General features: G+C 43.6%; 1 protein-coding gene across 1 annotated transcript; it reads left to right on the plus strand.

Moving 5' to 3' along the window:
• The first annotated feature begins 17,571 nt into the window (after positions 1–17,571).
• LOC130870222 (component of Sp100-rs-like) lies at positions 17,572–52,707 on the plus strand. The gene is made up of 8 exons (XM_057762839.1): positions 17,572–17,642; positions 41,518–41,674; positions 42,553–42,721; positions 45,896–45,973; positions 47,504–47,569; positions 48,077–48,220; positions 51,810–51,914; positions 52,499–52,707. The coding sequence occupies exons 1-4, from the start codon at positions 17,587–17,589 to the stop codon at positions 45,964–45,966; spliced, it is 453 nt and encodes a 150-aa protein (XP_057618822.1). The 5' UTR covers positions 17,572–17,586; the 3' UTR covers positions 45,967–45,973; positions 47,504–47,569; positions 48,077–48,220; positions 51,810–51,914; positions 52,499–52,707.
• The last annotated feature ends 342 nt before the right edge of the window (positions 52,708–53,049 follow it).

The following is a 53,049-nucleotide window of genomic DNA, read 5'->3' on the forward strand; positions in this document are numbered from 1 at the left end:
AATTTTTTTTGTTTTATCTTACAATATTTTAATATTATCTCTTAGAAGACTGTTCTTTTCTAATGAGAGACATAAAGGGAGTGGATCTGTCTGGAGGATTGGGGGGGAGGAACTGGGAGAAGTAGAGGGAGGGGATATCATAATCATGATCTATTACGGAAGAAAAGAATCTGTTTTTGATAAAAGGAAAATAAAGAAAAGAAAAATTCAATTAAAAAAAGAGTTCTATACACAGAGAAACCCTGTCTCGAAAAACAAAAAACAAGAACGAGAAAAGAGCTCTAGGTGTGGGTTCTTTAGGGGATACAAGGCATGAGCATCAAGACCACTTGAGTTAGCACTTACAAGGCTGCTGGGGGCGAGAGGACAGGGTTCCCTCTGCAGGCTGGGGGTCTGAGACAGGACTCACTAAGAGACTGGCAGTCCGGTGAGCTGCCTTCCCGATAGAGTTCTAGAGTGATTTAAAGCCTGGGCTCCTTCACCCTTACAGTATTTGCTAACTTTAGCCTTGCCCTCCGCTAGTATTTCAGGGCACTGCGTATTAAAGTGGTCATTCATTCATTCCGTCCAGCCTCACTAGATGCTTATTTTGGTCCTAGCACTGTGCCAGGGCTGGGGACACAGGGCTTCACTGTGAGGTGGCAGCTAGGACGGAGAGGAAGGTGACGGGGAGACTGAATTAGAGAGGAGCACTTTGAGGGCTTGAGGCGGGGGGCACCGTGAACGAAGGTACTCACTGATCCACAAGCACACATTTTCTGGGATAGAGGAGCTTAATGGGCTTTGTCTGGGCTGGGGAAAATTTATAATTAGCCCAACCAGCTGGCCCAGCCTGGGTGGGACTCCCCCCTCACTCCTTTTGCTTTCTCTGGTTTCAGAAATAGCAAGTTCATACAGGCATGGTATGTTTTGCCCAGGCAAAGCAGACTACCCAAGACTGGCTGGCAGGGCATCCAGCTTCCGGCAGGGATGTGGGCTTCCATCTGGGGAGTGTGTGGGGGGGGAGATCCTCAGTCCTGCAGTGTCTGGCAAGAAGGAAGAAGAGTCTCTGCCCTTCCCCTCTCCTTCCTGATGCTAGGCTTCCACTTCCTCTTTCCCCTTTCAGATTTGTGGTACCTGATGATCAGATGCCATGGTGGGCAAGCTCAGCTGCCTAGGTCTACGGGCAACTTTCAGGGACAGTGGGAAGGGAGGGCCACAAAGCCTGTCTTTACCCACTTTACCCTGGGCCAGACCCTTCCCAACTCTGCCTGATACCCCCTCTGCTTGACCCCAGCACCAAAACTGCCATGTGGCGCCACCACCGAGCCTGACAGGTTACTTAGCTCTCGGAGGCCTTAGAGGACATAGAAGTTGGTCTGAGTGGGTGAGGAGCAAAGGGGTGCCACTGTCTGGTGGTGCTGGCAGTTATGAGGATGGGTAATGGGGCATGGAGCCTCTGTCCCCATGTCAGACAGTCATGGCCTGGCTCTGTGAGTTGGATACCTGGAAAAACTTACGTTCAGACCTGGTCCCAAAAGCGGGACCTTTAAGAGATTATTGGGTCATCAAGGGGGATTAGGGCCTTGGAAGGAGTTCTCTCAAGTAGTTTAGTTACCACGAGAGTGACTTGGCATAAAGCGATAGTGTCCTTGGTGTGTGGCCTCGTCCATGTGCCCACTTGCCCTTTTACATTCTACCACGAGCTGAAGAAACACCAAGCCTTTGCCAGAAGCCAGGAAGGTGCTGCCAGGGACACTCTCTTGAGATGCCCAGCCCTGTGATCATGAGTCCAAGTTGACCCAGGCTCAAGTGTTCTGTGACAGTGGCAGAAACTGATCAAGATAAATGCTCTTCTGAGGCCCCCTCCCCCACCTCAATGCTCTTCTGAGGCCCCTCCCCCACCTCAATGCTCTTCTGAGGCCCCTCCCCCACCTCAATGCTCTTCTGAGGCCCCTCCCCCACCTCAATGTCTTCTCGTCCTCGCCGGAGTTTCGGGTGGTTTTTTGGTTTTGTTTTGTTTTTCTGGATCACGACCACCAATATAACTTACAAATAACGTGTCATTGTTCACCCTCATTGTCAGCTTGACTGGGACCACCGAGAGGCACGGCTGTGAGGGCATTCCTAGAGAGGTCCGACGAAGAGGGACGACCCGGCCTTGACCGCGGAGGCTGCGGTCCTTGCACTGGAAAACACGTGGGGAAAGGGGAAAGCCATTTGAGCACCAGTATCCACGGCTCTGATTCCTGACCACAAATGCAACGTGACCAGGTGCCTCCTGCTCCCACCGCCATGCCTTCCCCGCTCTTTTTATATTGTGGGCTGAAAGAGACCTTTTCTTCTTTTTATATTTTTTTTTTTTACAAATTTATTTATATTTGTGGTATGTGTATGAGCATCTGTCTGCATGCATGTACATGCACCACATGTGCACATATACATGCCATCAGAGGCCAGATGAGGGATTAGCTCCTATGTGAGTCCTGGGAATCAAACCTGGGTCTCCTGCAAGGGCAGCAAGTGTTCTTAAATGGTGAGCCGACTCTCCAGCCCCCAAGCTTCCTTTAAGTTGCTTTTGTCGTGCATTTTGTGGCAGCAATAGGGACAGTAAGTGATACCAATAAATGGCACCACTGGTCACTAGACTCCTCATCTGCAGCAGCGCTGGAAGTTTCTGGAAGCACAGCTGAGCCTGGGCAGCGGGACCCAGGAAGTCCTCCCAGGAAGGTGTGAGGGAAGCAGGGCCTTGTGAGAAACCAGTCTGCCTCTCTCTGCACTCCTATCCCTTCCCCGCCCTGGTGCCCAGGCGCCTGTATACTTAGCAGCAGTTCCTAGAAATGCTGGCTCGGGCTTCCTTTCCCACCAGTCTCCACCCCGCTTTCACCACAATCCTATATGTTGTCCAACCTGGTTTTGGAAATAGGGTCAAGCCCAAAATGGATTCTTTGGGGATAATCTTCGAGGCTAACAAGTTGGCCACTATAGTAGGCACATTTCAGTGGGCGGATGGGTGGGGACAACGGAAAGATTTTTTTTTTTTTAACTTGTTGAGTCAGTTCCACAGAAAGTCAGAACTTCTGACTTCTCTTGAAACATCAGAAAGTAAGGAAGTCCTGAAGAGCCACAGTGACATTTGGGGGCTGTCCCTATAGCCAGTCTCTCTCTTTCTTACCAGATTGCACTAGTTCTATGAAGGCTGAGTTCTTCCTTCTCCAAATTCTCATGCTAAAGGCCTAATTTCTGGGCCTGAGCATGTGACCCGTGTCACTTTCTACAGAGGGTTCAGTGAGTAGGTTGGTCCCACTGCCCATGCCAGCAGCTCACTGGGTTCCTGTGGCTCCTTTGTTCTTTCATTCAATCACTTATGTGTCACATGCAGATGGAATGAATGTTGAGTGTACAGCAGAGTACAGAACAGATCTGGTCCTTCTCACGCATCCTGAATACTTCTGGAGCCTAATGTTACGGAAAAAGCAAAGTAGGCAGGGGAGTGGTCAGGGGAGAGGCAGGACTGGGAGCCATTTTTATCAGCACAAGGAGGCCAAGAAAGCCTCTGATCAATGCCAGGCAAGGTCTGGAGGGTGAGAGTCATCCCACTTCTCTGTCTTGGGCAGAAGATGGTTGGGTAAGCGCAAAGGTCCTGCGGCAGGAAAATATTCAATATGCTCCCACATGACTAGAGATGTTCCATGGTTGGACATTCATGGTGTGTTACTCCCTGAGCTACCACGAAGACACGGAAATACCAGAGGAAACATCTTCAACTAGGCAGGCGCTGGCTCTCTGCTGTTGTTCTGAGGCAACTGAGCTGAGAGCAAAGGAGGAGAGCACGCAGGGTGCCCTTGGGGATGATTCAGGAGAATCATCCATGCCTCGGCCAGGGTGTGCTTGAGGAGGCAGGGGAGGTTGGACAAGCAAACATGGAAGCAGAAAGAGGTCTCCTCGGGAAGGAGTGGTTCAAAGGGGGTGGGAGTTGATAGGAGAGATGGGAGGGTGGAGATGATCAAAATACGTTATAGACGTGTATGAGAGTGTCAAAGAATAAATAGGAATTTATAAATTTCTATAAATGTAAATATTATAAATTTATAATAATTAAAAAAAATCCTAGTCAAGGTCTGGAGAGAGAACTTAGTAGGTAACTTAGCACTCAGAGATAACAAAGCACTTGCTAACCTGGGAGGGTCCAGGTTCGGTTCCCAGCACCCACATCAGGCAGTTTACAACTGACTGTAACTCTGGTCGTAGGGGATCTGTTGTTCTCTGTCCTTCTTGGGCATCAACATGCATGTGGTGCGTACACACACACACACACACACACACAGAGTGAAAATAAAAAATAAATCTTAAGACTAAAAGCCCTCATGTTGAATCCCCTGCTGCCAGTGTCTACAGTATGGCTGTCTGTGGTCTATCTTGAAGGGGGTTCAGGCAGACCTAATCTGCGTAAGAAGAGAGATCTAGGGCAGAGAGACAGATGGAGGGAGACCACGTGAAGATGCCAGGAGAAGGCAGTCCTCGAGAGAGAAACGCCTTACCACATTTGAATACTTGATCTCAGATGTGCAGTCTCTACCACCGGGGGGAAAAAGCATTTCTGTAGACAAGGCCGGCCTGTTGTCCTAGGTTACCGCTGCTCTGGTAGTCACGTCTGTCTGTGTCTAGTTTGAAAGGGCTTTGCCTAGCTTGTCGCATCTGGTCTTAACCACAACCCTCAGAGCTATGTGCTCATGTCTCAGATGCAGAAGTGGAGCTCTGGAAAGTGGTGCTGAGAGGCCAGGGGGGAAGGCAAGTGCTTAGAGAGCAAGGCCCCATGGGGCTGGGGAAGGGCGCTGCAGCACGGTCCCTTCTTTATCTGCAGCCTTGGAAGGTCAGGCAGGTCCCATACCTGTCTCTATCCACCCGGCCCCAATAGGCCAAGGCTAGACCCCTCTGCACCCGCAAGGGCCACAGTGTGCCTGTGTCTATGTGGGGTCTGTGGTCTGATGTTAGACCTGGTGTTAACCTAGAGCACCAGTCTCTAATTTTAGACACTGAGGTAGGAAGGGTGTGTGAGAACCTCGGAGCTGTCGTTCTCAGGCACAGACTTGCAGACCTGTGGGGAGGCAGAAGGCCTAGAAGCCTGTGTGAGGATTCCTGTGTTCTTCAGCTACTGTGCCCAGTCAAGTCATGCCCTTGAGTTCTTCCTGAGGCCCTGGTTCGTGCCTTAGTATGTTCTGTAATTCCTTGTGTGAACCTTCAGCTATGGGGGTTGGTCAGTTATGTCATCAGGCTTTGACAGCCCACATGAGGTTGTGAATTTAGATGGCGGCTCTGTCTATGCTGCCTGTTTTTTTTTTTTGGCTCTTTTTAACCATGAACCAACACTGCTTACACCCTGCCTGGTGCTGTCAGAGGTTACAGTTGGCTACACAATCCCCACAGCCCTGTGCCAGGCAGAGAACGAAGAAGGAAGCTTGGGCGTAAGAGGACGGAAACTGCTCGCCAATATGACAAAGATCTAAACCGCCCACGTGGTCTGTAATCCTTCTGCCTGCTCCTCCTCCCCCACCCATGACCTCAGCCTGAGAATTCAAGTTTGGATTTGGGCTCTTCCAGGTCTGCGATGCCCTGCCATTTTCACGGAGACGTAGAGAGAGGAGATGGCCAGGGGCTCCAGCCCTCTGCCTCCGTCAACAGCAGGTTGCGAATCGCCCTGGTCAGTGTACACCAGAATAAGCAAAGAGAATTTCTTTGGGGCAGGAATTGCAGGGACAATGACAGTCTTGAAGCAAGTGACTGTTCATCTCCCGCTCTCAATCCCTTTTTCCTTACTCCTCCTCCCCCCCGCCCAGAGTTTCAGGGGCCATACAAGCTCTGGAATCTACCTGTAGAACTATTTCTCCTTTATTGAAGTCACACATGTGTGGCAGTGGTGGTGCAGGTGAGGGAGTGAGGGTGGGGTTGGGGGTGTGGCTGCAGGAGGGGGTGAAGATGGGGGTGGGGGCAACGGCTGGTCTTTCTCTCTCTTCCCAGGCCAGAGGAACACTGGGTATCTAGAGGTGAACTTGCTGGCTGAGGTGGGGCTGGAATGGAAACAGAGCGGAGGGCGGGTACCAGAAGCATGGATTGCGTCTGTTGGGGGACTCCCTTCTGCTTCTGGTCACAGGGTAACAGACTGACAGATAGTAAGACTGACATGGCGTTAGAATAGTTATCTCTGGCATCTTGCTTGCACAGAATGGAAAAGGTTACAGAGCCCCAGATCTAGGTACCCACAAATAGCTCAGCAAAGGCTGCTGACTACACATTTGGCGCCTCTGGAGCTATGGCCACAGGAATGGACTTGGCACTGTCTGAAGGAGGACAGCCACAGTGGCGGGGCTGTCTCTCTCTGTCCTGCTGGGATTCTTACCTCCTGACAAGTTTTACTTTGGGCCTGGATCTTGGATCTTTTAAAAGAGGCATTAGTAAAGCCGTCTTCCCTATTGGATGCCCTGTTTCCCTAGCCTCCTGCAGCGTACATACTGCCTAAGTATCCAGTTTCACTCAGCAGACCACTCCATGTCCTGCTTCTCATTTTCTGGGTGATTCTACAGTTCCATAAAGCAGAAGCTGTTGTGCGCATTCTGAGAAAGCATTATGGTCTCCACCCTGAGAAGGAGGCAGTGTGGACTTTGAGACTCAGGAGCATCCCGGATCGCTCAGAGCTGGAGTGGCAGGAAGCCAGAGTCTGACCTGACCTCCCCAGGCCTGGAACAGAAGAGGGTGTTGCAGAAAACAGGACAGCAGGAAATGTTGGGGAGGGGGGCAGCAGGGTCTGGGCAGGAGCCCTACGCCCTCCTGACTGGGATGTGGGGCAGTGGCAGAGATGGAAGACACAGGGCAGATGGGTGGTCTAGGAAGAGGAGGACATTGCAGATGTAGGGTCCAGAGGCCTGTGATGGACATGGGACACCAGGAGGAAGTGGTGGCCTGAGGAGGGAGGCGCTCCTGGAAAGGCACTTTTGTGGGTCAGGTGACCATCTGATAACTCCACTACGAGGACCCTACTGAGGACAAGGGCAGAAAGGCCCACACACTTCAGAGCTCAGAATGGGGGTGTCTGGATATGGGGCCATGGGTTAGTCCTGAAACTTAGGCCTTGAGTGCTCAGAGGGCTATAGCCCGGGGCTGAAGAGGTCATAGGGCGGACATGTGGTAATTGATAGAGCCACAGTACAAAAAGGCAGCAGCTAACAGTGATTAGGGGGATGCGCTTGGCTTCTGTTGTGAGCATCAAATGAGATGCTCAAACATGCTGGCAGCAGGCCTGGCCAGGGCAAGCCATAGTCAACAACAGCTGTGTTATTACTGCAGAAGCCAGCTTCATCTGGAGCCACGCTAGGTGCCGTTCCTGCTCTTCTTTGACCATTTACAGGGCTGGACCATGGTGGGCTCCATCTTCCTTGCCTCTCTCCAGCACCGGGACCCCCTGAGGCAGCTCCTATTCCTTGTGTGGCTGACTTGAGTTTCTTCCCCTCTCTAGAGGGCTAAGTTATGGGCCTGCTCTTTCATCTGGCCATTTCTATAGGAAGAACTATAGACTCCAGGGCCAACCTGAAGATCTAGTAGAGTAGCAGGGATGGCAGGAATCCTTGGGATACAGGGAGAAACTCTGGAAGGGACCTCAGCATTTTGCTGTCCAGGATGGAGGTCTAGGTGCCCTTTCAGCTACTTTTGGGCAGCCCTGGGGCACTAGGGAGACTGGTCCAAACACTAATGCGGAAACTCAGTGCCAGCAACGACCCAGGGAAGGCAAGGGTGGGGTTCAAACGGCCGTCTGAGTGTCAGAGCCTGCTACTCATCTCTAGGTAGGGTGATCACCTGCCGAGTTACTAATCATCATCTCACCCCTTCGTGACTTCCTGCCCACACAGAATCCACCTGGCTGCTGGTCCCTTTGGACTTCTCAGGTCTTCCCTTCCTCTCCGGGCTCTCATCTTTTTTTAGCCCCTCCCACTGATTACTGCCTTGCCGGTTAAAACAGCTGGCTCCCTTCCAAGCCTTTCTCCACAGCAATGCCAGACTCTTAGAAATGCAGGATCTCGTCGTTGCTTGCTTCCATGACAGCGGGTTTTAGTTTACTTCCAGACGAGGCTAGCTCTGCAGGGAGGCTACATTTCCTGCTATCTTTCCCTTAGAACTGAGGCCAGGCCCATGGAAGCATCCCTGAAAGCTCAGACCTTTCCGTGTAGGCCAGCTGGCCTCAGACTCACTAGATAGCTCAGGATGACTCTGAAGCTCCAGTCTTCCTGTCTCCATTTCTCAAGAGTCAGGATGACACGTGTGTGTGTGTGTGTGTGTGTGTGTGTGTGATCACATCCAGTTCAGGTGGTGCTTATCAACCGAACCACATTCCCAGCTCCTGAATTTTATTTGCAATGCCTATGCCACTATCTTCCTCCTAGTTTCTCACATTTTAAATGAATATATCCATTGTAGGCAGAAGTGATGGTGTACACCTTGAATCTCAGCCCTTGGCAGACAAAAGCAGGCAGATCTCTGTGAGTCTGAGGGCAACCTAGCCTATATAATGAGTTCTAGGTCATTCAGGGCTTCATTATTTATTATTATTATTATTATTATTATTATTATTAGTGTGTGTGTGTGTGCATGTTTATATGTGTGTGCCCAGACAACTTCTGGGCCTGGTGGCTTCATTCCCATCAAAGAGTTCTTACCGTTCCAAATTCCTAGACCTGGCTTTGAGGAAACAGAGCCCTAGAGGAGGAGGTGGTAGACAGACACTAAGGCCACAAAACTCCTACTTCCTTCCTTAGGGTGGGCTCAGCCTGGATGGTCATTGAGAAGTCTTTGAATATGCAGACGAGGAATGGGATGGGTTCAGGGCTCGCCTGCTATTAAAATGGGGAGGAGTGGCTCTTAGAGTTGGGGCTGGAGCTTGGGAGTCGGTCTAGGGGGAGGGCAGAACTGTCTGTCACGTGGGGGGGGCGGGCCTAGGACATTTATCTTGCCGTTGTGGTGGAAAGGGGCCTGTCTTGGCGAACTCTTTTCACCCTTGCGAATTATTATTATTAATGGAAACAGTGTAGGGACTGTTGATATATTTCAACACTCATTTTCAGCGTGCGTTTTCACATGTGAGTAAACAGCAGATTCTTTACCTCAGCCCTAATGTTTGTGTTGAGAACATTCAAAATTCTTGCTCTTTGGAAATAGCCACTAAAGGTCAGCTGCACACGAACTGGAGGCCAAGGTTCCTTCTTTCCTCATTTGTACCTCTTCCAAGTTCCTTGTCCTTCGGGACCCTGGGTGGGGGAATCTTGGTTTCCCAGGGGATTTTGATCTTGGTGTGACCATAGCAAAGCAATCTGTGGAGTCACCTGGACAAAGGCGGAGAATGGAGGGGCCAACCCTCTGCCCTCGGTGACACCCTGGTTTCTTTAAGCAAGTGCTGTAGGTAACTTTGATATATGTCAATCATCTCTAAAAGAAAACTTGTGCCCAAACCGGTTTGAGACAAAACATTTTGTGTTTAACACAATTATTAAACTCCTCCAGGGGTGGGGATGCAGAGCAACATTCCTGGCAAAAGCGTAAGTAATTTTTCTGATGGAATTTAATGAGATTAAAGGTTATTCTTAGAATCTAGAGCAGGGCCCACCCAGCTGGTTGGAAGGAGGAAGCTGGTGGGCAAGCCTGTGTGATGAGTGTACAGACAGGAAAACATCTTGTCTCCTGCCACGCCATAGGCTCTAACGCAAAAGCAAGCCCTGATACAACACAGGATAAAATAGAAGGCCTACCCGAGACAATACTAAGAAATGGATGATGTAGCTCCCTTACATACTCCAGTGTGCGTGCATGTGTGTGTGTGTGTGAGAGAGAGAGAGAGAGACAGAGACAGAGAAAGAGAGAGACAGAGAGATCTTAAGGGGTAGAAGATAGAAGACCTGTTCCCAGTGAGAGATTACCTCAGTGGCCTGTCAATACATGAGGCAATTGCCCTGCTGCCCTGCAGGCTGTGAGTCAACGATTAGACAGGAACCTACTTGGACAAGTAGACAACAGCTTGCAAGTCTGGGATCGCTGTGACACATTGTGTTTTAGAGGCGAGCTGGCCTATTCCAGGAAAGCTCAGAGTGACTTCAGGGTATGTGCTCTCAAAATCGTCTGTAGAGGTTCGAAGAGTTGTTTATATTCCTATGCTCCCAGCAATGCTCTTTATTAGACATAAAACCTGGATGCAATCTGTGTCCATCAACAAGTGAATGGCTAGATAAAATGTAGGGTATCAATGGGATACTGTTCAGTCATAGAAAGGAAGGGGATTCTACCATGTTCAGGGGGGGCTTTTAAGCTTTCTGACTCTTTGTACATCTGATAGTTTAGGTCTCTGGAACAAAGCAACTGTAGCCAAACCGAACAAGAGAAAGAAGATTTTAATTTTATGCATATGCACTCTAGTCATATAAAATAGAAGACTAAAGGGACAGAGGGTTGACGTGTGTATAGTATTCTGCTTTCCAGAAAGAAATGGGGATTTAAGGCTTTGGAGGAGGTGGTGATAGGTTACAGGAGAATCAGAGGAAGAACTGCATACCGGACAAAGGTTGTCTTGCTAAGCAGATAAAGTTTCAGGTGGTGGCCCAGAAGAATGGTGATGGGTTGTGCCAACGTCTGTTCTGTCCTAGGTGACACATTGACCTTCAGTCTCTTTTATGAGGAAGGAAGTTACACTGCAGCAGGTATGTTCGCACACGCCTTCCATTTGACATAATGCGAGTGCCAGAGTGCCATATCTAGAGGCACTCACCAGCTGAGGCTTTCACAGCCAGCCACCAAAGGACATACACCCTAAGAAGTCCTATGACTTCCACCCACAGGGTGTGACCTGTTACAGGTTCACGTCTGTTGCTGTGACAAAATATTTCAACCTGGAACAACTTAATAGACAAAACAACAGCAACAACAAAAAGAAAATAAACTAGTCTGGACAGGGTGCCGCAAGACTTTAATCCTGGCACCCAGGAGGCAGAGGCAGGAGGATTTCTGGGAGTCTGAGGCTAGCCTGGTTTACAGAGAGAGTTCCAGGCCAGCTAGGGTTATGTAGTGAAACCCTGTCTCAAGTAAACAAGCCAACAAACATATAAGCAATTTAGGGAAGAAAAGATTTATTTGATTTACAATTCCAGGTTACTGTCCATTATTGTAGAGACATCAAGGCAGGATGGTTAAACATGATATTCATAGTCAAGAGCAGAGGGAAAACAGTTGCATGCCTCCTTGCTTGCCTCCTTGCTGCTGATCTAGCTGTCTTCTGTAGTATGTAGTTAGGACCTCCTGCTTAGGGAATAGTACCGCCCACAAGGAGTTGGGGCTTTCTGCATCTATTTACAATCAAGGCAATGCCCAGTAGACACGCCTGAAGGCCAATTCGATCTTGGCAATTCCTTACTTAGGCTCTTTTCTTAGATGACTCTAAGTTTAAAAACATCACAGGGCTCAAGTGATGACTGAAAAGTTAAAAGTACATTCGATAGTGGAGCAAGATGGCACACGCCTTTCATCCCAGCACTCAGGAGGCGAGGCAGGTGGATCTCTGTGAGTTCAAAGCCAGCCTGGTCTACATAGTGAGTTCCAGGACAGCCAGAGCTACCTAGTGAGCCCTGTTTCCAACAACAACAGTGAAAAACATCAACAAAAAGCCAAAGAACTGAACAAACAAGACCCACACTGCTCTTACAGAGGACCTGAGTTCGATTTTCACCACTAACATCAGGTCCAGCAGTTAAGGTAACATACTGTTCTAGCAAAGGCCCTTCCTTCTCTTCCTTTCATTTTTGAGGCACAGAATCTTGCTATATAGACCAGGCTAGCCTAAAATTGTTTCTTCTATTCCCTGAGTGCTGAGACACCCAACATACATCACCACACCTGTCTGGAAGGTAGGTTTTATGCTGATCTCTAAGGCAAAGTTCCTGGTCACTCTCTAAGATTCCCCTCTCCTTCTGCATTCCCCTGTTAACTATGTCCCAGGTTTGAGGTCTTCTGACTCACACAGGCTTCCTTCTAGCAAGTTCTTCCCAGTTGTCCTCTGTCTCAGTCACTGTTGCAATGACCCGACAAGCCAAGACCACAGGCATAGGCACAACCTAGAAAGGAAGAGGGTCTTTTCCTGGCCCCTGATTGGCTCCCCTTGAGTTCCCTACCCCCAGCACAGGCAGGAAGGCAAGGCTTTGCTGATTATGAGACAGCTCATGGCTGTCAGTTCTGCTTGAATAAACTCCTTTGTCCTCGAGAATTTTCCCATGTCAAACATCCAGTCTGCTGAGCTCTGGGTCAGTGAACAAGGAGATGAGTCTGAATTCTTAAACACCTTATAAATGCAAGACATCTGTCTGCAAGGCACACATCTGTTGCACTGTCCCCAGCTTTCAAGACCCTTCCCTAAAAAGACCATTATGCTATATTTTAGATGCTAAAAATTATAATAAAAATTATAGAAGTAAATTCTTGGGAGGTGGAAGTGCACCATAAACCACCCCCCTCAGAGCACTTGACTGTTATTAATAGTTTGGTGTGTATTTCTCCAATTTTTACCTCTGAACACAAATATTTTCATCATCACTATCTCCACTACTGTAATTGACCTGGCAGAAATGAGGATGTTCTAAAAGACAGGCTAGTTTTTCTCCGTCTATCAGATTGTTGAAAAAAATTGACCTCAGGAAATGGTGATTTTTTTTCCCCCATGAATTTCATGCTGGGGAAGGCAAAACAGCAGTCAGAACAGGGAACTTGACTCCCAGAAAAGACTTACAGCTTGTCTGAACACCTTTCAGGATGAGAGTGAAGTCCAGACAATGACGGTTCAGTCGTGGACAGGACATCCTGATGGGGATTGCTTAGCTGCCCGTATATCCCCAGCTCTCTAAGTTCTAATCTAACTTCAGGACCCTGAAGATGGACTTGAGGGAGCATCATGGGAGCTCTCTGCCTCTCCTCCCAACGTCGCCACCTGGAATCACGGGAGCTCTCTGCCTCTCCTCCCAACGTCGCCACCTGGAATAAACCCTCCTCTTCTGCTCTTCAGTATTAACTTGGCTGTTTCTTTGAATCCTCAAGGATGGGTGGTTGTACTTGGAGTACAGGCTATGGCTTCAAGTTTGGTAACATTATGTTACCATAGATACCATTTGGCAATTGCCCTTTGACATATATTAAATTTCTTTTACTATCAGAGCCTCATTGTTTTCTCAGTTGTAAGTTACATTTTGTCTTTGAACAACCACTTAGTTAATGAGCTCCCGGGTGATATTTGGAATCAGATTCCCTCCTATCCAGTTTTTTCATCATTCAGACATGACTTCAGTAGATACCCTTGAACATAGAGTTGTTATATGAACACCGGAGGCATTTCTAGAAGTAGTTAGGCAGCCCCTTGGTACTAGACCTAAATACTAAGGTCAAAACAGTGGCATTGTAAGGAAGAAAAGATTTACTTAAAAGTTATTATTATTAACTATTGTTGAGTCTGTGCACTGTGCGTGGGAAGGGATACTCTTGCCATGGCGTGTGTGTGGCAGTCAGAGGACAACTTTGTGGAGCTGGTTCGCTCCTCCACCTTTACCTGACTCTCGGGGGTCAGGTGAGGCTTGTGTAGCTTCACCCCCTGGACCATCTTGCCTTGCTTCAGAAGATTTCTTCGTCCATGGCAAGGTTCACTACCAATCCTTCCACAGATAAGGCCAGCTTACTAAAGGAAAAGCATACACTACTTATTAACTAACATTTCAGGTGAAGCAGGAGCCTTCAGAAATGAAGATGCACAGATGCAGGGAAAACTGGACCTTTATCCTTAGACATGATGGACACACAGCTGCGTGCAAGCATGATGGACAGAGAGGAGGTGTAACCAATGATGAGACACCGGAGGTGGGTGGGTTTAGCAGGGCCTGCTTGTGCAGATTCCTTTTGACTTCCAGGTATGAGACAGGTCACCTGTCACACGAGGGTATCATGACTTACATTTTCAGGGACATACAGAGAAAGCTTTATCTACAGCCATGTTTCAGAAGAGGAAGGTTGGAGTAGATAAGAGATTATGCTTCTAGGGTTTTCTCAGTTTCCTTCAGCTGAAAGTTCTCAACATGCTAAGGGGTCATGTTTTGAGTAACTTTATCTATATTTGATAAGAATCAAATCTTGGGGCTGGAGAGATGGCTTAGCAGTTAAGAGAACTGGCTATTCTTCCAGAAGACTCAGGCTCAATTCCCAACACCCACATGACAGCTCACAACTGTCTATAATTCCAGTTCCAGGGTACCCAACACCCTCATATAGACATACATGCAGGCAAAACACCAATGTACATTAAAAAAAAGAATCAAATCTTACTGGGTAGTGGTAGGGCACATTTTTAATCCTAGCACTTGGGAGGCAGAGGCAGGCTAGATCTCCAAGTCCAAGAGCAGTCTGGTCTACAGAGCTAGTTCTAGGATAGCAGGGCTATACAGAGAGACCCTGTCTCAAAAACAACAAAACAAAACAAAACAAAACAGTATCTGTCCATTCATCCACCTTTCTTTCTTTCTTTCTTTCTTTCTTTCTTTCTTTCTTTCTTTCTTTCTTTCTTTCTTCCTTCCTTCCTTCCTTCCTTCCTTCCTTCTTTCTTTCTTTCTTTCTTTCTTTCTTTCTTTCTTTCTTTCTTTCTTTCATCTGTCTGTCTTGATTGTAGTGGTAGTTGTTTGATTGTATGCCGTATGATTTTTAAATTAAAGTTAATCAATTATACTACACAATGAAAATATTAAAACCTCCAAAAAGGTGACTTGTCTTTAAGACACCCACACCTATGCTCTTGGGTGTGTTTCTTTCTTCCGAGTACTTCTCTTTCCTACTTAAAGCTATGTTACAAGGTCTTCATTAAATCCCACTTTCATATCATTATAAAATAGTACTAGAACTATAAAGGCAAATGACTGAAATCTAACTTCAGGCTATACTTCATTTTAAAATATTTATCATTTATTACTATGTATGTGTGTTTTTGATGTGGGGATACCTCTATGGCCACTGGAGGACAGCCTTGTGGAGATAGTTCTCTTCTTCCACCTTTATGTAAGTTCTGGGAATTGAACCCAGTTCTCTATGCTTGTGTAGCAAGCACCTTTACCCACTGAGCCATCTCACCAGGCTGGGGAGCTACACTTTAATTAAAACAAATAAGATGGCTGGGCTGTTGGAAATTAGGCTAGTCACCAGCCCCAACTTCATGACCCTTGCACTGTATGAGCTCCACCCTCATATACAACTCAGGTTCCTGGGGCACCGTGGGAGGAAATGGAGCATTTCGGAGGCAGGAAGCCAGAAGAGATATGTGATGAAAATCTTTCTTCTGTTTCAAGATGTGGTGAAACCCCCACTGCCTCCCGCCCCCAGATGTCAGGCAGGAAACTCACTTATGAATAAAACCAGAATCCAGCGATTGATTTGGTAGTGCCTGGACAAGCAAGCAAGACCTCCCCGCTTAGCCCAACACTGCCTCTGACTTAAAGCTTCGCAGCCATCCTGCCTTTTCTGGGTTCCTTGGATTTTTTTCTTTAAAGATTTATTCCTTTTTCTTTGGAATGTATTAGTGTTTGCCTCTATGTATGTGTCTAATACCCTTGTGTGCATGTTGGTGTGCTTCATGTTTCTGGAGGCTGAAAGGGGGTTGTGGTCTCTGCATTTGGAGTTACTGAGCCACCGTGTGGGTGCTGGGAACTGAACCCAGGCCCTTTGCCAGAGTCACAAGTGCTCCTTCCTGCTAAGCCACCACTCCACTCCCTGGTCTCTTGGTTTTGAGCTCCTCAAGAAACAGACATCAGTATGTGAATCTGACTGTAAAAGTTTGGGAAGCAGCCAGGGACACGGCTCAGTAGATAGAAGCATTTGACTGGTAGCCTGAGTTTGGCTCCCAGAGCACACACACAAAGCTGGTGCAGAGACCTGCATCTGTAATCCCAGCATTCCTATGCAAGATGGGAAACAGAGACGGGGCAATCAGCCAGAAGCTCAAGGCTAACTAGCTTGTAGAATCTCAAGGGCCAGTTAGCCTCGAGCACTTGATGCATGCAGAAACAAGAGACTGCTTCAGCAAAGCGGAAGGTGAGAACTGACGCCTGAAAGGTGTTCACTGAGCTCCACACACCAGGGTGTCATAGCTCATGCACACCTACACTCACACCACAAATACACAAAATAACTTCAATAAGATTTATTTATTTTTATTTTATGCGTGTTTGGCCTCCATGTGTGTGCACTGCCCAGAGAAGCCAGAAGCATCAGAAAATCCCCCCACCCTCCACCTCTCCATCCTTCCACCCTCCCCCCCAATTGGAGTTATAGATGCTCATGAGCCATCATGTGGGTGCTGGGAACTAAGGAACTATGGTGCTCACCGAGGAACTTCCTGCTCCTCGCAGGTTGAGGCATGCTTCTGGTTACTTGAAAACTCCAGCACACAGCTTGGCTTGCTTCAGGGTTCGGCATCTGTCTGGCCAGATAGAACCTTACATGTAGAGTTGTAGGCAAAGCACAGCTCAGCACTTCTGTGCAGGGGTGCCCCCTGCAGGTCACCATAACATCGCTAAACCTGGTTAAAATTCCTGGCAACACCCTAGTTTTCCCAGATTCATTTAGTAATAAGAAGGGACTCCTTTTAATAACCACATGGCCCACAAAGGATGCAGACTGACTGCTTTTCCTTCTTGCTCAATGCCTCCACCTGTTTCTTTTTAGTCTCTGCAGGACTGAAGGGGTCAAGAGAGGGCAGTTAAAGCTTATGAAAGACTTTTTTTTTTGCCCATTATTTTATTTTAATACTCTCTGGATGGGGCCAAATGGATGGCCAAATGCGGGATCATTTCCTGGGGAGATATTTTGGGGCATCTCTATGCAGTCTGTCATTTCTGGGTGCGGTGATTTGAATAAGAATGCTCCTATCCCTCCCCCATGGGCTTACATGTTTGAGTGTGTGGTCTCCAGTTTAGAGGTGTTGTTGGCGGGGAGGTGGGGTGGGGTGGGGCACTATATGCGGCCTACCTTGAGGAGGAAGTACATCCCTGAAGGTAGATTTTGAGGTTTCAAAACCACATACCACTTCCAGTCCCTTCTTTCTGTTTCCTGCTTGCAGTTAGAGGTATGAACTTTGTTGTTCTGGTATCATGACTGCCTCTGATTGCTATGAATCCCTGTCACGATAGATAAAAGCCCAAATAAACTCTTTAATAAGTTGCCTTGCTCATGGTATTTAATCACAGCAACAAAAAATAACGACTACGTGTCCCTTCTTCAAGATATCTATCCCATATGTAAAGCAAATATCGCCAAAGCTCCCCAAATCAGAAAGCTAAAAATGTTTATGATCCGATAGGAGACTTGCAGTAACACAGTAATGCCACGAGAGGGCAGTATAGACTTGCAGAAACGCGTGAGAGGGAAAGTGGGTCCTCAAGTTATTCAGGGAAAGAAGCGATGGGTCAAATGCAAATTTCACAAACGTTTTTCCTCGCTCTCCTATTAAACCCCACCCAGCCGGAGGTCCTAACTTTCTAAGTTCTGTTCTCTGTACTTGCCATGACTCTCGCCAGGAGGAAGGCTGCCGCGTTCCCTGAGGATTCCAGAGACCCAAGGTGGCTAACTGGGGAGGAACTGGGAGGCTGCTGGGGCGGCAAAGGATGGAGGGAGAGCACGGAAGAGCATAGGGGAAGTGAGGCTGAGGACTCCTTAACTGAGTCTATGAAATAGTAAGACAGCAGACAGGTTAATGTGTGGCTAGGGTGCTGGCCTTGATACCTATTGGAGGAGAGGGGAGGGGCTGTTAGACTGCCTGCGAGGTGCTTTGTGGGGAAATGAACAAACGGGCGGATAGAAGGGATGATGGTTTGAGACAGAGTTCCTCTGAAGGTGAGCTGACTTCGAGCTTCCTCTCTTAGGCTGAGTCTATTATTCTTTCCTGATGAAACTCCCAGGGAAACATTGGTGGTAGGGAATTCTCTCGAAAGATCTTTTTCTCGTTGTTCATCTTAAAGGATTACGAAGTGGTACACTCTGGGCCGCCATGTCCTGTACCCTGCAAGGAGGTCAGGGCAGGAGCCATTTGCCAACCAGGTCTTTTCTAATGAGCTACCCCGCCTGAGGTCAGCGCCACCAGGGAGGGAAAGGTACCGGAGGGGAGGATCTGCTCCCAGGGGACCGCTGCTGATTTCCAGTTAGTGCCCTGCCGTGCTCCTCCCCCTGCGGCGACGGTGACACCAGGCGGGATGGGGGTGGGGGAACACTCAAAGTGTCACTCGTAACAGCCACTGTCCTTTGGGGTTCAGGAAAGGACTCCAGTAATTCTTTCTTTTAGGGGAAGAGCTAAGGGCTCCTTCTCTTGGCCCAAATTTAATTCCTTGTTTCATTTTCTGTTCAACTGTTAAGTTTCAAGTGCACTCAACTTCTGGCTTCTCACCTCACCCCCACGCCCAGTTGTGGCCTAATCAAGGGGGGAGGGCGGGGACCTCGGAAATCTTGCTTTGCCAACACCCAGTATTATTTTGGGGGCACTGCTTCTTTGTAGACACTATAACCCCGCAGAATAGAAAGCTAGACTTTTCTGATTTCTGTCAGATGTCTGCCAAGTCTTTGCTCTGACTGGGCCACTTTTGGCGTTTCTCCAGCTATGCTTTCTCTGCCGACACTACCTACCCAAATGATTACAGATTCAACACAACACCTATAGAAATTCCAACACCCCCTCTCACCCTATCTTTTAACTTCTAATCGTTTTTGTCTCTGCTACACAAATGGGAGCCCTGACCCTCAGAGTCTTATGGGACCGTAGGGGTCCCTGATGGGGCAGAACAATTCTGGAGAAGAATGAAGATGGACAGCTCATACTGCCCGGCCCCCAGTGTTTGTAACATACTTCAAACCTACAGTTATTAAGGCAGTGGGGTTCTGGTATAGGGACTAAGAGATGGATTGGAGAGAAGGAAGCCAAAGCCCAGAGAAACATTTGCAGACACAGGTACATTTACAGCAGTGAGGTTATGACTAAAAGTAATTTTTAGTGTTATTGAGTTTCTTATGTAAGTATTTACGTCATTTCTATTCTTCCCTCTCTCCTGTTCCTCTTACTCCTTTGCAAAGTATTGGCCTCTTCCTCTTTCATTATTATTGTTACACATACATCCGAATATATCTATCATCTGTCTCTGTCTATCTATCTATCTATCTATCTATCTATCTATCTATCTATCTATCTATCTATCTATCTATCATCTATCTATCTATCTACCTTAAAAGGACCAAAATTGGAACAGGATACAACAAGACCAAGCTTTCAGCACAAAGGAGATTTTCCCCAGAGGGACAAAGAGCAAGGAATAAGAGACAAAGGAGAGGGGAGAAGAGGCAAGGGAGATGGGAAGGGATATTTGCCCCAAGGGACAAAGGACTGCCTCTGGATTGAGAGGAGAGAGATGTGGTCCATAGGCAAATGGTTTATAAAGGGAAAAGAGAAAACCCTGTGCTATGATAGATTGATTTGTTTTGATTGGGCATGTAAATTAGGGTAGCCGAAAGGAAGCTTTTGATTGCTGGAGTTTAATACTTTGATAGCTAGACTTGGTGGTCAGCCTCAGGAGGAAGAGTAGTCAAGTAAGGGAATAGATCTTGGTGGCTAGCTTCAGGAATGTAGTCTATGGTTTAGTAAGAAGGCAGGAAGGGGGAAGGGCAAGTCCTGCCGGAGCCATGTTTGCCATGTTCCAGTCTATAGAGCCCTTTACATGTATGTAGGTATGTATATTATGTACACACACACACACACACGGCCTGCTGAGTCCACTCAGTGTTGCTCCCGTGTCTACGTGTTTAGCGCTGACCACTTGGGATCAGATGACCTACCGGGAGGCTAGTCCCCGGAGAAGATTCAGTCAACCTCCCTCAGCAGCTATTATTTGTGATTCTTGATCCTGAAGTGCGGCTTTTGTGTGACAAAACATTTCCTGGGGACGTACAACATGTCATCAGATAGGGAACCTGTCCCGGGTCAGCAGCCATTCAGAGATTCACCAGTTTGACTCAAGTTTTCGTTTTAGTAAAGAGAGTTCTTTTATTTATTGATATTATTGAGCTATATATTTTTCTCTGCTCCCCTCCCTTCCTCCCCCGTCCCCTCCTATCTTCTTCCATGGTCCCCATGCTCCCAATTTACTCAAGAGGTCTTGTCTTTTTCTACTTCCCATGTAGATTAGATCCATGTATATCTCTCTTAGGGTCCTCTTTGTTGTCTAGGTTCTCTGGGTTGTGAATTGTAGATTGGTCTTCCTTTGCTTTATATCTAAAAAACACTTATGAGTGAGTACATATTACATTTCTCTTTCTGGGTCTGGGTTACCTCACTCAATATGATGTTTTCTAGATTCATCCATTTGCCTGCAAATTTTAAGATGTCATTACTTTTTACTACTGTGTAGTACTCTATTGTGTAAATGTATCACATCTTCAATATACATTCTTCGAGACAACATTTAGGTTGTTTCCAGGTTCTGGCTATGACAAATAATGCTGCTATGAACATAGTTGCGCACATGTCCTTGTGGTATGATTGAGCATCCTTGGGGTATATACCCTAAAGTAGTATTGCTGGGTCTTGAGATAGGTTGTTTCCTAATTTTCTGAGAAATTGCCATACTTATTTCCAAAGTAGCTGTACCAGTTTGCACTTCTACCAGCAGTGTAGGAGTGTTCCCTCTACCCCACAACCTCTCCAGCATAAGTTGTCATCAGTATTTTTGATCTTGGTCATTCTGATAGGTATAACATAGAATCTCAGAGTTGTTTTCATTTGCATTTTCTCTGATGGCTAAGGATGTTGAGCATTTCCTTAAGTGTCTTTCAGTCATTTTAGATTCCTCTGTTGAGAGTTCTCTGTTTAGGTCTGTACCCCATTTTGTTTTATTGATTTATTTGTTCTTTTGATGACCAATTTCTTCATTTTTTTTTTTTTGTGTGTGTGTATTTTGCAGATCAGACCTCTGCCTGATGGGTTGGTGAAGATCTTTTCCCATTCTGTATGCTGTTATTTTGTCTTATTGACCATGTCCTTTGCTTTACAGAAACTTCCCAGTTTCAGAAGATCCCATTTATTAGTTGTTGCTCTCGGTGTCTGTGTTACTAGTATTATATTTAGAAAGTGGTTTCCTGTGCCAATGAGTTAAAGTGTACTTCTCACTTTCTTTTCTGTGTGGTTCAGTGTGGTTGGTTTTATATTGAGGTCTTTGGTCCATTTGGATTTGAGTTTTGTGCATGGTGATAGATATGGATCTATTTTCATTCTTCTACATGTTGATATTCAGTTATGCCAGCACCATTTATTCCATGTACTTTCTTTTTCTATTTTATATTTTTTTGCTTCTTTGTCAGAAATCAGGTGTTTGTAAGTATGTGGACTGATATCCAGGTCTTCGATTCAGTTCCATTGGTCTTCCTGTCTGTTCTTTTGCCAATACCAGGCTGTGAACTGTAGCTCTGTAGTAGAGTTTGAAGTCAGGGATTGTGACTGCATAAGTTCCTTTATTGTACAGGATTGTTTCCACTACCCTGGGTTTTTTGATTTTCCATATGAAGCTGAGTATTGTTCTTTCAAGGTCTGTGAAGAATTTTACTGGGATTTTGATGGGCATTGCATTGAATCTGTAGATGGCTTTTGGTAAAATTACCATTTTTATCCAAACGCATCAGAGATTTTTCTATTTTCTGGTGTCTTCTTCAATTTCTTTCCTCAAAGATTTAAAGTTCTTGTCATACAGGCCTTCCACTTGTTTGGGCAGTTACTTCAAGATATTTTATGTTATTTGTGGCTATTGTGAAGGGTGATGTTTCTCTGATTTCTTTCTCAACCCATTTATCATCTGTATACAGGAGGACTACTGATATTTTTTTGAGTTAGTCTTGTATCCTGCTATATTACTGAAAGTGTTTATGAGTTGTAGAAGTTCCTTGGTAGAATTTTTGGGGTTGCTTATGCAAACTATCATATCATCAGCAAATAGTGAGTTTGACTCCTTTTCCAGTTTGTATCCCTTTGATTTCCTTTTGTTGTCTTATTGCTCTAGCTAGAACCTCAAGAACTATATTGAATAGATATGGAGAGAATGAACAACTTTGTCTTGTTCCTGATTTGAGTGGGATTGCTGTGAGTTTCTCTCTATTTAGTTTGATGTTGGCTGTTGGCTTGCTGTATATTGCCTAAATTATGTTTAGGTATGTTCTTTGTATCCCTGCTCTCTCCAAGACCCTTATCATGAATTATCATGAAGGGATGTTGTATTTTCGTTGGACCCTTTTCAGGATCTAATGAGATGACTTTTTTTTTCCCAGTTTGTTTATATGGTGAATTACATTGATAGATTTTCATATGTTGAACCATCCCTGCATCTCTGGGATGAAGCCTACTTGGTCATGGTGGATGATTTTTCTTATGTGTTCTTGGATTTCGTTTGCCAGTATTTTACTGAGAATTTTTACATCAATGTTCATGAGTGAGATTGGTTTGTAATTCTCTTTCTAAGTAATGTCTTAGTGTGGTTTGAGTATCAGCCTAATTGTAGTCTTGTCAAATGGGTTTGGCAATGTTCCTCCTGTTTCTATTGTGTGGAACAATTTGAGGAGTGCTGGTATTAGTTCTTCTTTGAAAATATTATAGAATTCTGAGCTGAAACCATGTGGTCCTGAGCTTTTTTTTGGGGGGGGGGTTGGGAGACTTTTGATGATTATTTCTATTTCTTTAGCAGCTATAGGTCTATTCAATTTGCTTATCTGGTCTTTATTCAATTTTGGTAAGTGATATTTATCCAGAAAACTGTTCATTTCCTTTAAGTTTTCCAATTTAGTGGAGTATAGGTTTTTGAAGTATGACTTGATAATTCTCTGGATTTCCTTTGTGTCTGTTGTTATGTCTCCCCTTTTGTTTCTGATTTTGTTAATTTGGATAGTCTCTCTCTACCTTTTTCTTAAATTGGATAAAGGTTTGTCTATTTTATTGATTTTATTGAAGAATCAACTCTTTTTTCTCATTGATTTTTTGTATTTTTTTTTGTTTCTATTTTGTTGATTTTAGCTCTCAATTTGATTATTTCTTGACATCTAGTCTTCCTGGGTAAGTTTGCTTCTTATTGTTCTAGAGTTTTCAAGTGTTCTGTTAACTTACTAGTGTGGGATTTTTCCAGCTTCTTTATTTAGACATCTAGTGCTATGAACTTTTCTCTTAACACTGCATTCATTGTGTCCCATAAATTGGGTTTGTTGTGTGGTCATTTTCATTGAATTTTAGAAAGTCTTTAATTTCTTCATTTATTTCTTCCTTGAACCATTGGTGATTCAGGTGAGCTTTGTTTGATTTCTATGTGTTTGTGGGCTTTCTGAAATTAGTATTGCTATTGAATTCTAGTTTTAAGTCATGGTGATCCAATAAGATACATAGGGTTATTCCAATTCTTTTTTCATATCTGTTGAGGTTTGCTTTGTTACCTAGTATGTGGTCAATTTTAGAGAGGGTTCCATCAAGTGCTGAGAAGAAGATATATTTCTTTATGTTTGGATGGAATGTTCTATAGATGTCTGTTAAGTCAATTTGAGTCATAACAGATGTTATGTTATGACTCAAATGGACTTATTTCTCTGTTGATTTTTTTGTCTGACAGACCTGTCCAGTGGTGAGAATGGGTGTTGAAATCTCCCACGATTAGTGTGTGGGATGTAATGTGTGATTTAAGCTTCAGTAGTGTTTCTTTTACATATGAGGGTGCCCTTGTATTTGGTATTCAATATTGAGGTTTCCTCTTGATGGATTTTTGCTATGACTAGTATGAAATGTCCTTCTTTGTCTCTTTTGATTGATTTTAATTTGAAGTCTGTTTTGTTAGATATTAGGATACTACACCAGACTGTTTCTTAGGTCCATTTGACTGAAAAATTTTTTCCCAAACCTTTACTCCAATGTGATGTCTGTCTTTGAGGGTAAGGTGTGTTTCTTGTATGCGGCAGAAGGATGGATTCTGTTTTCATATCCAATCTTTTAGCCTGTGTCTTTTTATAGGTGAGTTGAATCCATTTGTATTAAGAAATATTATTGACCAGTGATTGCTAGTTCCTGTTATTTTAGCTTTCATTGTCAGTGATGTTATTGTGTGTGTTTCCCCCTTCTTTGGGATTTGTTGCTGTGTGACCATCTATTGTCTGTGTTTTTGTGGATGTAGCAAAATTCCTTGGGTTGGAGTTTTCCTTCTAGTACTTTATGTAGGTCTGGGTTTGTGGCTAGGTATTGATTAAATCTGGTTCTGTCATGGAATATATTGTTTTCTCCATCTATGGAGATTCAAGATTTTTTTGGGTGTAGTAGTCTGAGCTGGCATCCGTGGTCTCTTTAATGTCTGTGTAAGGCTTTCCCAAGACCTTCTGGCTTTCATTGTTTCCATTGAGAAGTCAGGTGTAATTCGGATAGGTCTACCTTTATATGTTCCTTTCCCTTTTTCTTTTGCTCTTAATATTCTTTATTCTATATTTTTAGTGTTTTGATTTTATGATTATTATATGGTGAGAGGACCTTTTTTTGTTTAGTCTATTTGGTATTCTGTAAGCTTCATGTATCTTCATATGTATTTCTTTCTTTAGGTTGGGAAAGTTTTCTTCTATGATTTTCTTCTATGAATATATTTTCTGTGTTTTTGAGTTGAATTTCTTCTCCTTCTTCTATCCCTATTATTCTTAGGTTTGGTCTTTTCATGGTGTCCCATATTTCCTGGATATTTTGTGTTAAGGTTTTGTTAGATTTAACATTTTCTTTGATTGATGAGTCTATTTCCTCTATCGTATCTTCAATACTTGAGATTCTCTTTTCTGTCTTTTGTATTCTGCTGTTTATGCTTGCATTTGTGGTTTCTCATCATTTTCTCATATTTTCTGTTTTCAGAATTCCTTCGTTTGTGTTTTCTTTATCGTCTCTAGTTTGGTTTTCAAGTCTTTAATTGTTTAATTTGTTTGCCTTTTCTTGGTTTTTTTTTAAGGGATCTGTTAATTTCTTCCACTTTTTTGTTTGCCTTTTTCTCCATTTCTTTGAGAGAATTTTTCATTTCCTCTTTAAGGGCCTCTAACATTCTCCTAAAGTTATTTTTTAGGTCATTTTCTTCTGCTTCATCTTTATTGGGGTGTTCAATTTTTGCTGTTTTAGAGCCACTAGTTTTCATTGATATCATGTTGCTCTTTGTGGTGTTGAGTATGTTCTTACTTTGTCTAACCATCTTTACCTCTGATTGGTGTAGTTGGGGCCTTGTCTCTGGTGATCACTCATCCAAATACCAGTGGATCCAAGACTCAGATGGTTGCTCCTCATGGTGGAGTCTGGCCATGGTTCCAGTTACCTCGGTGGCCACTTGGCATTCCCAGAGGTTGCTCGATATTCCCAGAGGTTGCTTTGCAAACTTGGAGGTTACTTGGGCCTTATCCCACAGAGGTAGCTTGCTTAGGCCTGTTCCCATGGAGGTTGCTGCCTCGGGTCTGGTCCTTCAGAGGTGGTTGGTACGGGCCTACTCCCGTAGAGGTCCTGCTCCCACGGAGGTCACTGGCTTTAGTCAGTTTGCTCCCACAGAGGTCTCTGTCTCGAACCTGCTTTGGAAAATGTTGGGAACCAGTTCAATTAAGTTCAACAGAGGCAACTCACAATGTATGATTTTAAAGTCAGCGGATGAAGTTTTATTTTGGGACAGCCAGCGAAAGATTTTACAGGGGTGTGGTAAAGGCTTCCCCAGGAGAAAGGAGTGACAGAATGAAGTAGAATTCTGAGCAGTAAGCTGGTAAGGCCCAAGGTCGGGGTGACAGGGTGTGAAATTACAATGAGAATAAAATCGGGAAAGGGAAGACAAGGGACCAGTGATGGGTGGGCCGGGAAGAGACCCGACCCATTTGTTCAGAGAATAATCTAGCTCCCGGGGAATTGCTGTATTCTTCTTTCATCTTCTATTTAAACATTTGGTTTGGAGCTCATCATCTCTAAAGGGATAGGTGTAGCTCAGTGAAAGAACATTTGGCTTTGTTCTAGACATTTAAACCTCATAAATGAGAGGGAATTTGTGTAATCTGTAAAATAAAGTGGATGTGGAAGCACAAAAGAAAAACCAAAAGCCAAAAACCAAAAAACCAAAAACCAAAACCGAAAACCAAACAAACAAAAAGAGAAACTGGCCAGAGCCAGGTGGTGGTCATGCACGCCTTTAATCCCAGCACTCGGGAGGCAGAGGCAGACAGATCTCTGAGTTTGAGGCCAGCCTGGTCTACAGGATTGAGCTCTAGTACAGCTAGGACTGTTACACAGAGAAACCCTTTCTCATAAAACCAAAAAAAAGAAAAGAGAAGAAAGAAATAAAGAAATAAAGAAAGAAAGAAACTGGCCTGGATTAAATCAGAATGAGGCCCTGGTTATTATTAGTTCCAGGATCATAAAGGCAAAAACCCTAAAGTTGTAATTTTGGGGAGTCAAATCAACTCATATCCTGACTGGGTCTGGGCAAGGCTTGATTTTGTAACAGATGCCCGGGAAGTATTTCAGTCACCCAAGCAAGTGTTTCATGCAGAATTTGAATTTAGCAGTCAGCCTGTTTAATCTTGTGACCCATTACCTTGTAGGAATAGCTGAGGCAGTGAAATATTTTTCAGCAAGCCAGGTGGTGATGGCACAGGCCTTTAATCCCAGCACTCGGGCTGGATATCTGAGTTCAAGGCCAACCTGCTCTACACAGTGAGTTCCAGGAAAGTCAGGGCTATACGGAGAAACCCTGTCTCCAAAGATGAAACAAAAAGAATAGCTCAATTACCCCAGGAAATCTCCCATTCCCTGCCAGCTGACAGAGTACATTCAAGATAGAAGCAACTTCCTCATGGCTTATACAAGCTAAAAACAATTTGGCTTTTACAAGCCTAGCACTGTAAATTTATCCTCTGAACACAATGTTCACCATCACAGAATCCATGTCCGACCAAAGTGTATGGATACCACCAAAGTCCAACTTGGTGAACCAATGAGTTTTATTGGGGTCACTTATGGGAACACGGGTGAGGGGTAAGGTGCAGGAGCAGAAATGCCTCAAAGATAACTGTATCACCAAACCATACCCTAACAAAGCCAGCAGCTCACAAAGCTGGGAACCTGCAGGCTGCTCAAAATGTTGGAGACTGTCCTTTTCTGGGGCCTCAGTTGGTCTAAACCTTTTCCAGGCAGCTCAGCTTGTTTCTGTTTCTTCCAAGAAGCTGTCTGATGTCAGCATCAGTCCTTTGCTGCCTTTATATTCCGAGAGTCTTCTTTACAGCTCAGCTTCACTTCCTCCCAGCAGGACTCTCAGTTTTTATTGACGACTCTAGCAGAAGGGGCTGAGTGAATCTGATGAGTTTCAGGGATTTTCTGAAGTTATTTACCTTCTTGCTTAAGGAGTTTCCCTGCAGGATAGAATGTTTCAATCTCCTAGGAAACGGTTGCACAACATTCCACCCCTTCCTTAGCTCTTCTATTACATTCTTTCCATTCCCTTCTTTCTATGATCCCTAAGCATTGGAGGGGGTGACTACAGATGTCTATCTGTGGCTAAGCAACAGGCCACCATGCCACAGTGACACTCACTTGCTCTCTGGAGCTTCATCCGTAGTTATGAATTGAAGCTGACAACAGTGATCTATTTAGAAGACTGTAGCTGGAGGTTTCTAATCCCGCAGCTGCTTTTAAAATACCCACTCAGGGGCTGAATATTAATTACAAACTGTTTGGCCCATTAGCTCAGACTTATTATTAACTAACTAGCTCTTACAACTTAACCCATTTCTGTTATTCTGTATTTTACCATGAGGCTCGTGGCTTGTCACCTCACATCTTATTTTCCTGGCGTCTCTCTGACTTCGCTTTCTTTCTCCTTGTGTCTCTGCTTGGATTTCCTGCCTGGCTATTGACCAAATCAGCTTCTTTATTAACCAATGATAAAAGAAAACATATTTATAGCTTACAGAGGGGCTATCCTGTAGTATGAGCTGTGGGCCTCTTCCCACAGCCCGGCTCATGGCTGCCTAGCTAGCTTATGCCCCGAAATAACAACACATAAACTGTATTCTTTTAAACACTGCTTGACCCATTTCTGTTCATATGTGTAGCACCCAAGGTGCGCTTACCAGGAAGATTCTAGCCTACGTCCATCCTGGGTTGGAGTTTTATCGCGTCTGCTCTGGAGAGGAAAGCATGGCGTCTGTCTCTGAGAGGAGCTGCCCTGCATCTGAGCTCACTTCCTCTTCCTCCCAGCATTCTATTCTGTCTACTCCACCCACCTAAGGGATGGCCTATCAAGTGGGCCAAGGCAGTTTGTTTATTGACAAATGACCTTCCTCCATCATTTCCCCTTTTTCTGTTTAAACAAAAAGGAAAGGCATTCACTTTAACATAGCAAAATTACATATAACAAAACAGTTATCAAGTAAAAATTACAGTTACAATATTTACATCTACTTTATCTTTTATAACAAAGGAAAACTATAACTATAAATAACTATTCTTCAACTCCATCAAAGACTCCAGAAAGATACAATATTACCTAAGCAAACAAGAAATAAGCAACTTACAAAACTCTAGAAATCACAGAGACATCTCGCTGCCTGGACAGTCACCCAAAGTTCCTCTGTACCGTTGGGGCATCCATCTTCGGCCTAAAGGTCCATAGTATCCAGAGACATTTCCATGAAGCAGGAAATTTCAAAGGCAGTTCAGTCACTATCTGCTGTGTCCTGCAGAATGTCTCGCAGACTCCTTCATGAATCAGGAACCCCGAAAGATCATCTCACCTTTAGGCAAGTTCAGCAGTCCTCTCTCTCTGTGGGTTCTCTGTGTCCAGTTTAGACAATAGTCCAGGCAAGAGCAGTTTCTTGCCCAAATGGCTATCAAACTCCATAAGGTGCCTCTTCGATGCCCATCTTCTTTCTTCTTGAAGTAGATTGGTGTTGCCAGGAGCAGACGTGTCTCATTGTCATGAAAAACCCTAAGTTATTAAAATATTTTAAATGCCATATTCTATAATCTTTGAAAGATATGAAGAATGCCTATCTAAAATATATCTATGCACATCTAGAAAATCTAAATAACATGACTACAAACTTGACTATTATTGATAATTATCCATTAGCAACCTATATACATTACATTTTTAAATGAACTACACAATCACAATACATTAATCAAGGTTAGAAATACATATACATATAATAAAATTGACCTTAAATTTAAATCACTAAAGCAAAATCCATATCCATGCAAATTATTCATACCTATATCATCTCCCCCTTTAAATGTAAAAGAACATTTATAAACAATACTTGGGAATATGGACGTAGTTATTTCTCTCCAAACTGCTTCCTGCTGAATGGGGGTGCTGTTATTCGCATTTTTTATGGGATAACCTGTCTGCTAGGTTCATCTCAGTTGGCAGTTGAGCAAAGTAATTTTTTGAAGGTGTTCAAGCAACCCTTCAGGAGGGCGTGGTCTATCATGCCATATTGAAATAGAAGGAATCCAAAGAGTCTCATCCTCTGTGAAAACAAAAGAAGAAACTCTTTTCCAAAGTATTATATCTTTAGATCCAAATTCTGAAGTCAAGGTATTTTGAAAATATCTATCTTGGATTAGTTCAGCAGCATTTATAAACAAATATCTTTTAGCATCTGTTGCTCCTTCCTCAGCATTGAAACAATTCAAAGAGAGCATAATAGCATACAGTATCAAGATTCTCTGTGTATTTTCCATCTTTGTGCAGCTTTATTTTAACTCTATTTTGTTTACTTTTACTTTTGTTTTATATTCTCTGTATATATTTGTCCTGGAATAACTCTGTAGACCAGACTGTCCTTGAACTCTCAGAGATCCTTCTGTCTCTGCCTTCCAGGCATTGGGATTAAAGGCGTGTGCTACCACACCTTGAAGTCACAGAGGTAAATTTCTCTCTGCCTCCCAAGTGTTGGGATTAAAGGTGTGTACTACCACACCCAACTACTCTCTTTCTTCCTTATTTTACTTTTAAGAACTTTAATTTTCAGCCTGTATATATTTTTAAACACACAGTAAATCATTTAAAGTTTTCTTTGTCTTTGAATCTCTCTTTACTGTATATCTCTTTTTTTTCTGACCACATGAGTCTTTAATTTACCAAGCAATATCAGTAGGATGAAAGCCGTGGCTTTGACAGCTGGATCCAGCCATTCCTTAGCTTTCCAGCCTCATGGTGGAGATACCAGCTGTAGCCATGTTTGTCACCACAACTCTGTGGCGTTTCAAGGTCTTTGCCAACAAGCAAACTGCAGCATTATGTCCACAGACAACAATCAAGTCCTCTCTCTGTAGTGGGCCCTCCTGCCTCAAACAGTCAGAGTTTGCCCTGGCAGGATGGACCAGAATGCCAGCATTTTAAAACAGCACAACTTTTTTTTTTTGCTACGGCCGAAAACAAACAAGCATTCAGTCAGCTTTTATCAATACCATTTAAGTGTTTTGTGGCAGGACCTCTTGATGAGCTGCAGGGTTTTGCAGCTGAAGCTGAGTCAGGAAGCCTCTCTTAGATGAGAGTGCTTGCTTGCCTCTAGCAGGCAGAGCAGACCCGAGAAATTGTTGCTACCAAGAAAACATGCTTTACTCTATTCTTTCCCAAGCTTTCTCAGGCTTTCTGTAGATTCAGTGCCCCATGTCTGGGCGCCATCTGTAGTATGAGCTGTGGGCCTCTTCCCACAGCCCGGCTCATGGCTGCCTAGCTAGCTTATGCCCCGAAATAACAACACATAAACTGTATTCTTTTAAACACTGCTTGACCCATTTCTGTTCATATGTGTAGCACCCAAGGTGCGCTTACCGGGAAGATTCTAGCCTACGTCCATCCTGGGTTGGAGTTTTATCGCGTCTGCTCTGGAGAGGAAAGCATGGCGTCTGTCTCTGAGAGGAGCTGCCCTGCATCTGAGCTCACTTCCTCTTCCTCCCAGCATTCTATTCTGTCTACTCCACCCACCTAAGGGATGGCCTATCAAGTGGGCCAAGGCAGTTTGTTTATTGACAAATGACCTTCCTCCATCATTTCCCCTTTTTCTGTTTAAACAAAAAGGAAAGGCATTCACTTTAACATAGCAAAATTACATATAACAAAACAGTTATCAAGTAAAAATTACAGTTAGAACCATCTGCTCAGGCTGCTTTTGCCATTGGCCCTAGCTCTAGCCTTCTGAATTCCTGGTGACTCCCAACAGCAAGGGACACTGGGTTAATGGGACACACAGCTCTTTAACACTGTCCTATAAGGATCTTGTCCTGCTCCAAAGTCTCTTGAGCCTTTCTGTCCTGATCCTATATTACACTATATTACACTTACTCTTTTTTTTTTTTTTTTTTTATTTTCAAGACAGGGTTTCTCCGTAGCTTTTTGGTTTCTGTCCTGGAACTAGCTCTTGTAGACCAGGCTGGCCTCGAACTCACAGAGATCTGCCTGCCTCTGCCTCCCCTCCCGAGTGCTGGAATTAAAGGTGTGCACCACCACCGCCCGGCACACTTACTCTTCTTTATCAAGTTATACAGAGGATGGGCAGCTTGGGCAAGATGGGATATGCAAATCTGCTAGTATCCCAAGAGTCCCCAGGATGTCTGTAGTTTATTTATATTCATCAGCACAGTGTATTGTAGAATTTTTGTCAGTAACACTGTCAGGTATCATATACATCTTACCAGACCGAAACATTGGAAGACTTTTACAACTGTGCCTGGGCCTTGCACCTTGTGCTGACAGATATCCCATCCCTGTTCCCTTTGATGCATCTGTATGTCTCTCTAATGACTTGCTACATCTTCAAAACACTCAGAGGCTAGCATTACATCATCTACATAACAAAACCTCTACCAGAGGATGAGCAGGACAAGGCAATACCGAGTCACCATCCTATAACAAAGATAACCTTGGTGACACAGTCTAAGAGTCTGCTGTCATTTGTTATAAGCAAGCGTCAGGTGATCCCGGAGATTTACAATTAAGAAGATACTAAAGTTGAACATAAGCAAGATCTAATACATCCATTTATAATTGCTTTCTTCAGAGGTCAATATTGGGTGCAAAGCATGGATAGGTGGTCCTGACGTAATTAGCCCTCTATAATCCACAGCCATTCTCTCTGGATCATTATGCTTCCACACTTGAAGCTCCTCCATGGAGCCTCCCCACATTTCTCCATACCCGATGGGCCTGACTTAATTTACTCAGATTTACTCAGGGCCAGAGAGCAGCATGGTCTTGCTCTTTCCTGCTGCACCTGCTGGCTCCCTGGGTCAGACAGACCCTGGATTGGCACTGTGTATGTTGCTTCCCTATTCACCATACCTGGATGCTGGGAGAGTTCCTGACTGGGAAAACCATTGTTTTTGGATTATACACAAGATCCAAAATGCCTAGCTTTCTTTTCACTCTCTTAACAGTGTCTATCTTGTGTATGCGTGCACGTGTGTGCACTATGCATTCGTGTATTCATTTGTGCACATAAGAAGTCACTATCAGGTGTATTCCTCAATCATTCTCCACCTTAGTTTTTGAGACTGGGTTTTGCTGCATTTGGAGCTTGCTGATTTGGCTCGACTGGTGGTGCAGCAAGTCCCACAGCTTCCCGTTTTTTGCCTCCCTAGTGCTGGGATTACAGGTGAACACTGCTGTTTGTGTATGTGTCTGACTTCTCTCCCTCCCTCCCTCCCTCCCTCCCTCCCTCCCTCCCTCCCTCCCTCCCTCCCTCCCTCCTCCTCCTCCCCCTCCTTTTCTTTCCTTCCTTCCTTCCTTCCTTCCTTCCTTCCTTCCTTCCTTCCTTCCTTCCTTCTTTCTTTCTTTCTTTCTTTCTTTCTTTCTTTCTTTCTTTCTTTCTTTCTTTCTTTCTTTCTTTCTTCCGAGGCAGGGTTTCTCTGTGCAACAGCCCTTGCTGTCATGGAACTTGCTTTGTAGACCTGGCTGGCCCCAGACTCACAGAGATCAGCCTGTCTCTGCCTCCCGAGTGCTGGGATTAAAAGTGTGTGTCACCACTGCCTAGCTGTAGTCTTTCTTTCTTTCTTTCTTTCTTTCTTTCTTTCTTTCTTTCTTTCTTTCTTTCTTTTTTTGGTTTTTTGAGGCAGGGTTTCTCTGTAGCTTTGGTGCCTGTCCCGGAACTAGCGCTTGTAGACCAGGCTGGCCTCGAACTCCCAGACATCCACCTTCCTCTGCCTCCTGAGTGCTGGGATTAAAGGCGTGCGCCACCACTGCCCGGCTGTAGTTTTTTTTTTAATGCCAGTGCCAATCTTTTCTTCTTCTTCTTTTTTTGTGCTATAACTTTTTCATTTAAAAATACATATCTTTTAAAAATATATTTTATTTTATATTTTCTCTACATGTATGTACATACACCATATATGTGTCTGGTGTTTTTGAAGTCCAGAAAAGGTGTCAGATCCCTATGAACAGCTACTGACAGCTGTGAGCCATCATGCGGATGCTAGGAGCTGACCACAACTTCTCTGCAAGCATTCTTACCTCTAGGCCTTCTCTCCATCCCCACGTGTAGGTTTTGAGGATTAGAGTCAGGTTTGCATATTTGTGTTGGATGCATTTTACCAACTGAGCCATCTCCTCAGCCCTCTTTTCATTTTAAATACATACTAGAGGATTTCATACATTTCATGATATCTCATCTCTCACTCATCCCTTTTATCCTCCCAACTAGCTCCTTTCTATTTTCATGTCTTTTTGTGCCTCAGTCAGTTTTTAGGGTTGCTTACAGGAGCACATGCACTTTATCAGTGGCTACACCAGTGAAGAAAATGTCTCCCCAGTTCAAACACTAATGATGGATTTATCCTAGGAAGGGCAGGCCATTGTGTGTTCTCCCCCTTCCATGACAGAATGTTGAAGACCTTATCTTGTGGAGATTTCTTGTGGAGATCTTGTGTAGGCAGTCATAGCTGCTGTGAATTTTTAAACATTTATTTATTTATTTATTACATATACAATATTCTGTCTTGTGTGTATGCCTGAAGGCCAGAAGAGGGCACCATACCCCATTACAGATGGTTGTGAGTCACCGTGTGATTGCTGGGAATTGAACTCAGGACCTTTGGAAGAGCAGGCAGTGCTCTTAACCTCTGAGCCATCTCTCCAGCCCAGCTGCTGTGAATTTAAGAGTATAAGCATGCCAATATTCCATCTTCCCACTCTTCCACCTCATATTTTGTTCCGCCTTTTCCCCCAGAGATGTTCTGTGAGCATTGGAGGGGGTGCTGTAGATGTCCCATTTATGGTATCCAACAGTTGTTTGTTCTCAGTACGCAGAGCAATGACAAGTCTCTGCAGTCACACTGACCATTGTAAAAGGAAGTTTCTCCAGCCAAAACTAACAGAAGCACTATTCTGTGGTCAAAAACAGTTATTTAGAAGTTCACTTGACAAACACATCATATGCATTTATCAAAGCAATCGTCATAGCTTCTCCACCATGGCTGATGACTTCAACAACCACAAGCTTTAAAGAAACTTTAAAAATCTGGTCATGGGGGACTGGAGAGATGGCTCAGTGGTTAAGAGCATTGCCTGCTCTTCCAAAGGTCCTGAGTTCAATTCCCAGCAACCACATGGTGGCTCACAACCATCTGTAAAGAGGTCTGGCGCCCTCTTCTGGCCTTCAGGCATACAGACAGAATATTGTATACATAATAAATAAATAAATATTTTTAAAAAAAGAAAAAAAATCTGGTCATGGTAGCACACACCTTTAATCCCAGCACTTAGGAGGCAGAGGTAGGTGAGTCTCTGAGTTCTAGGCCAGTTTGCTCTACAGAGCAAATTCTATGACAGCTAGAGCTACACAGAGAAACCCTGTCAAACAAAACAAAAAACAAAACAAAAAGTTTTTTTTTTCTTTTTAATTTATGGTGATGGGGGCACACATAGGCTGAGGTGTGAATGTGGGGGTCAGTTCTCTTCTACCATGTGGGTTCCAGGGATCACACTCAAGTTGTTATGTCTTTACCCACTGAACCATCTCATTAGCTCACTATCTGAGGATGTCTTTTGCTATGAAGAGACACCGTCACCATGGCAACTCTTATAAAGGAAAACATTTAATTGGGCTCTAGTTCACAGTTTAGAGGTTTAGTTCACTATCATCATGGCGAGACATGGCAGCACGCAGGCGGACATGGCGCTGGAGAAGGAGCTGAGAGGCCTACATCATCATCCTCAGGCAAAAGGAAGCAACTGTGTCACAGTGAGTGTAGCTCTGGCAAAGGAAACCTCACAACCCACCCTCACGGTGAGACACTTTCTCCAACAAGGCCACACTTCCTAATAGTGCCATTCCCTGTGAGCTCATGGGGGCCAATTACATTCAAACTACCACACCCACGATGGACTTTGGGCTGAGTCTACAGTACCAGATGTAAATTCCCACCAATGGAGTGGGTATCAAGTCTAATCCAAAAGTGATCAGTTACCGTTTCTGCTGGTTAGCTTCCACTGTCATTTTAACTGAGTTCAGAGCTATCTGATGGGACCTCAACTGGGGGATTACCTCAGTCCTGCTGGTTTGTGGATCTTTGGGGTCTCATAGAGAGAAAGTAGGCCAAGGAGTCAAGGAGACGCCATGTAGCTGCCCAAGTAGAAGGACTCACTGGTATCATACCAGTAGGCCACAGCCTCGTGGAGACGCACAGATTGATAGAAATGAGTTAATTTAAGATGTAAGAGTTAGTTAATAATATGCCTAAACTATCAGCTGAGCAATGTTGTAATTAATACAGTTTCTGTGTGATTATTTGGGTCTGAGTGGTTGGGAAACAAAAGAACCACATGCACATAACCTGAGAGAGATTGGGAAGAAATTATTTTTTTTTTTGAAATTTTATTGGTTTATTATAGTAATAGATAATAAATATACAAAATATATAATAATATATTAGTAGTAGTAGTAAATTAATTTGACTATAGGATGCTATCAAGGATGAGACCTACTGATGCCTATATAGACAGAGGTACAAGTTTTTAAAAATTATTTTTGAATATAATTAATCCTTTGAAATGTATTGGGAAGGAATTCTAAACACAAAAGAACAGAGTTAAACATGGCCTCTTGGTCGCAGCATTTTCTTGGGTGGGCTCTGTTTGCTAGAGGCAAGCAGAGGCATGATTCCTTTAAGAGAAGGCTTTCTGATTCAGCATTAGCATCAAAAACTGTGTGGCTCCTTTAAAAGCTGGCTTCCTGGTTTATGCTGGTCCTGTTACTGAGCACTTAAATGGCATCTGTGAGCAGCAGGTTACAAATTGCTTAATGATAACATAGACCACTGTGTCCCAGGAGCTGGGGCGGTGGACATGGCTCACCGTGGCGATGAACATGCCATGTTGGACTGGGTGGAGCAAACAGGCAGGGCTGCAGAGTTGGTTCTAGCCACACCCCCACTTAACTTTAAAAAACAAGCATGCTGTCTTGTAGTCTTACCTATCATCTACCCTGAGGAATGTTCCATATATAGTTGGGAAGGAAGTCTATTCTAGGTTTATTGGGCAAAATGTTCTGTGGGTGTCTGTTAAGTATGTCTAGCTGATTTCATTTCCTTGTTTTCTTTCTTTCTTTCTTTCTTTCTTTCTTTCTTTCTTTCTTTCTTTCTTTCTTTCTTTCTTTCTTTCTTGTTTTGTTTTTCAAGACAGGGTTTCTCTGTGGCTTTGGAGCCTGTCCTGGAACTAGCTTTTGTAGACCAGGCTGGTTTCGAACTCACAAAGATCCACCAGCCTCTGCCTCCCGAGTGCTGGGATTAAAGGCGTGCGCCACCACCGCCTGGCCTCATTTCCTTGTTTTGCTATTCATGACTGAAAGTAGAGCATTAAAGACTCCAAGTTCTAAAAAAAAAACAAAACAAAACAAATGGAAACGAAAACAAAATGCTCCTGGTCAGAAAATGATTACAGGATATGCAATAAAGACATATTCAGACAAAAAAAAAAATAACAAACCTCTAAAAGGGTCACAGTGTTAGATGAGTGTACACAGGCTTGAGAGAGAGAGAAAAGAGTATATATAGTTATAAAAAGAAGTAAATGTTTTAAAAATTAAAACAAAATCTTTAAAGAGACAGTAAAAGTAATATAAGAAATATAAGAGTAGGCCCAGTAATGGATTAAAGGAGTAAAAAATAAATAAGTCACATAAAAATGGAAAATACAGAGTCTGAATTATGCATATTATTGTATTTTCTTTGAATTTTTTGACTGCAGAGAGACATTTGTTCTGGGGGTTGCTAAGCTAAACCAACATATATATATATATATATATATATATATATATATATATATATATCTACATCCAAATTCACAAATGATTGTTTATAAATGTTTATTTTCACCTTAAAAGGGTTGATTATAAGTGATTAATGGTCATAGTCAATTTCTAAAAAAATACAAAAATAAGGAAGATATGATATAGAGATGAACACTTTTCATTGGTATGGATCTTGGTCTATTGATACATATTAAAGATTGATTTTGTTATACTGTGTATATGTATTTCTGCTCTAGTTTAAGGTAATGTGTTTGTACAGCCCATTTGAAAATGTAGTATGTAGAGCCAGGCTGTGGTGGCGCAGGCCTTTAATCCCAGCACTCGGGAGGCAGAGGCAGGTAGATCTCTGTGAGTTCGAGGCCAGCCTGGTCTAGAAGAGCTAGTTCCAGGACAGGAACCAAAAAAGCTACGGAGAAACCCTGTCTCTAAAATCCAAAAATAAATAAATAAATAAATAAATAAATAAATAAATAAATAAATAAATAAATGTAGTGCGTAGTTAAGAAATACAGATACAATACAATACAATAGTCAAACTGCAGTCATGTTGTTAGGTTTTCTAGATGTACAGAGATATATTTCAGATGGATAGATATTCTTCAAACCTTTCAAAGACCTTCAGAAGATGGCATTTAAAATGTTTTAAGAATTTAGACTTTTCTTGACAGTGAGACTTGTCTGCTTCTGGCAGCACCAATTCAGAAATGTTGATGGGCATTGAAGAAACTTGTTATGGAATTTGCCTTCAATTTGACAAAGCTAGCCATTTGGGCAAGAAACTACTTTTGCTTGGACTGCTTGATGGCATGCTGTATGAACTGGGCATGCAGGACCCACAGAAAAATGACTGTTGATCTTTCCAAAAGATGGGATGGTCCTTCAGGGTTCCTATTTCACAAAAGAAACTGTCAGACATTCTGAAGGACACAGAAGAAAACAACTGATGAACTTTGTCATTACAAGGCAGAACAGATCTTCAAATTTCCTGCTTTATGGAAAAGTCTGCTGGATACTATGGGCCTATAGACTGAAGATGTATGACCAACATTATAGAAAAACTTTGGGTGACTGTCCAGGCAGCAAAATGTCTCTGTCATTTCTAGAACTTTGGAAGTTGCTTACAATGCACTTTCTTTTTACTTAGGTAATATTATATCCTTCTAGAGTCTTTGATGGATTTGAAGACAGATATATATTGTAACTGTAATTCTTGCTCAATACCTGTTTTGTTATATGTAATTTTACTATGTTAAAGTTAAAACCTTCCTTTTTAATTAGACAGAAAAGGGGAGATGATATGGGATGTCTTTCTACATATGTGTTGCTTTTATTGGTTAATGAATAAAGCTGTTTTAGCCAATGGCTTAGCAGAGCAAATCCAGGCGGGAAATCTGAACAGAGATAGAGAGAACATAGGCAGAGTCAAGGAGATGCCATGTAGCTGCGGAAGGAGAAGGACACATCATAATCATACTAGTAGGTCACAGCCTTGTGGTGATATACAGATTGATAGAAATGGGTTGATTTAAGATGTAAGAGTTAGTTAATAAGATGCCTAAATTATTGACTGAGCAGTGTTGTAATAAATACATTCTGTGTGATTATTTGAGTCTGAGCAGTCAGGAAATGAAAGAGCAGTCTCCATCTACAGGTCATTTTATTGCTTGCTAACTGATGTAAAAGAACCCAGCCCATAGTGGGCAGTGCAACCCCTAACCATGTGGGCCTGGGTTGTATAAGAATGCTGAGTCATGGTGGCACATATCTTTAATCTCAGCACTCAGGGAGGCAGAGGCAGGCAGACCTTAGTTCAAGGCCAGCCTGGTCTATAGAGTGAGTTCCAGAACAGCCAGAGATACACAGGGAAACCCTGTTTCAGAAAAAAAGAAAAAAAAAAAAAAAAAAGAATGCTGACAGAGCAATTAGGCAAAGAGAGCCAGCCAATAAGCAACATTCTTCCATAGTTTCTGTTTCAGGTTTCTGCCTTGCTGGAGCTCCTGCCCTGATGGAATTCTTACTCTGACTTTTCTCAATGATGTATTGTGAGCTGATGTGCAAACTAAAATCACCCTTTTTCTTCTCTAATTGGTTTTGGTCATGACATTTATCATAGCAATAGAAAACGAACTAGGGCACTCTCATAACAGACTTTCTACTTTCAAAACAGTGGGATCATCTAGTCTGACTGGCTAGTATTGTTGCATACAGGGTTTACCGCTAACCACTGATGACAATTCTCCCTCAACAACCTGCATAACACCTTCCTGAACTGTGAATGTTAGCCAACAGGAAGGAAGCTTCTGGCCCATGTCCAGTTTGGATTCTCTATGACGTGTAACCCAAGCTCTTGGTGTTTTCAGTAAGATCTTATTATCTAGTTCTTGTGGGCAAACAATGGTATTGGCAATTGCCTGTGTTGTTTTGTAGGTCTCAGAGGCCTCCCTGGTTAATGAGTCATAGGAAGGTAGCCCATTGGCACTGAGATTTTTGTTTAATAACCTATGGTCTCTGGGAGGACCTTTTTCACCCACACAGGGTGCTCTGCTCAAACTTTTTTTTTTAATTTAAATTTGTGTTAGTTTAGCAATTATTGGCTTACCTGTTCTTCCACACATAGTTTTAGTTGGCTTTCCCTCTACCCTTTCCCTCTCTCCATCTCCCTGATCCACTTCCCATCTATACTTTTCCTCCCCCAGAATCTGCCTTTCACGTTTAATTCACCTTGTTCTACTACACATAAAGACACCCAACACACTGTAATCTTTTTCCCCTCTCTCCTGGTTTCCACACTTTGCTGAGCACACAGTCTCTTCTGCATAAATGCACATGTGTAAACGTTAGACAGCAGCATCCAGTCTGAAGGAGAACATACATTATTTGTCTTTCCTAGCCCGAGTTACCTCACTTACTACAGTATCTTCCGTTTTCATCCACTTCCCCACAAATCCCATAGTTCCACCTTTCTTTACAGCTCAGTAAATCATCCATTGTGCACATCTACTTTATTTTCACAATCCAGTCATAAAACTTAAAAAGTCTTAAAAACAAAACGAGACAAAAACAAATCAAAACAGGGTTTTGTCGTATAGCCCATGCTGGCTTTGAACTTCTTCGGATCCTGTGCCTCAGCCTCTCAGTGCAAGGATTACATGTGTGCACCACCCTGCCTGGCTTGTGATTTTCATTTCATGTTATCACTCACTTTTTGATAGATTTATCTTTATAGGCGATGACTTTTTGATACTGCTGGAAATGGCTTTTCTGTTCTTATTTCAACTTGTTATTTGCTAGTGCTTAGAAATACAGTGGATTTTAGCATATTGACTTGACTCCAGATACTGTGCTGAATTTGCTAATTAAGTCTAACAATTTGCTTATAAAATATTTTAGTTTTTCTAAGTATACAATCACCCAAAAATAGATCTACGTTCCTTCCTTCCTTCCTTCCTTCCTTCCTTCCTTCCTTCCTTCCTTCCTTCCTTCCTTTCTTTCTAAATGATTTTTAAAATTTTATTTTATGTGCATTAGTGTTTTGCCTGCGTGTATGACTGTGTGATGGTATCGAATCCCCCAAAGTTGGAGATGATTGTAAGATGTCAATGCGGGTGCTGGGAATTGAACCTGGGGCCTCTGGAAAGTAGACAGTGCTTTTAACCACCGAGCCATCTCTCCAGCCCCATAGTCTTTGACTGTTAAGTGTTGAATAATTCTTGTATTTCTGGAAAAGATCCTCCTTGTGAATGTTTCTGGATTGGCTTCACTGTTTCGTTGGCAGTTTCCTAGTTTGTATCCTCAAAAGATACAACTTGTAACTTTTCGTTTTTGTACATCTTTTTAAATTTGAGTGTCAAGAGTTTTCTGTTCTTCTGTAGCAAGTTGGCAAGTGTTTCCTTTTCTTTGTTCTCTGGTAGTGTTCATGTGAGTCTTGTATTTTCAAAACCATACATTGGAAGTCATTTGGGCCTGGATTTCAACAACTGTTTCCTTTTCTTTGTTCACTGGCCGTGTTTATGTGAGTCTGGCAATTTACTTTTCAAAACCACACATCAGAAGTCATTTATTCCTGAATGGGAAATGTGCTGGGAAATCCTGTGTTTATTTTCTCACTGTTTTCTTTTCTTCCCACCTTAGCATGCTTGCAGTGGTCCAGAAAAAGAAAAGTTTTGATGAGATATTTTTCGATTACTTCAAGGAAAATAAAACAGAGATAGCTCATGCAATCCCCAAGCTGTTTCCTTTCCTAGAAAGCCTCAAGGACCGCTCCTTCATCACGGACAAAATCTATGCTGTAAGTGACATGTATTCATCACTCCAGGGAACTCCGCTCTATAGTAACCAGTGTTTGGCATCCTGAATGCCAGGCTTCTCTAGATGGCTAAAAAGCCTTGTATGCTCTTGTGTGGGAAGACCCCTTCATCTTTGTTAATTGTCCTATCATGTAGAAGGTAGCAAGAAGCTTCTGCTCCCTAACGAGGGAGGCAGTTGTGGGTGTGGATGAATGATGATTTGACAGCGTGGCTGAACTGTAACGGGGGGTGGGTGCTGATTGACTCCTAGCATTTGATGTGTTCTGATGGCTATATCTACATCTAGTACTTCTCTCTATCACCACACGCCACATACACACAAAAGAAAGAAAATGAAAGAAATAAGAAATCGTTCAGGACCGCTGATGGATAGTGATTAATGACTTACAATAAAGCAGGATTAAGATCATGAAAGAACTAGAACAATACTACTATTGAAATCTAAGGCTTGTTGATTAATGATTTTTAAAATCATTAAAGACAGGAATTGGTGGAAGAAAATGGATTGATAATATTGGTCAGAACTCCCCAGTTATTTTTTAATCTCTCTTTATTCTGCTAAGAGTAAAGTTAATATATGTGTGTATTAATATATGTGTATATATATTATATGTTAATATATACACATACACACACATATATATCTATATTTATGATGAAATAAAAGCCATATGTTGATGTAGTAGAGAGCTCAAGTTATGAAAAATAAATCTTCTCTGGACTAGTCACTTGACTGCCAGCATGGAATTTCCTGGAGAAACCAGAATCCTTAGGTCCCCAGGACAGTATTTCATTATGATGTCTATTTACATCAGATGAAACAATGCTTTGACACTCTCTCTGTTGAACTTTTTAACAGGATTCTTATGAAGCCTGTAGGAACTCGGTTCCTGTAGAGAACGTGGTGTACAAAATTCTGGATAACTTGGAGAAGTTATTTGACTGGTCATTTCTATGCACTCTGTTCAACAGAACGAACCTGAAAGCTTATCCTGGTTTAAGAGAAATTCATAAAAACTTGGAAGCTGGTAATTTCTTCTTTTACTTTCCTTTTGTGGTGAAATTCTATCTTAACTTTTTTTTTTTTTTGCTTATTCTTTGACAATCTCGTATACTGGTAGCATTGCCATATCAGAGGTGCAGCAGATGGCAATAGAAGTTCAGGTGTCATTCCACCAGAAGAATATCTCCCTGATGGATATGTCTTATTCAAACAAGGATTATGAGAATGAATATACACCCCAAAATGTATTTTGCTTCTGTTGTGTCCCTTCATGCTTGCTGCTACTATATATTTGCTGCGGGGAGTCTCTCCCATGGCCTATATTGTAATTTGTTCATCTCATGAATCTATTCCTTCTACTGGGCACATTTATAGATGTGGATTATCAGGAAGATGATTTCTCCTTAACTGTGTATAATTTTGATGAATAGAAATAATACTAGGATATTTTTTAAAACTAGGCTTATTGTTCCACAACAACTGTAAGACACTTAGGATATGTTTTATATCATAACTCAGACTGACATAGGAATATAGTTGCATTAAGATAGTTTTCATACCATTAGCTGATTTAATGCTTTCAAAGTAACTTTAGATTAGACCAGTAGCCTTGCTAATTGTTTTTAGGTAAACATTTCCTATCTTAGTTCACAATGGCATACGGAGCTATCTGTATAGGTCATAAATACAAAAGTCCAATTATTGCCAACTGACAAATGATTTAGTCCTTGCACCTATTCCTGACCTCAATTTGTAAAAACACCTTCTGACTACTCAAGGCTCCAGAAGATAACTTGACTCTGTAGCCTCTAATGAGTGCTACAAATGTTTTTAGATAATTAGAAGTGACACAGAGGACAGAAAAATATATTTCAAGATGTAAAACACTTTTAATGTCACTGTGACTTGGAAAGTGCCAAGTGGATTTATGTTAGGAGATTCTAACCGAAGCATTTATGACAGAGTCTGAGAAAGCCCAGCATTTCTATTAACCATAAAATGTTAGTTTAAAATGTTTACTACACTCAGAAATATAGACTGCAATACACAATTTCCTTAATTTTCTTAGACTAATCAGTAGTTTAGTTTTATAAAGGTGTCTCTCTAAATAGATAACAATGACTGATTCTTTGAAGCTGCAGCTGTGAGATTACATCCCACCAATTAGGAATCTAAGATCTATTTCACATGAACTGTCAGGATGACTCTTTCTTATCAAATGAAATGTAACCTTCAAATGTAACTTTCATATTGCCTGAAGACTTTCTGTTGGGTATATATAGCTATGTAGAACAAAGAAAGAGAGAGTCAACATGAGGAAATAGTGAAAGTAACCTTTAAAATGCATATGAGTTTTTCCCTATTCCCCAAAAATCCCTCAGATAAAATGTCTTAGCTTCACGATGTTGTGAGTTCCTTACAAGCCCTGTGTGCAGCCTGGGAGCTGGTTCTCTAAGACTACAATACTTATACATGTATACATTGTATCTAGATCATATTGACTCAGACCCCATAGAATACCTCACAACTCTCCCTGCATATCCCCCTATGCTTTCATGTTCTTCTTCATCATTGCTTTCATCTTTTTATTCCTTCTCCTATTCATAATCTACTGAGTCTAATTAGTGCCACCCATATATGCATAGGTGTGGGGCATTCACTGAAATATGAATAGCCTATCAGTAGCCACACCCCCAAAGAAAAATGACTCTCTCCCAGAAACCATGAGCTGCTAATAGCAACTCAGCTGCGGGTGGGGCCTCATGACTCCTCCCCATAAGTGCAGAAGTGTTGATTGGCTTGTTCTTATGTAGATCTTGTACAGGTATTCACAGCTACTATGTGTTCATGATTTCGGCAGTCTTATCATGTCCAGAAGACAGAGGTTCACGACACTCCTCTCCTTCCTCCAACTCTTACATTCTTTCTGCCCTCTCTTTTTCAATATGCCCCAAGCCTTAGGGTGAGGGGTTGCCATAAATGTTCCACTTAGATGCAACAACTCTATTTTTTATTTGTTTAATCAGTATAGCTAAATTGCTTTCTGTGTCCCGTCATCTAAATTTGACAGTGTGTTCTGTATCATCTTGTGGGCAGCCTCCCTGGATCTTCTCATGAAATCTTGGAGTTTCCTTCAGGGCAGCTGTCTTCACTCCTGATTTAGTCTCAGAGCCTTTCTTAGTGCTTAGGCCCGGACTGCCCTTTAGGGATTCCTTCACTCTCTGCTCATCTTTCTTCTCCCAAGAAAGTTCAGACTCTCCTCTTTGCTAGCCCATCTTTGAAGCTCTTGGGATTTAAAACTTCTACATATCGATATGGGTATTTCTATGACCTTATTCACCTTACTCTAGAGGGAACCCCTGTTCTTTACTGAGGTCTGTATAGCCCATAGGAGCACTTCTTCCACTGAACTGAGGTAAGCTTTCACTACACTTGATTAAGCAACTAATTACTTTTGATGATTTTTTTTCCCCTTGTGCCATTATCCTTAGAAACTGAGAGAGGAGCTAGAGAGATGACTCAGCAATTAAGAGCATCTACTATTCTTGCAGAGGACCCGAGTTTGGCTCCCAGCACCTGCACTGGGTAGCTCATGACCACCTATAACTCCAGCTTCAGGGGATCCAATACCCTCTTTTGGTCTCTGCAGGCACACAGTGACAAGAAGATACACAGACATGCATATAACTTTAAACAAAATCAATCTTAAAAAAAAAACCCCAAACCTCAAGAGGTTTATTGTCTACAGCAGTGGTTTTTCACCTTCTAATGCCACAACCCTCTAATATACTTCCTCATGCTGCTGTGATCCCCAACCATAAAATTATTACATTACTATTTCATAACTGTAATTTTGCTATTACTACAACTAGTAATGATAAATATTTGTGGCTTCCGATGGTGTTAGGTGACCTCTGCAAAGGGATTGCAATCCACAGGTTGAGAACCACCGGTCTATATGATTTCTGTGGTTTTGTTTTGCTTTCTCCTCTTGGTTGCCTTGTAGGAAGGGACAAATGATATCTAGACATTAGCCATTGATATCCAGAGTGACCCAAGAGTTGGAAGTTCCCACCGACATACAATAACTCACAGAAGTTCATCCGTGTGATTGTTCCCACTCAACCCCACTGTTTCAAGTGGCTGGGGGGAGCTGTCACTCACCCACAGGGACTAATGCCTTTCTCCCTCTGCTCAGAGCTAGAGGACAAATATTTATCCCAGAGAAGTAAGCAAGACCAGAAACTTGCCACTGTGCATCCACGCTGAGAGCAAGGTACTTAGAACTGGGTGAAAGTCTGGTTAACTAAGAGAAAGAGGAGACTTGGAACTGAGCTCCTGGGGTGGTGGGGTGTGGCGTGAGAGTGGGGGATGGGCAGTGCTCTGCAGAGAACTCTGAAGGAATAGAAAACGTGGAGGAGTGCTGCTAAAAAAAAGAAATGGGGTGGTGGTGGTGCATGACTTTAATCCCAGCACTCAGGAGGCCGAGACAGACAGACTTCTGAGAGTTCAGGACCAGCCTGGTCTACAGAGGAAGCCAGGGCTATACAAAGAAACTCTTGTCTTGAAACTGTACTCTGCTCCCTCCAAAAGGACTTATTTATTTTATTTTATGTATATGAGTGTTTCTGCTCACAAGTCCATGCATGGTATGCATGCCTGGTACCCACAGAGGTCAGAAGAAAGGGTCAGATCCCCTGAAACTGGCATTACAGACAGTTGTGAGCCATCACGTGGGAGCTGGAAACTGAACCTGGGCCCTCTGCAAAAAACGGCAAGTGATTTTAACCTCTGAGTCATCCTCCAACACCAGTGCCAACTTTGTGTCAGGTTACAAATGACCTGACTGGGACCTCATTAGGATGGGGTTGAGACACATTCTGCTCAGGGATGGTGAGTGTTTCTGATGTTGCTAGGTATCTGACTGGGCATCTGAGTGTGGATTCTATGTTAAGAGTTCTTTGTGGAAAGCTGCAAGGGGCTCAACATTGTGGGTCTACAATGAACACCATTCAAGAAGAGACATTTGATGACAGCAAAGATGATCTGTAAATATAAATCTGTTACTATTGTTCAAGAGTAGAGAAATATAGACATACAGACATTGAGAAGACATAGTAGAAGTACAAGAACAGTGCGTGACTACTTGGAGAGTATCGGGAACTGGAAGAGGGAAGTGAGAATGAGAGGCAGAACATAAAGGACAAAAGACATAAAAATAAAAGGTACCGGTTGCTGACAGTTCACTTGGGTTGAGTGTTTATTTTTGCTGTGAATTCAGCATTCGAGTTGCCACCCAAGGTTGATGTCACTTGGGTGCAGCATTTGTAGGCAAGGACACTAAATTCTGGAGAGACCACATACATAGTTTTCATGAACAAGGTATTCAAAACCCAGAGCCTGCTTTCTTAACCCTGTGTGGCTACCTAGACAATTACTGAAAAAGGCAGAAACCAGCAACAAAAGCAGGGTACAGAGGTAGAGAGAAAGATACTGTAACCAAAGAGTGGCAAGAGCTGAAGTGGTTGGGGATGGCACTGAATACTCACGAAAAGGCCAGCGGGAGTGTGGGAGTGTGCGTTGGGGCATCTTTAGCCATGGATATGAAGATGAGTCCCCAACCAAGTGTTAGGGTGGCCCAAGGAGGTGAGGGTGAGCCTTGCACTCTACAGAATCGGGGGGACCTTGTGATTGCCAGATGGGCTCTGGATTGATGTTTTAAGGGATCCTTCAGCTCTTGCATCTTGAAGACAAAAGAGAACTCTTAATTCACTCCTGAAATAAACATCTAATTTTTGCTCCATAGGAGCTGGGGACAGCTGCTCTCAAGGAAGTCTGACCTGGTCACCCTCAGATCCCGCCTCATCTGATGGTCTGTTCTTGTTAACTCTGTGCCTTTTGTGGTCTCATCTCATTCTGTCATATGCTTTGGGCCATCTGCTTGTATTACTGACTGTCCAGAGTGCTCAGTGTTTGCAGCTGTTATCTCTCCAAGTTCAGGGTTTAAATGCCAGGGACTTTGTCCCCTGCCTTGCTTAGGAGGGTTTCTGAACATGTCTATTTGATTGATTAATGCACTTAATTAAAAACTGCAGGTTATTTTATTTATTCATTTTTGTATGTAGAGGTGTTTTGCTTATGTTTATGTTTGTGCGTCATGGGTATGTAGAGCCCTCGAAGCTAGAAGGTAGCTTCAAATCTCTGTAACTGGAGTTACAGGTGGTTGTTAGCGCCCATGTGGGTGCTCAGAACTGAACCCAGGTCCTCTGGAAGAGTAGTCAGTGCTCCTAACCCCCTGGGTCATCTCTCTAGTCCCAAATCTCAGGTTCTTATTCATTATGTCACAATGTCATGCTTATAAAAATACATTGTTGTCTAGGGGCCATCCGACCTGGAAATGGAAAACGATCGTCAGAGTCTACAGAGTCTTCGTGGAATGTGAAGTCAAAGAACGCAGATACGGTCCATTCGATTCTTCATCCGCATGAGTCTCATCGAACCAACTGTGAACATACGCAAGCAGGTGAGGCTGGGACAGTCTGGTATCTGCCTGGGTGATGGGTGGTGGCTGTCGGCCGCATATCCCAGGGCAGTGGAGGTGTCTTTGCTATTCCACATGATCTTTAAAAATAAAGCTGCAACCACAGCAGAATGGACCAATGTCCACAGCAAGGAGACAATGATGTAAATCAACGTCGTATCTGATACTTTCCATGGTGAGGACAATCATAGAAATAGAGTCTGGGAGACAATAGTGAAGGAGGAAGAGAAACAGCGGCGAAGTCCACTGGACTTGGGAAGTTCCTCTGGAGGGTAAGGAGAGACAGAAATGGGGTGACCCTAGAAATCAATACATCAATACCTCCTTGTGGGAGAAACCGCAGTGCCTGTGGATGGAAGCTGGGGAGACAGAAGGAGTGGCAAGAGAGGGAGATGAGCAGGGCTTACTGGAGGTGAGCTGGGGTCATTAGAGGGCAGTATTTTCTCCTGAGCTGCAGCTCACTGTAGCTCCCAATACCCAACCTCAGAATGATCACATTTTCCTAGCCATGGCTTCTGGGACCTCTCTCTTTCTCTGTCTCTTAAGTTCCCAGTAAGCCTAATGCTCCCCAACTCCAAAAGGAGGAAAGGTTAGACAAGACCCCCTTCCTACATCCACATGAAGAACAAGACAAAGGATCGGATTGACACTTTTTAAAATTACTTCAATATTTTTATTATTGTCCGTGTGGATGATGTACGTGTGGGTACATGTGTCGTCTAGCATGTACACAGAGGTCAGGGGACAAGAGTGGGCTCCAGGGATTTGACTCAGCTCATCAGGCTCCGCCAGCAACATGTGCTTTACCCCCTGGGCCATCTTATAGCCCCATCTCACATTACAGACGACTTGTGCGTCAGATCATTGTGTGAAGGGAGGGGGTACTTGCTTTCTCCTCACTCACCCCTGCCTCTTTCACGTACTCAAGCCAGCTTCTAGCTGCATCCTAAGATATGAGGGAGGCAAGGTAGTTAAGGCGGGAGATTCTAGAAGCCCATTATCTAATATTAACATCGCTTTAGAGAGAGCGTCTCCTTAAGCCCGGTTTCTTGTAGCCCTTTGCTTGTGGCTATCTGCTTGCCACTTTCTTCCTCCCTGGAGGTAAGGGACAGAGGGGACCCAAGTAGAGGATGAGGAAAGAAAACATAGATGAACCATCAAGCAGTGAATTACAGAGGTCAGTCCAGCCTTGCTTTTCCAGCTTGGCAGACATGGGTACGGAGGTTATCTTTATCCTGGATGGTTAAAGTTACTACTGAAGCATGAAAATGTGTGTGGCCCTCAGGCTCACAAGTGAGAGAGATCAGAGAAGAAGGCTTCTTGGAGGAAGAAGGGAGGGGTGGGACTCTGTGATAGAGCAGGAAGGGCTGGCCTTTCCCCGAAGGGTGTGTGTGTGTTTCCTGATTACCTCTGTTGAATACAGGCTGTTTTTATGTGTGCTGCTCAGACTACTTGGGGTAGGGAAGCTGGAGCCATAACACTCAGGCCTTTGATTGACAGCAGCCAGCATCACTCTGCAGTGAGCCTAAACAGCCACAGTCTGGGAGTAGGATTCAGGGTCAGGCATCACCTCTGCTGGGTCCCTTGCACCTGGCAGGGCTGCCATCCTGGCAGCTGCATCTGCTCCAGCCTCTGTGGCTGCTGGGGAAACCCTTATTGCCATGGCAACCATTAACTTCTGCACTCGGATTCTGCCACTTGAGCCTGCCACTCTAGAGGCCCGCTTCAGTCCGACCTGAGTGGCCAGCTTCCATAGCCACTTGAGCAGCCACAGCCACAGCCTCTCAGCTTAGACAACTTGCTCAGTTGACAAGGCAACCTCCGCAACCAGTTCCTGGAATGGCCCTGTGGGGGTGGCCAGCCTCACTTCTGACTTGAGGTGGATTTTCCTATAGCCTCCTGGGGTGAGCACAGATCTCCCTTCTCAGCTGAGGGATCTCAAGCGTAGTGCACCAAACCGAGCGCAGCCTCTTCTTCACAAACCTTCCCCTCTTCAACCCCTTCGCCTTCTTTGCCACAGATTCCTCTTTGCTAAGGTGGATACATGCCCAGTTCTTCAAGCAGGAAGCCCAGGAGTCCTTTTGAGTCCTTCTTTCCCTCAGCATCCAGGCCCTATCAGTTACCCCGCTCTGTGAACATGACCTGCCCCGAATGTAACAAAAGATCTGTCATGTAATAGCACTATTTCTGGACCCTGAACGTGGGAGCTGTGTTTTGGTCCTGTGATATTGCTGGCGTTTATGTGGAAAACTTCAGGGCCAGCGAGAGCAGGAAAGGGCAGGAAAGGGCACTTGCTATCAAGACTGATAACCCAAGTTCAATTCCTGGAGCCCACATGGTGAAAATTGAGAACTGATTCCTGAAGGTTGTTCTTGATCTCCACATCTGTTTGTGTGTGCAAGCACACACACACACACACACACACACTACAAAATTAACAAAAGTTGAAAACAGCAAAAACAGTTGTAAGAATTACATTTATGCAGACAGTTGTCTCTCAGTATCTCTGGAGAAATAGATTCTCTTCATGGGTACTGAAACTCACAGACGTTCAAATCTTTAGTGTAATGTACACACATCCTCTTATTTACTTTCAGTCATTTCTAGATTGCTCACCATATGTAATGTAAATATAATAGGAATAGTTGCCCTGTTCCATTGTTTAGGGGATAGTGACAAGAACTAAATGTGTTCCTGCTTAGTACAGATGAAATATGTTTTTCTAAGTGTCTCTGATACATGGCTGGTTGAATCTTTGGATACAGAACCTGAGGATGGGACAGTCAAAAGAATTAAGTTGAGAATTTCAGGTCTTTCTTTTGTTTTTGTTTTTCAAGACAAGGTTTCTCTGTGTAGTCCTGGCTGTCCTGGAACTCACTTTGTAGACCAGGCTGGCTTTGAACTCAGAGATCTACCTGCTTCTGCCTTATGAGTGCTGGAATTAAAGGCATGTATCACCATACCAGGCAGGAGAACTACAGATCTTAATAGAGTCAAAATGACTTGATTATGTCAGGAATACAAACTTTAGCTGACATAGTTATTAGTTGGTAAATGATAGTAACAGGGAGAGGGAAAAGAGGAAACAGAAAAAAAGATGGTGTCAGGGCTGCGAGAAAAATCTTGATGTCTGAAGAAAGGAAGATGTGCTGTAGGGGTGAGGTAGAAAAAAACAAGTGTGAAAGTTCCTTCCTTCCTTCCTTCCTTCCTTCCTTCCTTCCTTCCTTCCTTCCTTCCTCCCTCCCTCCCTCCCTCCCTCCCTCCCTCCCTCATCCTCCTCCTTCCCTCCCTCCTTCCCTCCCTCCCTCCCTCCCTTCCTTCCTTCTTCTCTCACTCCCTCCTTCTCTCTCTTTTTGAGACCAGTTCTTATTTTATGTAGCCATGTTGACCTTGAACTCATGATTGATCCTGTCTTAGTAGGTGAGTCAACAATTCTTGGCTAAGGTTGCAAAAGTTTAGCACTATCCTTGTGCTCTTCAGTCAAGTGTCAGGGGAGAGAGAACAGGATTCCATGAAGCTTTTTCAAGGGAGTGGATGAGAATTCTTCAAGTAACATTCTCTTCTTTTTCAGGGACAAACCTACATACACGTGAAAATTGGATGCAACCTTGTTTTGTGAAACAAGAAAGCTTACAGAATCTAGGGACAATGCAGAACCAAGAGGATGACGTCATTGGTAAGGATAACTTAAGATGCCTGTGCTGTTGGTGACCCTTCTAAGTCACAGTGGAGGTGACTGGCTGAGCATGTGATCAGAGTCCAGCTGGGTGGCCCTGGGAGCCCCAGATAGATGCAGGGAGCCATGGGCTCTGGCACTCCATTACCTAGAAAAGCAGGTAGGCAATGGGATGGTTTTAAGAGATCTGGGAGGAAAGAGTTACAATGAAATGTTAGACAAGGAAGCCAAGGGTGTGTGGGTAGTGGGGGATGGGGTAGAGGCAGAAAGCACTGGGGATCCACAGAGTGAGAGAAGGCAGAGGGAGGAGCCAGCAGGGACAGAGAAATGGGTAGAGACAGCAGGAAGGGGGAAAAGAGCCTAAGGAGATGGAGATGTGACTGTAAGGCTTTGGGATAACCAAAGCCACCTTAAAGTCAGCAGTGAGTAGAACACAGTGGAGGGACCAACTATGGCAGGGGCATTGCTACCTAAACATTGCCCAAGCTTCTGGGTCATCCCTGTGTCTGCATTCTGGGGTTCCAGTAGAATCAGCTTTGAGGTCATTCACCGAGAGCCCTAAGGGGTTTTGTATTGCTGTGCAGTGATCAGCAGTGATGAGGAAGATGAGAGCGAACTCCTGGAACTCTTCACCTTGACACCGAGACGCAGGCATCAGGTGGATGAGGAGGGTGAGGACCATGTACCCTGGGCTCCAGAATGCAGAGGTTCCCTTAGGAGATCACGTCTCCTGTTTCCTGACTCTCCATTCTTGGGGGACATCGAAGAGCCCAGCCGCCCATTCTCTACACCTTACTTTTTATGACCCTTGTGAAGATATGGTTCCAGACCTTAGTAAGCCCCCCAGACCTTAGCACAACTGACTCCATGATGGAAGTACCACTCAAGCTGTAAAACTCAGCATATGGACAGTACCACCTGCCAAAATGAAAATGAAGAACGAATCCCTCAAAGTCCACAGTTCTGGGAAAGTCTCTAAATGTCCAACCTTGCTTTTTGGCTTCTGTAGCTCTGCTTCTGGCTAATGGTTCTTGTTAACGGAAACATTCAACCCAGAAAATGGATTTTGTACTTATAAACTTTGGGGCCACACTGAGATCTGAAACACCTAGTGTAGTCACTGGTTGGCTAATAA

This window comes from Chionomys nivalis, chromosome 2 (genome assembly GCF_950005125.1).
Source record: "Chionomys nivalis chromosome 2, mChiNiv1.1, whole genome shotgun sequence".
NCBI classification, from domain to species: domain Eukaryota; kingdom Metazoa; phylum Chordata; class Mammalia; order Rodentia; family Cricetidae; genus Chionomys; species Chionomys nivalis.

Bases quoted from the DNA above. Each gene is read 5' to 3' on its own strand.
- LOC130870222 (XM_057762839.1), top strand. From the start codon at position 17,587: ATGACTCTCGCCAGGAGGAAGGCTGCCGCGTTCCCTGAGGATTCCAGA. The intron at 17,643-41,517 runs GTGGCTAACTGG...TTCCCACCTTAG, and splicing joins GAGGATTCCAGAGACCCAAG to CATGCTTGCAGTGGTCCAGA. The intron at 42,722-45,895 runs GTAATTTCTTCT...CCCTCTGCTCAG, and splicing joins TCATAAAAACTTGGAAGCTG to AGCTAGAGGACAAATATTTA.